The sequence below is a fragment of the Ipomoea nil genome, unplaced genomic scaffold (genome assembly GCF_001879475.1).
Source record: "Ipomoea nil cultivar Tokyo-kokei standard unplaced genomic scaffold, Asagao_1.1 scaffold1310, whole genome shotgun sequence".
NCBI classification, from domain to species: Eukaryota; Viridiplantae; Streptophyta; class Magnoliopsida; order Solanales; family Convolvulaceae; genus Ipomoea; species Ipomoea nil.
The window spans coordinates 798,246-870,334 of NW_017617738.1; the positions used below are offsets into that span (position 1 = coordinate 798,246).

The 72,089-nt window shown below is 38.7% G+C and overlaps 2 protein-coding genes across 3 annotated transcripts; one reads left to right on the top strand and one right to left on the bottom strand.

Moving 5' to 3' along the window:
• Positions 1–11,159: 11,159 nt before the first annotated feature.
• LOC109185041 (p21-activated protein kinase-interacting protein 1-like) lies at positions 11,160–14,126 on the top strand. 2 transcript variants are annotated; one of them, XM_019335038.1, is made up of 4 exons: positions 11,160–11,434; positions 12,101–12,793; positions 13,236–13,527; positions 13,936–14,126. In XM_019335038.1, the coding sequence occupies exons 2-4, from the start codon at positions 12,146–12,148 to the stop codon at positions 13,986–13,988; spliced, it is 993 nt and encodes a 330-aa protein (XP_019190583.1). In that variant the 5' UTR covers positions 11,160–11,434; positions 12,101–12,145; the 3' UTR covers positions 13,989–14,126. The 2 variants fall into 2 exon arrangements, with proteins under 2 accessions (XP_019190583.1, XP_019190584.1); XM_019335039.1 differs by having other exon boundaries at positions 11,182–11,434; positions 12,110–12,793.
• Positions 14,127–19,474: 5,348 nt separating this feature from the next.
• On the bottom strand, positions 19,475–41,944 carry LOC109185037 (dammarenediol II synthase-like). The gene is made up of 15 exons (XM_019335036.1): positions 41,729–41,944; positions 41,441–41,629; positions 40,961–41,050; positions 40,647–40,832; positions 40,433–40,517; positions 40,180–40,346; positions 39,891–40,079; positions 25,123–25,356; positions 24,892–25,014; positions 24,564–24,662; positions 24,369–24,475; positions 23,946–24,267; positions 23,558–23,638; positions 23,384–23,467; positions 19,475–19,757 (listed from the first exon to the last, which is right to left on the bottom strand). The coding sequence occupies exons 1-15, from the start codon at positions 41,927–41,929 to the stop codon at positions 19,638–19,640; spliced, it is 2,277 nt and encodes a 758-aa protein (XP_019190581.1). The 5' UTR covers positions 41,930–41,944; the 3' UTR covers positions 19,475–19,637.
• Positions 41,945–72,089: the final 30,145 nt, after the last annotated feature.

Here is a 72,089-nt window from a genome sequence, read left to right on the forward strand (position 1 = left end):
GTAATCCAGTAACCAAAGAGCCTTTGTTTGTTATTGGCTATTAGAAAAATGATGCCCACAAATAAATAAATAAATAAATAAATTTTATATATATATATATATATATATATAGTATTAGGTTCTGGTGCGATTAGGGTGCCAGGTGCGGTTGTGACACCCCGTAATCCAAATTCAATTAAGGGATTAATTAAGTAATTAATCCTAATCCAATTGGTAATTTAACTCCTTAAATTCCTGAAAATTCAATAGTCAGGGACTAGTAATTGACTAGTCAACCCAAAGTCAAGTGTTGTACCCAAAGCTTTGTGAATAGTTCCCTTGTTCCCTTACACTTTTCATCTTAGTAAGGGTAAAGAAGACATTTTCCTTGTAATGGTATTCCAAGCTAACTTAGGAGACACATTTCATTTCTTCCCAAACACTTTCCAAATCAAAAGCTCTACCTTCTCTCTAAAAATCTAGCTAGTTTTCTCTCCAAGCTAAGTTTAGGGTTATCAAGATCTCCAAAGTTTGTCTCCAAGATTCCACCTTTCCTACTCTTGAGCATCTAGGAGGGTAAGATCTATGTTCGTTTTGTGTTTTTAGTATTTTCTAATGTACCTTTTTCTAAAGGTGAAATCTTTATGACCTTTTGGTGTGTTCTTGAAGTGGGTGTGGAAGGTGAACCTTGTTAGGAGCTTTGTGAAGTGTTTTAAGTGAAGGTTGAGTCTACAAGAGGTAACTCATGCTCTACAAAATCTATTTTGTCTACCTATATGATGATTTATTGGATTCTACTTGTGATTTTACTACGAAATGTGAGTGTTGATGTATTGTCTTGTGAAAATGCATATCTAGAGCTTGTTATTAGTGTTCTTGTATGCCATTGCTTGGCTATTCCTTTGATTCAAGTCATTTTGCTGTATTTGGTGAGATTTGGCATGTTTTGGACTTGAATTTGAGCTTGGAGTTGAAAATCCCTGAAGGGATTAATTTTGGTACATGTGTGTACCCGCGGGCGGAACGACGGGTAGTGCACCACCCGCGGCCCCACCCGCGGGGTACATGGTGATGTGGGTGTGGTACCCGCGGGCGGTACCACGGGTGGTGGTCCACCCGTGGCCCCACCCGCGGGGTACAATGTGGACTTGGGCGGGGATTTGTTCCCCGTGATTCTTTTGACTCGATATTTGGTCTTTTGACTTCCCGATGTTCTTTTGTGGAACTATTTGAGCGTCTTCTTGATGTTTCGTATGTCTAGAACTATATGGTAGGATTCCATATAGGTTTTGGTGTCTTGAATCGTGCTAAGTGTTCAACCTTGTGATTCGTTGAACCGTGATGAGTCTTGTGTGTTCTTCAGAACTATGTTTGGTTTACCCGTTTGATAAGCATGCTAGTTCGGTGTTTAAATGCTAGCATGTGTGTTGTTTGTCCTTTCCTATTGTGGATGATGACTTGTGTTAATCATCGTTGTTGTCGGATTGTGATCCATTCCTTGATTGAGTATGGTTTCATATCTTCGTTGTGATCCGTTGATTGATTCCTATTGTGGTGTGGTGTGTGTGGTTGTACTTGGATTGCACGATTAATGGTACGGGACATTAGTCACCAAGGTACGGCAGTGGTCCTCGTGGTGGCCATGACGCGATTATGGAGTTTGTGACCTGAGTGATGGGTTCACGTATTTCTTGGGAGGCATGTGTTGTCATGTGTGTGATCGGTACCCTCGTGTACTATGAATCGGTGGTCTTGTTGGTGGTCGTTGGTGGATGGGGACGACTGTCCTCGGAGGGAAAAGGTTGGACTTGGCTGTACAGGGGTCCTGGAGGTAATGGTTGGAACTAAACATACGGTTGGGGGTAGCCATAAGGTTGGAACCAGGCATAAGGAAGGCATCTCAATTCGTGATGGGTGATTTCACAAAGGCATGTATTGCCATTGTTGTGTATTTCTCTATTTGTGACATGTGTTGTCACAAAGGCATGTGTTGCCAATGTGTGTGTCCTTATTCTCTTGAATTATGCATGTCGGGTGATATTCTACTGTGTGATGGTAGAATACGCCTTGAACCGTTCTTGGGTGTCATTCTCACTTCTTGATGTCTTGGGATGTGTTCCCTTATCTTTGTTGTGAGTGCATAGAGTCTTGTGTTTGACTTCTACTCTTGGCTTTGAACTTATATATACTATATCCCGTTTCTCAAACGATTTTGTATATATATCCTATCTATGTATGATATTTCACATGTATTGGTGGGTTACCAGCATCATTCGCTGACCGGGCGTCGTCCCATATATTTATGTGTTTCTTTCAGGTGCCGAGTAGAGGCGAGCGCGATCTAGAGACGGATAGAATAGATCCCTCAGTCCTTGTAGTATGTTTTGGCCTGTGTGCCCTTTGCTAGACTTTAGACTTGTTGTTGTTGACCTTGTTCCTTTATAGACAAATTATGTTGATGTTGTTTACGCCTGTGCATTCACCGTTGTGTGGACGTGGCATAACACTCTACGTTTTCCATCAATTTATCAGTTAGACTTCCGCTGTGTATGCTTTTATGGTTAGATTATCTGCATGATTAAGTTTTAAATTGGTATGAAAATCGGGGGTGTTACAGTTGGTATCAGAGCCTAGGTTTGAGCCTAGGATGATAGAGTCTAGACTTCTAAGTGTCTAAGTGTGGTTTGAGTCCTTAAGGTGACCATAAGAATCTAAGTGTTTAGGCTTAGGATTCTTAGGATGCGCGATGAGCTGAGTGTTGTTTATAGTTGTTTGCTTGTTTGTTGTCTTGTTGGTAACGGTGTTGTTGTTGTAGCAGCTTTGTGATGCCTCCCCGTCAACGCGCACGTACTCCGGAGACCCCGACGAATGAGCAGCTCGCCCAGAATCTACATCAGTTGACGTAGACTATGCAGACCCTTAGTGAGGCGTTGTTGAACAACAATCATCCCGTACCACCTCCACAGCCTGCCGGGCATAGGGATATAGGGCGTCTCGTGTCGGGCCATAGACCTCCGACATTCGCGGGTGAGGAAGACCCCGTTGTCCTGGAAGAGTGGGTGAGAACGTTTGATAAGATCTTTTCGGTTGTTGGATGCCCAGAGGAGCGGAGAGTAGAGCTTGCGACGTTCTACTTCAGCCATGAGGCCGATTTATGGTGGATACACGGGGGTCCAGCTTGTCTCGAGGAGCCTGACTTCGATTGGTCTGCCCTAAAGGATCGGATGCGTGAGAGGTTCTATCCGGCACATGTGCGAGCCGCGATGTATGAGGAGTTCCATCACCTTCAGCAAGGATCTTCATCGGTGGTTGAGTACCACACGAAGTTTCTAGAGCTTGCACGCTTCGCCCGGATGCTTGTTCCTACCGAGCTCGCCAAAGTTGAGAAGTTTGTAGCTGGCTTGAACTACGAGGCACGAAAGGCCTTAACCGTGAGTAGGCCGAGCTCTTTGAAGGATGCATATGTGAGTGCCGCGGATTTGTATCATGTTCAGCAGCTACAGCGAGGGTCCTTTGAGCTTGCAAGAAAGAGGATCGAGAGTGGAGGCTCTTCCAACTTCAAGAAGCCACGACCGAAATTCCAAGCCAAGGGTGCATCAACTCCAACCCAAGGACCAAATCGAGTGGAGCATGGAAATCAAGTCAAGACGTTTGCATGCCGTAGATGTGGGAAGGTGCATGCAGGTCAGGATTGCCTTGGTCAAGCGTTTCGGTGTTTTCGTTGCGGAGATAGGGGCCACAAGATCGCCGAGTGCCCTCAGCAAGCCAACCAAAGGGCGTTGCCACCACCCCCAGGATCCGGAGGAGCAGCAGGAGGTAGCTCGAGCCGTGGAGCAGCCGGGGCCAAGCCGTCGGGAAGAGTCTTCGTGATGGGTCGATCGCAAGCGGAAGCCGAGGGCTTAGTCGAGGAGGAGATAGCAGGTAATCTTTTTCTAGCCTACCCTTGTCTTTAGAGCGCATCTTGTTTCTTGTTGCCTTTGTGCATTATCTTGTTTCCTTTGTTGCCCGTTTGTGTTGTCTCGTCTTCCTTGCCGTGTTTTTCCCATGATGTATGATTCTTTTAGTCTTTAAAAGTAAATCGTACCTTTCGTAGAGATTAATTGTTTACCTCTAAACAAACCTTGTTTGAGTTAATTCCCTAACCTTGCATATGTATTCTTGTAACCTATCCTTCTTGTGAGTCACCTAAGTTTACCCAAGTGTTCTTTGAATATAGAATAGGAGAAGCCTAAAAAACCAAGTAAATTTTTAAATTGCAAGCCATAAGTTTCAAACCCGGGTGTATCATTTACCAATCTAACCCTTTAACTACTTGAGCTAATTATGTTTCTTAAAACTTACCCAATTTTAATTCTATCTAACCTATAAATTCTCACTTTACCCAAAATCCCCAAATTAAATCATCTTCTTTTCCCAATTTTTCCCCAAATCCCAAAACCCTTATTTCTTCTTTCCTCCCTCTCCCTACTCGTGAGACAGCCGAGAAGCACCCCCCAACCCGTCGCCTCCACCACCCGCCCGGTCCCCGTCGCTGTCGAGACCAAGCTACCGCCGACGCCACCTGCTGCCGCCGCCGACCGCCAGGACGCCGTCGGAACACCGCCGCTGTGCCGAGAAGCTGCCGAGACGCAAGAAGAAAAGAAGATAAGGAAGATGAAAGCTTTGGGTCATCTCTTAATCATGCCTAGAAGATCAAGTTTGGCAAGAAAGGTAGAATGGGTGGATGCCCATTATCTAGTTCTTGAAGGTAAAGCTTTCAACCCGGAATCTTTCTCTAGTTCTTTGTTGGATATGCTTAGATATCAAGGGTTGTTAGATGGGTTTCTCGCCATAAGGACCGAGACATACCCAAATTTGGTTAAGGAGTTTTACCGTCACATGGTTGTGGTGAAGGATGGAGGGAAGCTTGAAATCACCTCCAAAGTGAGGGGTGTGAAAGTGGTTTTGTCTAAAAAGAGGCTAGCTCAGCTTCTGACTTTATCTGCTTCAGGAGTTGCTCAATACAGTGGTAACTCGTGGATTAGTACGGATACCATGGGGTACCGGGACTATTTGAGTTATTTGTTGGGTCGCACGAGTGGTTTCACTCAAGCTTCAAGACCGGAGAAGAAGTGGTTGTCTGCCGAGCAAAGGATTTTGGTTATGCTTATGTCAGATTGTTTGTTGCCCAATAACAACAAAAGTCGGTTGTTGGGAAAGTTGGAATGCACCTTTGCTTTTTGTCGTAATCTGCTGGCCTTGATGTTGCAACACATGGTCTTCTACCGTAATCACAACTGAAAGAGCCTACCGTATGGTATGGTGTTGAGTTGGATTTTTGGGTCAAGAAGGGTGTGAGCGTTGATGGTTGTATGCCGAAGCCCGTAGGAAAAATGGTGTTGGATGCCATTAATCTACGGAATTGCAACTTGTTCCAGCTAGATGACGGTGATTATATCACTCTTGAAGAAGTTGCTAGGAAGACCCTCGAGGAAAGAGATGAGTTGGCGGTTGAGCTCGAGATTCCTGCCGGAAAGTTGAACCTTGCGGTCCAGAGCTTGGGAGGTGATGTAAGGGACGGTGATGAAGCGGGCAATGAAGAGGAAGTGGAAGCGGAAAAAGCTGCCGAAGCCGAGGAAAGTGATTCCGAGAGTGAAGAAAACCAAAGGAGAAGAGAAGCCCAATCTAAAAGAGAGCACGATTCTATGACGCACGAGGAGCGTGTGGTCACCTTGCTATGGTATGGGACATTAGTCACCAAGGTACAACAGTGGTCCTCGTGGTGGCCATGACGAGATTATGGAGTTTGTGAACTGAGTGATGAGTTCACGTATTTCTTGGGAGACATGTGTTGCCATGTGTGTGATCGGTACCCTCATGTACTATGAATCGGTGGTCTTGTTGGTGGTCGTTGGTGGATGGGGACGACGGTCCTCGGAGGGAAAAGGTTGGACTTGGTTGTACAAGGGTCCTGGAGGTAATGGTTGGAACTAGACATAAGGTTGGGGGTAGCCATAAGGTTGGAACCGGGCATAAGAAAGGCATCTCAATTCGTGATGGGTGATGTCACGAAGGCATGTATTGCCATTGTTGTGTATTTCTCTATTTGTGACATGTGTTGTCACAAAGGCATGTGTTGCCAATGTGTTAGTCCTTATTCTCTTGAATTATGCATGTCGGGTGATATTCTACTGTGTGATGGTAGAATACGCCTTGAGCCGTTCTTGGGTGTCATTCTCACTTCTTGATGTCTTGGGATGTGTTCTCTTATCTTTGTTGTGAGTGCATAGAGTCTTGTGTTTGACTTCTACTCTTGGCTTTGAACTTATATATACTATATCATGTTTCGCAAACGATTTTGTATATATATCCTATCTATGTATGATATTTCACATGTATTGGTGAGTTACCAGCATCATTCGCTGACCGGGCGTCGTCCCACATATTTATGTGTTTCTTTCAGGTGCCGAGTAGAGGCGAGCGCGATCTAGAGACGGACAGAATAGATCCCTCAGTCCTTGTAATATGTTTTGGCCTGTGTGCCCTTTGCTAGACTTTAGACTTGTTGTTGACCTTGTTCCTTTATAGATAGATTATGTTGATGTTGTTTACGCCTGTGCGTTCACCGTTGTGTGGACGTGGCATAACACTCTACGTTTTCCATCAATTTATCAGTTAGACTTCCGCTGTGTATGCTTTTATGGTTAGATTATTTGCATGATTAAGTTTTAAATTGGTATGAAAATCGAGGGTGTTACAACGGTTGTGCGGTTTAAGTTTGGGCCATTCATCTCGCTTAAATCAACATTCAGGATTATTAAAATTTTTTAAAAAATGTGGTGGCAATTTTGTAATTTTTGCATCTAGGTCAAAATTAAGTTGAGCGGATCTGTTATTAATGTGCGTGAGTTTTGTATATAAGATGCGTGAGTTTTGTGCGTAAGGTGCATGAGTTTTGTGCTTAATGTGCGTGGGGTTGTTCTTAACGTGAGTAGTTGTTAAAACTTAAAGTCTGTGAGTTAATACTTAAAGTGCGTGAGTTTTGTGCTTAATGTGCGTGAGGTTGTGCTTAATGTGCGTGAGTTTTGGACTTAATGTGCGTGAGTTTGTGCTTAATGTCAGTAGTTGTTGAAACTTAAAGTCTGTGAGTTAATATTTAAAGTGCGTGGGTTTTGTGCTTAATGTGCGTGAGGTTGTGCTTAATGTGGGTGGGTTTTGTACTTAATGTGCGTGAGTTTGTGGTTAAGATCTAACGCTTAAGGTTCGCCATTTTTAGCTTATGCTTCTTCTTCCAAACACGCGTTTTTTTCATTGATTTGAGCCGTTGATCTAAATTTGATCAACGGCTCAAATCTAACCGCACAACCGCACGGTAAGCTGAACCCTTTCATATATATATATATATATATATATATATATATATATATATATATATATATATATATATATATATATATATATATATATATATATATATATATATATATATATATACATACTAGTTTTTTACGCGCATTGCGCGATTGAGATAATGCCCAATGTTTTTTTTATATAAGTACTTTAAAGTATATCAATGTAAGATCATATTGGAATTGTTCATGCATAGATAATTGAATGTTGAATTTGCGTATTTAAATAGGTAATTTTAAGTTTACAAATACAAGATAATATAGTCAAGATTGATTATAATTGTCAATAAAATAATTGTATAGGTATGGTTGAAACCATATACGGGACATAAGGGAGAGCAAATAAAAATTAGGGCATAAAATATTAAATATATACTAATATTGAAGAGCTAACTGTTGATTGCCAAACAAGGACATTGCGAGGTAGTTTCCCACTTCAATTTGTTGTGTGATTTGAATACTCTTTTTGTCAATAAATCGCCCAAGTAGTTATTACGATTGGCTTAATTATATATTTTTATTTTTTTTTATTTTTTAAAAACAATTATTATTATTATTATTATTATTATTATTATTATTATTATTATTATTATTATTATTATTATTATTATTATTATTATTATTAATATTATTATTATTATTATTAAATATATGTATACCCTTAGGTCATTTTACATGTTAATCTAAACAGTTAATTTTTTCAAATAACTTTTTACCAACCGTTGATATAATTCGCTGGTCAAATCCGCTAATATAATCTGCTAACGCTAACCGCTAACTGCTGATTGTCAAACAAGGACATTGCGAGGTAGTTCTCACTTCAATTTGTTGTGTGATTTGAATACTCTCTTTGTCAATAAATCCCTCATATAGTTAATATGATTGGTTTTATTAATTATATTTTTTAAAATTTTCATGATATTAATAAAATACTTGGTAAATAAATATATAGCATTATTTTGTATTATAACTTTGATATTTAATTAAAAAAAATAGTGCACAGAAAAGATAATAGACAATGTAGTGAATATAATCAATTGATGAATTTAAATGTAAAAAATTTTAAATTGGAGAAATATAAAGACAATATAACTAATAAAATTATTTCTCTTAATTAATTTATTGATAATGAATATATTTTTTTTAATAAAGACATTCTAGGGACAATGTAGCGAATATAATCAATTGATGAATTTGAATGTAAAAAATTTTTATATTGGGGAAAAATAAAGACAATATAACTAATAGAATTATTTCTCTTATTTAATTCATTGATAATGAATATTTATTTTTTTAAAAAAAAAGACATTGTAGACACATAATTCTAAATTAAAGAAATGCATATGTATTATTTTTTGTTGTAGCAACTAAATTATTATTTAATAATTTAATAAGAGTAAAATAGAGTACTAATTATGCCAACTTTGATTGGGATGTGGTTCGAACCTAAAACCTTTCTTATTGAAATTAATGAGTAAGTTAATGGTGAACTAACGAAAATTAACGAAAAAGATAATATTTAACGGATAATCATATTCATTTTCAAAAAAAAAAAACGGATAATCATATTCATTAAGGATAAATTAGGAAATTAAAGAAAAATTAAAATCTAATCAATCTGAGCCATTCATTTGATTAAAAAATTTGACCGTCATTTTTTCTACCCATTATAGGCCTAACTCTCTTGGGCTTTTATTAGTATAGTAGACTAGTATTTGCCCCATGCGATACACGGACAAAAATTTATAAGTATTGTTATAATGTTATGATACAAAGCAAAATTAGTTTTATTAAAAATGTAGATATAGTTATACAATGTAATTTAAATGTTAAGACAATAAATGCATTCATATTGCTAATCTCATTTACAATAATGATCATACAAAGTTAAACAAACAGAAAAAGAAAACTCGGACCATCTCGTAATTTATACAAAAAAAAATAATGATCTTACAAATCTATTAATATGAATTCACTCTTAGGCGGAAATGAAAGCATGGTATAATCTATTAGAGCAATAGATTGAAAAACTTTATTATAATTCGTGCGATAATCACTACCTGTGTGAGTGTGTGCGTACTAATTTATATATGGCATATATTAGTATTGCTAATACCGATGCACCTCCTTAATAAGAATAATAAATTGACAATTGACTTCCCATCACCATCACCATTTTTTAAAGATTTGGAGTATTACTCACCATCACCATTTTTTAAATAATAATTAGAAAAACCCCAAAAAATTAAAGAATACAACAATATTTGTATATATTATTGAGTAAATACTCAAAATAGTCCATCGACTATAGCATAATTCACAAATTGGTCTTCGACTATTGATTGAACCCAATTAAATCCTCAACTATTCAAAATTTACCTAATTAGATCCTCGTCAATTCTTCCGTTTAAAACCTGTCAACTTTGAGGTTAAAAGTGTAATTTCATAAGCTCCTTGATTATACAATAAATTATCCCTAAAATAAGACCGAATACGTTGCCGTTCTATTGTTTGTCTCCCTTTCCATTCTTGACTCCATTGCCACCAGCGACAACCGTGGTCGGCCAAGATTGAGCAAAGTAGAAAATAACGAATTTACTATCAAATCTGCTTAACCCCCAAAACTACCTCGATCCCACCAACCGTGGTCATTCTTGCAAGCCTTTCAAGCTTGAATGGATTGCTGTTGAGGGGTCAATGAATCTTCAAAGTGAAATCCGATTTCACAGAGGAAATGAAAGGTTCACAATACAAGCACCTCAAGTGTCATGCATTTCAAAGCATTGAAGAGAGAGAGAAAATGGGCCTTATCAGATTGTGATGCGAGCAATGTCACACTAGTGCTCCCCATTTTCTTGATCATATCGCCTTTAATTTGCAGTTCTGGACACCCCTGCCTTATTGACAAAACTTTAAAATTTTCTATGCTTTGTTGAAGAGACACAAGCTTAGGACAACAATATATTATATATGTGTAGATATTGGGGAAGAGTTAAGCTTGAAGGCTTGTAGGCAGCATTGCCTACTAATAATCAATACTTCCAAAAGATTGAGGTTATGTAGTAATTTTTCTCAAAATCGCATGCGAAACATTGGTGGAAGATAATGCGGTAAACAAGGAAGATGGTACCGACGATGATGCTGGAAGGAAAGCGCTGCCGAAGTTGTTTTGGCTATCTAAAGACGTCGAGCTTGATTGGTACAACAAGAACGCTTTTCAAGAGTGGAAGTAGTCAGCGAAGGGAATAAACTCAAGCTCGATTACAGCCCATCTGAATTGGAACCCAGGTTCGAATTCGAGCTCGCTTCGCTGCAGTTCAGATTGATGAAAAAGCAAAAGATGAACAACTTCTGGAAAACCCGTAGCAAATCAACCAATATTAATTGAAAGAAGATTTGTATTTTTTCTTGGGATGGTGCAGGGAGGCGACATAAGAAAGGACGGAGGCAATGGTGAAGAAGATAAGATTAGAAATTACGCTTTTGACCTAATAGTTGACGACTTGACGGGCTTTAAACGGAGGAATTGACGGAGGACCTAATTGGGTAAATTTTGAATAGTTAAAGATTTAATTGGGTTCAATTAATAGTCGAAGATCAATCTGTGAATTATACTATAGTCGAGGGACTATTTTGGGTATTTACTCTATATATTATTATACATATATAAAACTAACCCAACTAAAAATATAACTGCCTAGTAATTAAACAAATATTTTGGGCCCAAAATAATCATTTCTAAAGTCCAAATACCGTAATAAAAAAAAAGCTCAGTCCATTGCATAACCCTAACTTTACATATTAAAAAAAAACGTTTGGCATTCTCGTTTTTCTTTTATGCGATTTCCGGCGGCGCAGGAACTGCTAGGCAGCCCGTTTCCTCCGGCGATTTAAGCGGCTTCACCTCCCAATTGTCTTCGGCGTCTCCCTGGTGAACTGGCGTAGAAACCTTAGACGGCCGGTTAGGGGTTTCGACTACTTCTGCTCGCGGATTGGTAAATTCTTCTCCTTTTCGCCGGATTCTGGGGTCCTTCAGTGGATTTGAGGGCCATTCACAACGCTATCAGGTTGTAACCATAGTTTTTCTCTCTTTTTTAGTAATTATTTGTCTTCCTAGTTTTCCGATTTTTCTTTGTCAGAACCAAAAGGGTTTCGTGACTTCCTCTGCGACGCTATGGGGTAAGGGTGGAGGCGGTGGCTACTGTTGCGGCCGCCGCTGCTGCGGCCTGTGGCGGATGATGTTTTGCTGCGTTCTGTGGCGGATGAACTGCTATATAGTATATATAGATATAGATTCCTAGAGTTTTAAACGTACTAATAGTATCTAAACAGTATGAATAGTATATTATGAAATTAAATAAATATCCCCTTCTAGTTTTGGAAGATCATAGTCGGATCAATCTACGAAGCTAACGTTATGAACGATAGGAGCTTAGTAAACTGAAGCTAAAATGTATAGTTTTTAAATGCTATTATGTTTACATTGTACTTATTGATGGATTGAAAACATTGTATTAAACTTATGTTAGATTTTTGTATTATGAATTTATGATTTTGTTGGATTTAAAATTATGGACTTTGGTTTGTGGTTATTAAACTTGTATTCTTGAATTTGTAATTTTGTAATATGATTTCAAACTTTGTTGTCTACCAAACTCCCGTGGTAATTCTGTAATTAGATTTTCTTTTTCTTAAACCCTTACCTTCTTCTTCTTCTTCTTCTTCTTCCTAAGGTTTTATAGAGAACAAACAGAGAGTCCATTGAAGCTGGGAAATCCATGAGTCTAATCGCCGGTTCCTACGATCATTTCATATGGGGGTACAAACTGAAATCTCCAAAGGATCTTCAAAACCTTGATTTAATTCCCCTCTTTTCCTTCCCTTCCCACCTCTCCACCATCAAATGTGCAGACGTTTCCGGCTCTGTTGCTGTCTCTGGTGGCTCCGATGATACCATTAAAATCTACGACCTCTCCACTTGCTCCGAAATCGGTTCCCTCCACGAATCTGCCACCATAAATTCCCTTGCATTCTACACCCCTCCGTCCCTGTCCTTCCCGCACAACCTTATCTCCGCCGCTGACAATGGCTCAGTCTCCATCTACCACACCGATCCCTTTGTTCACCTCAAAACTGTGAAGGTTCACCGAAAAGGCATCAATTCCCTTTCTATCCACCCGTCAGGGGGGCTGGTGTGCTCGGTGGGCCGAGATGAATGTTTAGCTATGGTTGATTTGGAGAGAGGGAGGAGGAGTTTTTACTACAGCCTGGGCAAAGAAGTCTCTATCGTGAAATTTAACGAAACTGGCAAAACATTATACATGGTTATGGATGAAAAAGTTTCAGTACTCGAGCTTGAATACTGTCCAAGAACAGTTTTGGAATTTAATAATGCGAAGCGAGTTCTCTGTGCTGCCCCAGGAGAGGTGATTTCTGCACTGTGTTCATATCATATCTATGAATTTTAATGTCCTCTGCTTTTATATTTATAGCATATGTGTGAGTGTAAAGCTTTGGTCTTTAGTTTGCTTTGGATTTTATATAAACAATTTAATGGGTGCTTGTTGAATTTCATTCTGTTCTAAGAAGATATTGCTTGTATGAGTGGAAGTTACAGATTTCAAAAAAAGTGAGTTATTGAGGTGTATGGAAATTCCTATTACAATGTTGCATTGCATATACTGTAAAATTCATGTAACTGAGTTCAAAATTCTTGTCATGTACAAACCTGTTTAATCAAAATTAGCAAATACTAGTTCTGTATTTTAAGGTTCACGTTTTCAGATTCTGATTGTTTGTTCTGTTTAAAGTTAAAACAAGATTCTTAAGCTATTTCGCTCCTTCTCAATATGTTGTGATATTTTGCAGGGTGGTATATTGTTTACTGGAGGAGAGGACAAGAATATTACGGCATGGGATACAAAAAGTGGAAAAATTGCATACAGGATTGATGATGCACATTCTGCCCGTGTTAAGGGCATTGTTGTACTCTACAACAATGATGGAGAGTATCCATATTTAGTAGCATCTGCATCATCAAATGGCAACATACGTGTCTGGGATGTTCGCATGGGGATGGGAGGGAAGGAGAAATCAAATCCACTGGCAATGGCCAATACAAAATCCAGGCTGACTTGTCTAGCTGGATCATCCATCAAATGTGAGTGAGTTTACTTTGTATTAACAATACAAATCACATGGATTCTTGTCTTCTTACTTTGACTTGTGTTAGTGCAAGAAGCTGCTGCTTTAAGTTATTGTTTAGAGGATTTTTATGAATTTTGTATTCTTATTGCTACAAGTTTCTACCATTTCCTATTTGTTTATTATGGCTGTTGCTTGTCCTTTACCCTTGACAGTCTGCTGAATAGCATTTTATTCACTGATCTGATGGCTTGATGACATCGATCTCTCTATTCCATAGTTATCTAAGCGGGCAATTACAATAGTGAAATAGTGGATTATCATATCATATCTAGATAGTCTATAATACATAGAGGCGTGAAGCATAAATTGCTATATATAGCTTCATTTCTTACAATATTCATTCCCTCTTCTTTTGCTTCAGATGGGAAATTTTGCTTCAAAAGAAAAAGAAGACGGAACGGAGCAGCAGAGTGATACTCACACCACCATTTGTGACACATTACAGTAGATGTTGTTAGTTGTGTAGGTTGTCTTCGTATTATAAATATATATTCTCAAATTTTACTCCCTTACTTTTAATTCATGATGTGACAAATAATGATAGGTTATGTTATTTTGAGGAGTTTTTCCCCAAAATAGTCCCTCGATTATCGTTCATTCTCAATTTTGCATTTCGACTTTTAATTGCACCCAATGTGGTCCCTTGACTTTTAAAAACTCTCCCAAATTGGTCTTCTTTTAGAAATTTTGTCTATTGAGTGTTAAAATGAAGGGCATTTTTGTCCATTTACCTATTATATGCCTTATATACACTGAAAAATAGTCGAGGGACCATTTTGGGAAAAGTTCATTTATTTATTTCCATTTTTTTAAAGACTATCATATTAGAATTTCTATAGATTTTTTTCTTACAAATATAAATAGTTTTTAAACTTTCTCTACAATTTTTTCCTTCTGTCTAAACATACAATTTTCCTCTATTCCTATAAGTTTTACAATAAGTTTCGTACTTTGGTAAACAAGTTTAACTTTTAAATTTAAGTTTATTAATATTCATATATAAAATACAAACAAACTTCAAAATGACAAGAACTTGTAATATTGAAAAATGATGAGGCTTTAGGTTTAGAATTGTTTGTTTTGTGCTAATTATTTTTGCATTTGGTTTATTTTACTTGTCCTTTAACACACAAAATTGATAGCTATAGTTGTAGACTCTCTTTAGCATGATGTACTTCTTGGTAGATAGGCATTTGAAAATGGTAGCTATGATTTGTACTAACTTTGGAATGAAACTAATGGCCTTGCAGGTTAAGTTCAGCCAACTTTTCAAAAATATTTTCTAAGATTTTGTCATTGACCGAGAAGTGACGCGTACTTCTCAGTTCCAAGAAGTGCTAGAAGCATAGCGATTGATTGTAAAAATAATAATTTTATTTTCAAAGGCATATTAATCGAGAAATGAAGAGTACATTTTGGGTGTCTAAACTGATAAAAATAGTAATGTTATTTTTAGTGGTAAAAATAATATTTAATGTGATACATGAGTACATTTTGGGTGTCTAAACTGATAAAAATAGTAATGTTATTTTCAGTAGTAAAAATAATATTTAATGTGATACATAGTGATTGATTGTCTATTGAAGTGTGTGTGTGTGTGCCTATATATATATATATATATATATATATATATATATATATATATATATATATATATATATATATATATATATATATATATATATATGAACATAAAAAGTATATGAGTATTATATTTTTGAAACTTACGGAACTTATTGTAAAACTTGATAGGAATAGAGGGAAGTTGGTATGTTTAGATAGAAGAAAAAAATTTGTAGAGAAAGTTTAAAATTTTGACTTTTGATTGTGAATTTTATCTATTTATATTTGTAAGAAAAAAATGTATAGAAATTCTAATTTGATAGTCTTAAAAAAATGGAAATAAACAAAATGAAATAAATAAATGAGTTTTTCCCAAAATGATCCATCGACTATTCCCAAAATGGTCCCTCGACTATTTTTTCAGAGTATATTAGGCATATAATATGTAAACGGATGAAAATGCCCTTCATTTTAACACTCAGTAGACAGAATTTCTAACGGAGGACCGATTTGGGGGAGTTTTTAAAATTCAAGGGACCGGGGACCACATTGAGTGCAATTAAAAGTCGAAATGCAAAATTGAGAATGAGCGATAGTTGAGGGACCATTTTGAGAAAAAAACTCTTATTTTGATCATGTGGGTCTTAGAAAAAGTGAGAGGGAGTAAAATTTTAGAGTACAAAATAGGAGTCCACCAAGTAGTTTTATAATTTGAGTAAACAAAACTCCCTGTTTGCTATATAATCTTAATAATATATAATTATCAAAATTTGCCTATATGTACCCAATTGGTATTAACTCTTATCCAATTTTGCCTATCCATAAACTGTCCCATAAGCCTATCTACTAGCATTGATTGTTTATCTAGCACCATCTCAGTTTGGTGAGAAGGGCCAAATTCATGGCTTCCAAGTTTCGAATTCCCAGCCCACCATTGTTCGTATCTTGTGTGACTGTCTTCCAAGCAAATACGTTGCATTTCCTATCCCCGTTGCCTCCTCCCCATAGGAAGTCGCGAACTAATCTTTCAATGGACTTAACATTGTGGACTGCATAGCATAGATAGGAATAGCTGAAAGAACAAACTGTGCAAGAGTTTTCCTTTCAGCAAAGGATAAGGTCTTTCTTCTCCACCCAGGATAGGATAAGGTTTGAAGCATTCGGACTGCTGGCCATTGAGTGATATAGCAAGCCTTGATGTGGAGACACAGGTCAATGTAATTGATCCAAGATTGGCTAAAACCAGCTGCTTGCAATGTATCTTCAATGGAGGGCCACGAAAGCCGATCATAAGCCTTCTCGAGGTCAATTTTAACGACCATTGATCCCATTCTTCCCTTCTTCGATTTTAAAGTATTCAGCACTTCTTGATAGGCTAGTATATATATTATCTACATCTACTATTTGCCTCCCAGGTACAAAGCTCGATTGGTTGGGCCCAACTAACTTTTGGATGATCACTTTCATTCTTGTTGTCAAAGCCTTTGAAATCACCTTGTATGAGACATTACAAAGCCAGGATCCACCCCCGACCCTTGCTCATCTTTCAGCTTAGAGATTTTAGAGTTAGTCTTTTTCGCAGCGGTTGAAGCATGATAGAAGCTCGTATTCCGGTCTCCGGAAGTTATCCATTGCTCACGAGATTTTTGAAACCAAAATAATTCTTCCTGGTTCAAGATTTCCTCTAAATCCTTTTGCAGTTTCCTATTTAAGCGAATCAGATCAGATCTTTGCCTCTCCCCCAGACATCTCTGAACACCTTCAATTCTTGCCAGAGTCCTTTTCTTTCTGTGAAGTATGTTTCCAAAGGTAGTATAATTCAAGTTCTGCAGTTTCTCTGCTAAACCTCTTTTGGTGTGCTCAAAGCCATCTTCCAGCCTAGTAAGCGCTTGTCTAGGACTGGGAATAGCCACACTGCCTCCTTCTATATCTTCACTCATCTCACCCAAGGGTGCAAATTTAGTGTTGTACAGTTGGTTAGAGTAGACTTTTGTGGTATTGATTCCTTGGGGAGTGTTCATAGCTTTTTGGTTCTGGCCATTGCCTTTGTTGTCATTCCTTCTTGGGGGTCTTCGATCTTTTCTCGTAACTAGCATCCACGCTCCGAAACGTTCCTTCAAATGAGCCTTGATTTTCACCTTCGATTGAGTAACGACTGGTTCTTGATGCAATCCTCCTTCTGTGTCTTTCCCAGGATCAACTTCCATATGGTTGGTGTGGGGAGTCTTATCCCTAGCTGCTTCTTGGCCACAAAATTCTTTCCTATGGACATACATGCCACATTTGAAGCAGACTAAATGGATGCCTTCGTACTCCACTGGAAGGACTTCCTCATGTATGTTGAACTTAGCAAGCAGAGGCTTGGTTATGTCAAGTTCCACACAAATCCTGGCGAATTTTCCCCGAGATGCTAGGCTGGTTGTAACATTAACCTTGATCACGCGTCCGATCTTGCTTCCAATTTTCATCAACATGTCCTCATCAAAGTACTCGATCAGGAGGGCCGGAAACCGGACCCAGGCATAGATTTTCTCATATATATATATATATATATTTTCGTTTCACTAAAGTGGAATTCCCTGTAGTGAAATGAAATTCTTTTTACTAGCTGCCTCTAGTTTTCTGACTACCAAAGTGGTCGGAATTTCTGACCACTGGTAGTTGAAAAATTCGCACACCTCTCAATTATTTTGTTGGATTTTTTTCCAATGACTTTAGAAAAGTGGTCGCTATTTCTGACCACTTTCCCCCATGGTAGAAAATAGCGATAAAGTTTTTTTCGGATCCCCAATTTGGTCGGAAAAAATGGTTGGAACTAGTGTTTCCGACCGTATCCTATATATAATAAAGCCATATGGTCTTGTGAAAATTAAATGGTGATAATCAACATTTAATTTTCACAAGACCATAATAATATTGTTATTGTGAAAATTAAATGTTGATAATCAACATTTAATTTTCACAAAACCATAATAATATTGTTAATTATAATAACAATAATAATAATAATAATAATAATAATAATAATTGCAATAATAATAATAATGATACGGACAGTTTCTAATATATATAAATATATATATATATATATATATATATATATATATATATATATATATATTTACTTATTTATTTATTATATTTATTTATATTTCAATTTCTACTGGCAAATTATTGTGAGGAACGATGGTCCACATAATTGTATGGATCATGAATATCAAATACATTATTTTTACATTGAAAGTACCTTACATACATATATAATGTACTCTTAGTATATTTAAAATATACTTTTTATTGCATGCAACCCCAAAGTTCATAAGTTTGAAATTAATATATGGCATAGCTAGGCGGCCTAATATTTAAGATTGTTGATGTGCATATTGAGGATTATGGAGACAAAGATGCGTTATTCGTGGATTCATCGGATACTATCCAACAACACTCTCCAACTTAATTGACGTGAAGTGGCTTAGTAACATTAAGATTATATTATCGAATTATTAGTTCTCATCTTTTATTGATTACACACTTAATTCGATAGTATTTGGAAGAAAAAATCAATGTTCGAACTAAGATTGTGATTTTGGTCTTTAAAGGTCAATTGTATGTTGCTACATCTAGAGTTAGAAATCTCAAAGGTCTAAAAATTTTGATCCGTGGTGACTCTAAAATTGTAATTCAATTACTATTGTAGTTTACTAAGTTCTTAAAAATTTATAATATTAAATACTATGTACTAAATTTTTAATATAGTTTAAGATTTGTAGTAATCACCCACCTTAAATATTATTTTAATTGTAAATATATTTATGTTCATAATTTTAGAATTCACACATAATAATTATTAAATAACAAAAATATTTATATATGAATAAACCTCATATAGGGTATATTTTTATAACATATTTTCCGTGCATCGCACGGGACAAATACTAGTTAACTATTAAGGCCATATACTTCTGACCACTTTCAGGTGGTCGAAAATTGACAGATTTTCAACAGTGACATGTGACGACTTCAAAAATTGGTCACTACTTTTATTAGTGATCAAAATCTATAGTTCTGGTGACAACTTGTGTTGTCACTAAATGTGAAATTTTTTATATTCGATGTGCACCAACTTTGAACTAAAGTTTTTCTTAATTAATTTGTTAAGCTAGATTTCAACATATACGTGTGATTCATTTCAACCGGGGACCATCAAATAGGAATGAAATGAATGATGGCAAGAGAATGTAACAAATTATGGGAGAAACAACAAATTGCACCATATGCTTCCAAAGATAGTAATTAATTAAGAGTGCAAAATAGTAAACCACATGATTATATAGTAATTACAATGCCAACTTTTAATTTTTTATTACATCATACATCTCATATTGTTTGTCTAATTCAACGAAAGAAAGCCATTCAAATCATTTATAACATAGGAGTCGATATAATGTTACTAAATCATACTCATACAAGTCCACATGATATTTTTAATAGGATATGACTTTAGTGACTTTTGGATGTCCACAGATGTTTACGATATTCAGCCAATGCCCACAATGGGAAGTAGCTTCTATATAGAGGATAGTGCAACATGCAATTCTTCATAAAGACTCCAGCAATGTCCTGATTACATTTTTGTAAATATTAATTATTATGAAAGTATTTGAAAAAGATAAAAATTTTTAAAGAAAAATAATAATTTTGGTCTTTATACGCGCATAATGGGAAGTAGCTTCTAGTTTTTTACGCGCATTGCGCGATTGGGATAATGCCCAATGTTTTTTTTTTTTTTTTTTTTTTTTTTTTTTTTTAAATAAGTACTTTAAAGTATATCAATGCAAAATTATATTGGAATTGTTCATGCATAAATAATTGAATGTTAAATTTGCGTATTTAAATAGGTAATTCTAAGTTTACAAATGCAAGATAATATAATCAAGATTGATTATAATTGTAATAAAATAATTGTATAGGTATGGTTGAAACCAAATACGGGACATAAGGGAGAGTAAATAAAAATTAGGGCATAAAATATTAAATATATACTAATATTGAAGAGTTAACTGCTAATTGCCAAACAATGACATTATGAGGTAGTTTCTCACTTCAATTTGTTGTGTGATTTGAATACTCTTTTTGTCAATAAATCTCCTAAGTAGTTAATATGATTAGCTTACTTATATTTTTTTATTTTTTAAAAACAATTATTATTATTATTATTATTATTAAATTATTATTAAATATATGTATACCCTTAGGTCATTTTACATGTTAATCTAAACAACTAATTTTTTCAAATATCTTTTTACCAACCGTTGATATAATTCGCTGGTTAAATCCGCTAACGCTAATGCTAACCGCTAACTGCTGATTATCAAACAAGGACATTGCGAGATAGTTCTCACATCAATTTGTTGTGTGATTTGAATACTCTCTTTGTCAACAAATCCCTCAAGTAGTAATATGATTGGCTTTATTAATTATATATATATTTTTAATTTTTTCATGTTATTAATAAAATACTTGGTAAATAAATATACAACATTACTTTGTATTATAACTTTGATATTTAATCAAAAAAAATAGTACAAAAAAAAGATAATAGACAATGTAGTGAATATAATCAATTGATGAATTTGAATGTAAAGAATTTTTACATTGGAGAAAAATAAAGACAATATAACTAATTAAATTATTTATCTTAATTAATTTATTGATAATGAATAATTTTTTTTTTAATAAAGACATTGTAGGGACAATGAGACAAATATAATCAATTGGTGAATTTGAATGTAAATAATTTTTATATTAGAGAAAAATAAAGACAATATAACTAATGAAATTATTACTCTTAATTATTTAATTTGTTGATAATGAATAATTTTTTTGAATAAATATATTGTAGACACATAATTCTAAATTAAAGAAATACATATGTATTATTTGTTGTTGTGGCTACTAAATTATTATTTTAATTATTTTAATTAATAAGAGTAAAATAGAGTACTAATTATGCCAACTTTGATTGGGATGAGGTTCGAATCTAAAACCTTTCTTATTGAAATCAATGAGTAAGTTAACGGTGAACTAACAAAAATTAACGGAAAAGATAATATTTAACGGGAAAGTTAACGGATAATCATATTCATTAAGGATAAATTAGGAAATCTTAAGGAAAAATTAAAATCGAATCAATCTGAGTCATTCATTTGATTAAAAAATTTGACCGTCATTTTTTCTACCCATTATAGGCCTAACTCTCTTGGACTCTTATTAGTATAGTAGATGTAGGGACAATGAAACAAATATAATCAATTGGTGAATTTGAATGTAAATAAATTTTATATTGGAGAAAAATAAAGACAGTATAACTAATGAAATTATTACTCTTATTTAATTTGTTGATAATGAATAATTTTTTTAAATAAATATATTGTAGACACATAATTCTAAATTAAAGAAATACATATGTATTATTTGTTGTTGTGACTACTAAATTATTATTTTAATTAATAAGAGTAAAATTGAGTACTAATTATGCCAACTTTGATTGGGATGAGGTTCGAATCTAAAACCTTTCTTATTGAAATCAATGAGTAAGTTAACGGTGAACTAACAGAAATTAACGGAAAAGATAATATTTAACGGGAAAGTTAACGGATAATCATATTCATTAAGGATAAATTAGGAAATCTTAAAGAAAAATTAAAATCGAATCAATCTGAGTCATTCATTTGATTAAAAAATTTGACCGTCATTTTTTCTACCCATTATAGGCCTAACTCTCTTGGACTCTTATTAGTATAGTAGATGTAGGGACAATGAAACAAATATAATCAATTGGTGAATTTGAATGTAAATAATTTTTATATTGGAGAAAAATAAAGACAATATAACTAATGAAATTATTACTCTTATTTAATTTGTTGATAATGAATAATTTTTTTAAATAAATATATTGTAGACACATAATTCTAAATTAAAGAAATACATATGTATTATTTGTTGTTGTGACTACTAAATTATTATTTTAATTAATAAGAGTAAAATAGAGTACTAATTATGCCAACTTTGATTGGGATGAGGTTCGAACCTAAAACCTTTCTTATTGAAATCAACGAGTAAGTTAATGGTGAACTAACAGAAATTAACGGAAAAGATAATATTTAACGGGAAAGTTAACGGATAATCATATTCATTAAGGATAAATTAGGAAATCTTAAAGAAAAATTAAAATCGGATCAATCTAAGCCATTAATTTGATTAAAAAATTTGACCGCTATTTTTTCTACCCATATAAGCCTAACTCTCTTGGGCTCTTATTAGTATAGTATCAGTCGTTATATTATAGACCGCGGTGCATGTGCACCGCGGTAAAAAACGACGCCGTTTCTTTAAGTAAAAAAACGGTCCGCTGTTAGAGTTAACGGAGTCCGTTTGTTTGGTATATTAAACACCAACTGACACTACAGTATATCCAAACCGACACTGCAGTTATATCAAAATGATACTGTAGTTATAGTGAAATGAAACTGCAGTGTATATAAACTGAAACTGAATAACATTTCACATATTTGAGTGTATATTGTACAATGAAGCTGTAATTATATCAAAATGATCATGTAGTTGTGTTTTAATGAAACTATAGTGTATATAAAATAAAATTAAATAACATTTTCACATATTTGAGTCTATAAATATCGAATGAAACTATAGTTATATCGAAATGAAACTATAGTTGTGTTCAACTGAAACTGCAGTGTATACAAAATGACACTGAATAACAGAGTTACTTTTTACAAAAGGGTGCGAAACGGCGGAAATAAACACTGTTAATTTTCATTTAAAAAAAAAGACGCGCGGTGCATAATCGATTATGCACCGTGGTGCATAATATAATTTGCCGTATAGTATAGATAGTAGATAAAGTAGTAATTTCAACCGCCCTTTTGAATGGTACGGTTGATGTAAGAATTTATTGATCCTCCAATTTTGCATAAAGTGATGGTTTGATTTCTCACAATCTCGCCAATAGAATCAATCAAACAATATAAAGTATCAATAATAATTCAAGAAACCAAAACGGTTACCTTGCAAAAATTTGAAGGGTCATTAATACTTATGATAGCAATTGAAGAATTAAAATTGCTATTTTCTATAAATATTAAGACAAAAAAAATTTATTTTTCTAACATTTGAAATACAAATACGTAGGGAGGTAAATAGTTTAATTAAAACAATTGACTTACTTGTTGAGGGAAATCTCCATCTTCTATTTGTGCATTGATTAATAACTTAGCTGCTTTGTGTAAAGGAGTTGGATCCCTCTCAACCTAGTTGGACAAAACACACCCTTAATTACATTATTTGTTCTTTGAACATACATTAAAGCGTACAATTATATTTCACTAAACAGTACTAACCTGTCCAGTGTACATGAGTCCTAGCATTGCCCATGATGTTTGTACAAAATTTGTACGATTCCCTTCTAACGGTATGTATTTCTGCTCCATAAAATTATCAATGGTAGAACACACTACTGGAAATTATTGAATTTTTGACCACTTGAAAGTGATCTTAAATCAAGTTAAAAGCAAAAAGTGGTCGAAAATAGCAACAAGGATTTTTCCGGATACCAAAAGTGGTCGGAACAAGGCTTTCAACTTGATTTAAGATCACTTTCAGGTGGTCGGAAATTTCAGAATTCCCAATAGTGACAAGAGAATTTGACAAATTTTATAAAAAAGGAAAAAAAAATTGACAAATATAAAGCATTGGTTCTTTTTTATTTGAGCAGATGTTAGTACGTACCATGCTTGGGCAAGATTCAAGGGATTCCCCCCAGCCACCTTCTTGGTTTTGTTTTGATAGGTAAAAGTGAGTAGCTTTGCGAATGGCTTCACTATTCTCGTAATTCTTTCCGGCAGCTGCCAGCCCTAATAGGGCAAAGCAAGTGCCATAGAGGAAGCAAATTCCCCAATACCCATACCATGACCCATCGGCTTGCTGTTGATTTTCAAGGTATTCTGCTGCCTTTGCAATAGAAATTTCAATTTCTTTTGGTCTATAATTTGGATATTCACATCTGAAGGCTGCAAGAGCACTGATTATAGTTCCAGTAGGTTCTACATGCCTAATAACCCACAATAATATCCATAGCATATACAGTAGTTAGTATGAAGATTAGTCATTTTATTTATATGGTGTGAAAGAAGAATTATGATCTTAGCTTACTCTTTCTCTAATACAATATCTGCAAAGAATTCAGAGGGATTCAATAGTTGCATATATGGTTGCAGAACTGGAGGCTCCCAAACAGAAAAACCACCACTTTCGGGACTCTTCAATGTAAAAATATAATGTTAATTAGTATGTAGTCAATAATGTTGGCTATGGCTCTTAGTGGAAAGAAAAATGGGAAAGTCTTACCTGAAGATAAAGCAAAACATCTATAGCATCATAAATGCGCTGAGCATCGGCCTTTTCTCCTGCAATTTCGGGAGGCATTTGCCCAAGGAGTAGCAGACACTGCAGCAAAGTTCACAAAGGTGAATTTTTTTAACATCATTATTTGTGAGATGGATTGGATTAAGATGAAAATGTAATGTGTTGGGTGGAGGTCGATAAAGACAAGTCTACCACCCGGTGACTAAGGGATTGTTGGGTGGAGGCCGGTAGAGGGCTTAAAGGGGCCAAGTTCAGCACCCAACGTAACGTATCAAAAATGTGATTGTCTGATTAAATAAAAGTAGATTGCCTTAAGAGCTTCTGCTGTGCCGTCGGAGAGAGCCCAACTCTGGTCTTGATCAGAGAATGCCCATGATCCTTTATTGAAATGACGATACATACTTCTGAAGTCTCCTTTTGGATTTTCTTTTATCTGCATATTATCGTTATTAGTGTTAAAGGGAGTTGAATTGGAAAGTTAATTAGGTTTCAGATTCTATATCTAAAACTAGCTACATTTTGATCAAATTTTTTACCATACCTGTGATTCTTTGATATAGAAGTGAGCCTTTTTCAAGCAGTCTCCATATTCTTCTACCATGCCACTGGCAATTATAGCTTGGGTGGCAAAAGTGGAATCCCAATTCTGACTACCAAAACTATGCATTGTCATTCCATCTTCTGAAACCCATAAGTAATCAGGAATTCTAGCGAGATGGTATTTAAACTCATCGCAAGTAGGATCTTCGGCCCACCAGCACATCATTTGCAAACTCTATACCCAAAAATAGAGTTTTAATAATTTCATTCATATTTAATTTAATTGGTCATCTTGAGAAAATCTAAAAAACTATTTTCAAAATTTTTATTGTAGCTAAAATTTTAAAATGCAAAAAGGTATGAATTTTATTCCAAATTATGCACATGAAGATTTTGAGGAATGGAAGACAAGACTCCAAACAAATCTCTTAGCAATACATTCACCGATGTGGGATGTCGCAATGGACCAATCATAATAGAAAAAATCAACACTGCACCTCTAACCCCATGAGCAGGACCATCTGAACCAAGATCATAAGAAGAGGAAGAAGATCAACCTCCAAGACCTATTAGGGTTCCAAAACTCTACCTACAAAGATTGGACCAAAGAATACCACATTCTCGCCAAGTTGGCTAACAAGCAAGGAATGAGATCATGAAGATATTAGATATGGTCATCCTCAGCAAAGTTATGGGAACTCTGATCTCCATATGAAATGAACAAATCAGGGAGATTAAGCTTAACATTGTTGTTCGAAAGTTTGATTCTTTTGAGATGCTATGGGTGAATCCATTGACCAAATGGAAACCCAATTTACTAATATATTCGGTGAGTTGTTTGTGTTGCAGAAGAATTACACTCAATGTGAGATAAAATTAAAATATCCTGAGGGCATTACCGAAAGAATGGTTATGAAAGGTAACAACCATCAGGAGTAACAAGGAATTCTCCACCATCAACACTGAGTCCTAGTTCTGGAATCTCAAAGACCATGAATATGACATGGTGATACTAGACAAGAAAGAAGCTGCATGTGGAAGGCCTGCAATTGCACTAATGGGAAATGACGTTCCTTCAACATCTAAAGGATCTAAAAGAATGTCGAGCTCAAAGAAGGAAGATTTGGAAGAAGATGATAGATGAAACTTCTTTAGAAAAAGTTTAAGAAGTTACCGAGGCACAACCAACAAAGGGAAATTTGAGAGAACTCCCAAGAAGCAAAGATCATCCAATCGAAAGGTAAATACAGAAGTAGATAATTATGAAAGGATTTGCTATAATTGCAAGAAACCGGGACACTTCAAAGCTGATTGCTCTTATCTTGAAGAAGAGAAAACAAGCTCAACAAAAGATGTGAAGAAGCATGACAAGCATGAGTAGAAGAAAGATGAGAAGAAATTTAGAAGGAAGACTCTCATGTCGGATGATGGAGCGAAAGAAAGTGAGCCTAGCAACAGTTCTTTCAAAAGAAACTCTTCTTACGATTCGGAACAAGAAGCATTAATTTTTCTAATGGCTAACGTTGTGCAAGAAGAGCCCACCAGGCCAGCTCTACCGAACAATAAGAATGCAACAACAGCAGAACGATGGAAATCAATTATGGTTAATGATAATGAAGAAAAAGAGGCAACGTCTACATCTTCTTCTAAATCTTTAAATAGTGCGCCAAAGAGTCGCTATGACACATTTCTTGAAATGTCAAGCAAGTTTTCTAAAATCCCCATGGAGCACAATATACTAAATTCTAAAAATCAACTAATTAAAAATTGATAATTCTAGGTTCAGTGAGGAGTAGTTGAAAATTAAACCCTTAGTAGTTTTACCTCAGAATTAAATAAACTCAAAGCTGAGCATGAAAGATCGAAAAAAGAGTGCACAAAAAGAAAAACTAGAACATAAAAGCTTAAAGAGCTTATGACATGTATACAGGTAGTTCTAAATCAATGGACACTTTTCTTGCTATACAAAAACCTTGAACCAAACTTGATTTTATTTCCTCATTTTCTCAGGCACCACCTTTTATTAGAAGATATTTATTAAGGAATCTATTCATCAATTGGAAGATAATTTGGTACAAGCTCATAATTCAACATAAGTTGATTATAAAGGAAATCATAATCAGACTTGCTTAGGTTACAAGAAAATTGCCAATGTCCCTCACAAAAATTCAAAGATGGAATTTTATAAAAAGCAAGGAGATCAATGGAAGAAGTGGAAGTCCTCCAAAAATGTTCAGAAGGAATGGGTACCTACTTGAAGGATCGTTGATCCAAATTGGAAGGAAACAATTCCTATCAGAAGAACTTATCCCAAAAGGAAATACTCAAAACTAAACCAGAGGAATAAATGTAGGATCAAGGAATGGTGTTGGTAGGGCATTTCCGTCAAATTCTGATTTGATGATGGCTAGTTTCATACCTAGACCAAGGTAAAGAAACTCGAATGGTGGATTGGATGAAGCGTTCAAGTTGTGCGATCTACCGAACTATACCAAGGACAAGTTTGATAGAATGATAAAGGTATACCAGAATAACTTTAGAGTGGTTCTATAAATAAAAGGGAGAAATGGCTCAATAAGATGAACTACTTAAGAAGGTGGAAGAAGCAAAAAGGAAGCAAGAAGAGGATATGAAAAGGAGTCAGAGAGCTAGGGAAGAGTTAGAGAGAAAACCAAGCAAAAGGCTCAAGAGGTAAATGGTTAGAAAATGCTAACACTTAGGGGGAAGAAGTGGGCATCCATAGTGATAAGAGAAATTCGAGTTGATTGAAGCTACTTTGATTTTTATATCTTGTAATAGTTGTATTTTGTAATTTTCAGAACACTCATGTGCCCAAAAATTGATTAATAACATTATATTCGTTTATGGTGAGAGTGTGATCAACAAAACCTCTTTATATTTTGACATCATCAAAAAGAAAGAAAATGTTAGGAATAAATGTTAATAGTGTTGATGATGTAAAAGATACGTACTATATAGGCCCATTAGACACCTCATTCTTCACTGTAAATCTAGATAGGCTTCGTAAATCATCTGACCCAAAGGAAGCAGGTTCATAATGAAAAAAATAGAATGAAACGCGAAATGAAATGCTCCAGAAGGAAGCATATAGTAGGAAGGGCTCCGGAAGACGGCGAAAAAAAAAGGGAAAGAATTCAGAATGAAGCAAAGGGGATCAGAAGGAAAATAACTCAAAAATGATTTTCATGGAAGATGAAAAGGCATTCAGTGATATTATTCAAGTTCATAGGAGCTTAAGGAAGATTGTCCTTAGAAGAAGTTCATACAAGGAAGAACAAAATGAGTTGTTGAAGAATGCAACTTGTTTGACACCTAGGAGTTTACATGCGAGACAAATTTGTGATAAGCAGGAATAGTTCTTTTTGACTTTGTAGTGCTCATACACACTGAATGGGAAATAGTTTTTTTTCGCGATACAGACTAAGCTTGAAGAAAGTATGAGAGTTTATTTATTTGGGCGGAGAAGATGAAGATGGACGTTACAATCAAGGAAGGGGAATCTGCCACTTATTAAATAGTGTGGTGGCAGTTGTAACAACTAATGCAAGAAAATGAAAGTACAGATATACCCTTGTCACATTTTCTTTCCTTCCTCTAATACCCCCCCGTAAGGTGGAGTGTGTAAATTTTGAACACCCAGCTTAGAGACAAAAGATCCAAACAGTGAGATTGGAAGAGCCTTGGTAAAACCATCTGCGACTTGGTTGAGAGTAGAAACAGGGAGCAGCTTGACAAGGCCTTGAGCAATTCTTTCGCGAACTATGTGGCAATCGATTTCAATATGCTTAGTTCTTTCGTGGAAGACATTATTTTCAGCAATCGCAACAGCGGACTTGTTGTCGTAGTAGACAATGGCAGGCTCACTGGCAACAACCTGCAAAGCCTGAAGTAATGAAGTGAGCCATTGTAGCTCGCAAACAATGGTAGCAAGTGCCTGGTATTCTGCCTCAGATGAAGATTTTGAAACTGTAGCTTGTTTCTTCGATTTCCAAGATACAAGGGATTGGCCAAGAAATATGCAATATCCTGTGACTGATCTGCGGGTGTCATGGCATGAAGCCCAGTCTGAATCGGAGAAAGACTTGAGCAGAAGAGTGGTGGCAGTTGGATATAGAATGCCTTGTCCAGGCGACCCTTTGATATAACGAAGTATGCAATGTGCAGCAGCCATGTGGATGTCGGTTGGAGAGCTAACGAATTGACTAAGCTGATGAACAGCATATGTGATATCCGACCTTGTGGCCGTAAGATACAACAATCTCCCAATCAAACGACGATAACTGCCGGGATCATTTAGCGGTGTGCCATCATGTTGTGATAAGTGAGAGCCCGGGACCATTGGCGTGCTCACTGGTTTGCAATTGATGAATCCGGCATCATTCAAGATGTCAAGGGCATACTTCCTTTGACACAAATCCAAACCAGCAGTGGTGACTTTGGCCTCAATACCCAAAAAATATCCTAGAACACCCAAGTCTTTAATTTTGAAAGCCTCATCCAGTGACTCTTTGATTTGTTGAATATTAGTTAATTCACTGCTTGCCACTAGGATGTCATCAACGTATATCAAAAGAGCAATATAGTCACGGCCTGTACCCTTAGTAAACAGAGATGTTAGAAAATAATATTTTTTATGTCTCAAATCTATGAAGAATTGGTCTCTCTCAATTGCCCGCGTCGTTTGCAACCTTGCGTCGTGCTCCTACACATTCCTCCGGGTTTTGCTCTCATTGTTTTGCTTGCCGTTTTTGTCTCTTAGTTCTAGTGTATAAATATGTTCAATATTTGCCATTGTAATTTGTACTTATCAATATCAATTAATTGAATTCATTCTTCTTTCTCCACGTACATAGATATATATATTTTCTTTGTAATCCTCTTTCATTTGTTATTTATATTATTTTTCCCTATTATTTAACTTCTATAATTCTCAATTTTCGATTCTTCGCTTCCGCATTATTCCGCTATATTCCTAACAAGTGGTATCAGAGCCAAGTTTAATTGAGAGTTATTTTCAAAGATGTCAACTGTTACCAAGTTCGATATCGAGAAGTTCGACGGGAAAATTAGCTTTTCTATCTGGAAGGTTCAGATGGAAGCCGTTCTAACCCAGAACGGTTTGAAGAAAGCGCTAGCTGGGAAGAAGAAGAAACCGGCTACAATGACAGATGAAGATTGGGAAGATTTGGATGACAAGGCACGTTCAACCATTCAATTGTGCCAGTCTAAAGAGGTTCTACGTGAAGTGGTAAGTGAGAAGACTACGTCAGATTTATGGTCCGAGCTGGAGTCGCTTTATATGGCCAAGTCTCTGGCGAACAAGCTACGCCTGAAGGAGCGTCTGTACACAATCCGTATGACGGAAGGTACTTCGATTAAATCTCACTTGGATGAATTTAATTCTATTTTATTGGACTTGGAAAATATTGATGTCGTAATTGAAGATGAAGATCGTGCTGTGTTATTGCTTGTCTCTCTCCCTAAATCGTACAAGCATTTCAAAGAAATTATGCTGTATGGTAATAGTAGTGATACCCTTACTTTTGACAATGTTAAGTCAAACTTATTGTCCAAAGAAAAGTTTGACTCTGAAATTAAGTCTGAGGACAAAGGTGAAGGCTTGACTGTAAGGGGTCGTTCACTTGAAACAGAGAGTAGCAATAAAAAATCTAGATCCAAGTCCAAAGGACGTAAGTCCAACAAATCCTGTAAGTACTGCAAGAAGCAGGGTCACGATGTGACTGAATGCTTCAAGTTGAAAAACAAGCAAGAGAGAGAAAAGAAGTCTGCTGAAGCTAGTGTTGTTGAAAGTGATTCAGAAGGCGATGTTATGTTATCTGTTAGCTCCGGTGACAAACGGAGCAAGACTGAGTGGATTTTGGACTCTGGTTGTACGTTCCACATGTGTCCTCACAAAGACTGGTTCGTCTCTCTGGAACCAGTTGATGGTGGAGTTGTCTTGATGGGTAATGATACCCAATGCAAGGTTAGTGGAATTGGAAGTGTTCATATTAAAACTCATGATAATGTTGTCAGGACTCTTACCAATGTTCGGTATATTCCTGATTTGAAACGCAATCTGATATCCTTGGGCACCTTGGAATCTCTGGGGTGCAAGTACATAGCTGAAGGTGGAGTTCTGAAAGTCATAAAAGGCTCTCTTGTTCTCATGAAAGCTTCTCGTTCTGGAAGCTTGTACGTGTTGCATGGCAGTACTGTGACAGGTTCAGTAGCGGTATCCTCATCGATGTCTGATGCGGATCTCACTCAATTATGGCATATGCGTCTGGGGCATATGAGTGAGAAAGGCATGCATCTCCTGAGCAAGAAAGGTCTCCTTGGTGGTTCAGGTACGGGTAAATTACAATTTTGTGAGCATTGTGTTTTTGGGAAACAAAAGAGAGTTAGTTTCTCTACTGCTACACACCGTACCAAAGATGTATTGGAATATATACATTCCGATTTATGGGGACCAACTAAATTTCAGTCTATGGGAGGCTGTAGATATTTTATGTCTATTATTGATGACTTTTCTCGTAAAGTCTGGGTCTATTTCCTGAAACATAAAAATCAAGCATTTTCTATTTTCAAGAAATGGAAAATACTTGTTGAGACTCAGACAGGTTAAAAAGTCAAGAAGCTCAGGACAGACAATGGCTTGGAGTTCTGTGAGTCAGATTTCAATGACTTTTGTGCGGCAAATGGAATTGCCAGGCACAAGACCTTGCCTGGTAAACCCCAGCAGAATGGTGTTGCCGAACGTTTGAACAGGACTCTATTGGAAAGAGCTCGTTGTATGCTCTCTAATGCTGGGTTATGGAAACGGCGTGATTTTTGGGCCGAGGCCGTTTCTACTGCGTGCTATTTGGTGAATAGATCTCCACATTCATCCCTTGATTTCAAAATTCCAGAGGAAGTTTGGTCAGGTAATCCTGTTGACTACTCTATCTTAAGAGTTTTTGGATGTCCTGCTTATGCTCATTCCAGTACGGGTAAATTGAACCCGAGAGCTGTCAAATGCATTTTCCTTGGTTATGCCTCTGAGTCAAAAGGGTATCGTCTATGGTCTCCTGATTCTCGGAAAATCATTCTGAGTCGAGATATCACTTTTGACGAAAATGCACTACTTTCTTCTGGAAAAGTTCCCTGTACAGATGAGACGCAGAATACTGGTGAGAAGGTGGAGTTTGAGTTCAGGCCTATTGATAGTGTTACTACTGCTGATGGTAATACTAAAGATGATGCATCTACTAGCACAACACCTCTCGTCGAGCCACAACGAGAGTATTCCATTGCTATGGATCGTCCTAGGAGGATAATTAAAAAACCTGCTAGGTATGCTAGTGATGATGAAACCAACATGGTTGCTTATGCTCTTTCAGTTGCACAGGAGGTTGATGGTGATCCATCCTGCTATTCTGAGGCTATTTCGTGTGCCAACTCGTCCAAGTGGTTGGTTGCTATGCAAGAAGAGATGGAAAGTCTCCATAAGAATGAGACTTGGGAGCTGGTAGATTTGCCGAAAGGTAAACGCCCATTGAGCTGTAAGTGGATTTACAAAAAGAAAGAAGGCATTCCTGGGGTTGAGAAAGCACGGTGGAAGGCACGGTTAGTTGTTCGAGGTTTTGATCAACGTGAAGGTATTGACTTTAACGAGATCTTTTCTCCAGTTGTTCGTCATACTTCTATACGTGTTCTACTTGCTTTTGTTGCTCTTTTTGATTTGGAGTTGGAGCAACTTGATGTAAAGACTGCTTTCCTACATGGAGAGCTTGATGAAGAACTTTACATGTACCAACCTGAGGGATTTGAAGTTCCTGGGAAGGAACATTGTGTCTGCCATCTACAAAAATCTCTTTATGGGTTAAAGCAAGCTCCAAGGCAATGGTATAAGTGGTTTGATGCGTGTATGTTGGGGCAAGGATTCTCAAGAAGCCAGTATGATAGTTGTGTCTATTTTAAAGAATTTTCTAAAGGGTCTTTTGTCTATTTGCTTCTTTATGTTGATGATATGCTCATTGCTTCCCCTGATATGTCTCTGGTTGATGACTTGAAGTCTCAACTAAGCAATGAGTTTGAGATGAAAGACCTCGGTGCAGCAAAGAAGATTCTTGGCATGGAGATACACAGGGATCGTCAAGCGGGTAAACTTTATCTATCCCAGAAAAAGTATGTTGAGAAGGTTCTTGATCGATTCAATATGTCCAATTGTAAACCTGTGTCTACTCCACTTGGTGCACATTTTAAGGTATCCTCTGGTTCATGCCCTAAGTCTGATGTTGATGTGGCTTATATGTCAAAAGTTCCTTACTCTAGTGCTGTTGGAAGTCTTATGTATGCTATGGTATGCACTAGACCTGATTTGGCTCATGCTGTAAGTGTTGTGAGTCGTTACATGCATAACCCTGGTAAGGAACATTGGAACGCCGTTAAATGGATTCTACGGTACCTAAAGGGTACTTCGTCTTTGGGCTTGGTTTTTGATCGAAATTCTTCTACATCTACTGATATTGTGGGCTTTGTAGATTCTGATTATGGTGGTGATCTTGACAGACGTCGGTCGCTTTCCAGTTATATTTTCACTCTTTGTAATTGTGCTATCAGTTGGAAAGCTACGCTTCAGTCTATTGTTGCGTTATCTACGACTGAGGCGGAATATATTGCAGCAACAGAAGGTGTCAAAGAAGCTACTTGGCTACAGGGTTTGGTTATGGAACTTGGTGTTTCACAAGGTCACACTATTATGTTCTCTGATAGTCAAAGTGCTATCCATCTCACCAAGAATGATACCTATCATGCCAAAACCAAACACATTGATGTCAGATATCATTTTATTCGAGATGTTGTAGCTGCGGGAGATATAGTCGTTCAGAAGATTCATACATTGGAGAATCCAGCAGATATGCTCACCTCACCAAGCCTCTACCTATCACTAAGTTCAAGCAGTGCTTGAGTTTAGTCGGCTGTTTCAGTTGTTAATTCCCACATTGAATTTGATCCAAGGTGGAGATTGTTAGAAAATAATATTTTTTATGTCTCAAATCTATGAAGAATTGGTCTCTCTCAATTGCCCGCGTCGTTTGCAACCTTGCGTCGTGCTCCTACACATTCCTCCGGGTTTTGCTCTCATTGTTTTGCTTGCCGTTTTTGTCTCTTAGTTCTAGTGTATAAATATGTTCAATATTTGCCATTGTAATTTGTACTTATCAATATCAATTAATTGAATTCATTCTTCTTTCTCCACGTACATAGATATATATATATTTTCTTTGTAATCCTCTTTCATTTGTTATTTATATTATTTTTCCCTATTATTTAACTTCTATAATTCTCAATTTTCGATTCTTCGCTTCCGCATTATTCCGCTATATTCCTAACAAGAGACGGATCAGCAGCTGCTTGCTTGAAACCATCACGCAAAAGGGCGGCTGTGAGTTTGGCATTCCACTGCCGGCTCGCCTGCTTTAAGCCATACAACGATCTCAGCAGTTTACAAACTTGGTTCGGCTTCTCTCCTTGGAAGCCCGGGGGGAGAACCATATAAACCTCTTCGTCTAAATCCCCATGGAGAAAGGCATTGTTGATGTCTAATTGGTAAACATGCCATGCTTTGGATGCAGCCACAGCTAGGAAAGTTCTAATAGTTTTCATCCTAGCTCCCGGAGAAAAAGTTTCGATGTAGTCCACGCCTAGTTGTTGCGTGTAACCCTTAGCCACCAGCCTGGCCTTATATCGTTCGATAAAACCATCTGCTTTGAGCTTGACTTTGTAGACCCACTTACAACCTATGGGGATCTTTCCAACTGGTAAGTCTGTTAGCTGCCATGTCTTATTATTTTGCAGAGCAGTAATTTCTGCCTTCATTGCATTCCTCCAGCATTCCTCTTTGATGGTTTGATTATATGTGCGAGGCTCCGTTATAGACGTGACAGATAATGTGAGAGCCATATGCAAGGGGTCTAGGCGATCATTCGATACATACTTTGATATAGTATAAGGCGAAGAACCTTGTTTCCGAACCATGTCACAAAAATATTCTTGTAACTTTCTGGGTATGTGCCTTTCTCTGTGTGACCTTCTCAAGGGAATTGGGGAATTAACAATGGCCTCCTCCTTGTGGATGGTTGTATTGGGAGTGTCACTATCCACTGGAAAGGATTCAACTATGGTAGGATGAAGCTCATTCGATGACTGATCAATAGAGGGGTCCGCTGGAGTGGACTCATGATTAGCCCATGAAGCTTGTGGCTGCTCATAATTCAACATAGTTGATATGGGGATAATTGGTAGAGAAGGATTGAAAGATTGAGGGAATGTCTTTACTGGCTGCCCGGAGAAAGGAAATTACTGCTCATAGAAAACCACATCTCGCGAGACAAAAACAGTGTTATCAAGCAAGTCATATAATATGTATCCCTTCGTATTAGCTGGTATGCCAATGAATACACATTTTCTTCCTCTAGGATCCATCTTGTTCCTTGAGTGAGGTAAAGTTGAAGCAAAACACAAGCAAGCAAAAACTCTTAGCATAGTGAAAGTAGGATCTTTACCATACAGTTTGCGGTAAGGACTAACCCCTTCAATCACTGGAGATGGGATGCGGTTGATGATGTATACGGCGTGCATGACACATTGGCCCCAAAACTCTAGAGGCAGCTGGGCTTGGAAGCGTAAGGTTCTGGCCACGTTGAGGATATGTTGATGCTTCCTTTCTACCACAACGTTTTGCTGCGGAGTGTTGACACACGAACTCTGATGAATTATTCCCTTCTCACCATAGAAATCTGTCAAGTTGAACTCGGGCCCATTGTCACTTCTAATTGTCTTAATTAGAATTCCAAATTGTGTATAAGCATATCTATGAAACTGTTTTATCAGGTTCCCAACTTCTGACCTTTCTTTTCATCAAATGTAGCCACGTAAACCGGGAGTAATCATCTACCAATGTCAAGAAATAGCGTTCTCCCTTCATTGAACAAAACGGGAAGGGACCCCAAATATCTGCATGTATAAACTCGAAGCAAGTATTTGAAGAAGAAATACTTATTGGAAAAGGAGAACGTTTTTGTTTGGCAAAGTGACATACATCACAAGCTTTATTCACTATGGGCAAATTTTGAGTCTCTTTAAGCAAATGCAACTTATTTACAGGAAAGTGTCCCAAACGCCTATGCCAAATCTCAGTTTTATTACATTGCATGACTAAACTTTTGTGAACAACAGATTCCTTTGGTGGCTTCAACAGATAGAGCCCTCTCTCTTGTTCAGCTAAACCAATCGTCATCCCATGTGGCTTCTGAATTATACACTGTTCAGAGGAGAATGTTAGGCTATAAGACTTCTCTTGGAGCAACTTGCTTACTGAGACGATATTAAAGTGAAATGTTGGAATATGCATAACATCTTTAAGCAATAAATCATGTCTAAGCCTTACAGTGCCTCTGTTTCTAACTGTAATTCGACTCCCATTCGGCAGGCTAACTTCATCCCCTTCAACATTATAATACTCATCAAACAGTTCAATAGAACAAGCTATGTGGTCCGTGGCCCCGGAATCTAAAATCCAAGTTGATGCACAAATTGAAAGGAAATTAATTTGAGAAATAGAATACTTGCCTTCCTCAGCATTCTCAGTGAATTTTGGAATCAAGGATACTGCAGCTGTGGCACTGGAACTAGTAGGCTGCTGCCCCATCTGATTTTGCAAAGCTATCATCAGTTTCTGAAATTGATCACTGGAAATTCCCAGGTCTGTTGAGTTGCTCACCACTGGTGCAACACTCTGTTGTTTCATCTTAGATTTGTATCCCGGAATCCACCCGGGGGGATAACCGTGCTTTTTGTAGCACTTGTCAACGGTGTGCCCCGTCATTCCGTAGAAAACGCACTTAGGTTTATTGCCTGCATTGCTTCCATAATTCTTAGCATTATAGGAGTTCATAACAGCCACCATCTCCTCTGTAGAACTATGAGCATTTTGGACACTGTTTGCCTGACTGATCTCCATATTATTGCTACTCAGAATTGGTGCACTAATCTGCCTCTCAACCTTTTCGGCCATCACATACACCTTATATACTTCCGGCAATAGATCCATAACAAGGACACTAGATTTCAGACCATTATAATCATCATTTAACCCTTGGAGAAACCGTATGACTTGATCGATCTCCCTTTCCTTTCTAATTATATCAATGAGGTCACAGGCACCTTTCGGTTCACATTTACAACTAGGAATAGGTCTTAAAGCATTCATTTGTTCCCACATAGTTCTACATTTGGTATAGTAATCACTAATAGAGAGATTACCTTGCTTCGCCTCGTATATCTCACTCTGTAAGGCGGAGATCTTCTGAGCGTCGCACTGTGCGAAATGCTTTCTCAGATCCTCCCAGACGTCTACTGCACTCTCTATATGCATGATGGATTGAGCGATGGAGGCATGAACCGATCTAAAAATCCACGAGCACACCATCAAATTGCAGCGCCTCCAAGCTCTATAGCGGCTGTTGTCTCTGTTTGGTGCTGGAAGGCTTCCGTCAACGAGGCACCATTTGTTTTTGACTTCCAAAGCAATTTTCATCGAGATTGACCAGGAAGCGTAGTTGGAGCTCCCTGCTAGAGGCGGACTAACCAGAATCGCAGAAGGATTTTCGCTTGCACTGAGGAAATATGGATTCTTCATATCTTCCACTGCGTAGCTCCTTTGCAGATGAAGACTCCTCTGTGGAGTTGCTGTTGAGGACGTGCGTGTTGGCGATCCAACTGCTGGTGTAGTTGCATGTCCTCCTTGGCTGGCTTCGTCGGTAACGGCGGCGGCGTATGAGCTCGATCGTCGCTCTGATACCATTTCGCGATACAGACTAAGCTTGAAGAAAGTATGAGAGTTTATTCATTTGGGCGGAGAAGATGAAGATGGACGTTACAATCAAGGAAGGGGAATCTGCCACTTATTAAATAGTGTGGTGGCAGTTGTAACAACTAATGCAAGAAAATGAAAGTACAGATATACCCTTGTCACATTTTCTTTCATTCCTCTGATATCAAGCTGCAAGATTTTAGAGATATATATGGAAGTTAATTTAGGGGATTTTGGCAGCTTTTGGATGGCTAACATTTGCTGAGTGACAACGGGTAACTTCGAATTTCAAGATGATGCTCATCCCTCCTCATTTATAAAAGGAGGACGTCAAGCTTAGAAGAAAAGAGAAGGGCTATGCGAATTATTGAAAAATAAAAAGTGATCAACTCTTCGAGCTATTGTTGAAGTGCTACATTGTTTAATCAAGCTTCTAAGCTAAAAAAAAAAAAAGAGAAAATGAATCAATTTGATTCTTGCAAGTCTAGCCCTCAACAACAACCATCTTTCAGTTGAAGAAAGTTGGAAGATTAACCTAGCATGAGACTTGGTGTGTGACCATAGCTTGATGACTAGTTCTAATTAGGTAGTGAAGGATTAGCTAAGGCGACTTCGTGATTGACTCTTGTCTCAACGACTATCGGGCAGAAGCTCAAGGCTTCTTGCCACTTTGTATTTGGGTATAAAATACATAATGGAATCATTGGAGTTAAGGAGAATAGTAGTAGACTAGGAAAGTTCTTTTAAACCACTATAAAAATCTGTATCTCCTTACCATCATTTTCACTACTACTATGCAACTAACCACATATATACTTACACACACTAACATTTCAAATCTTCAAACCTAGCTACACATTATATAAGGCAAGCTCAAACACTTCCGATCTGCTGCAAGGAAATTCAGTTTTCTATCTTTAATTTATAAATTCAAACTCACTTAGAGCTGTTCATAAAAGGTTTTTAGAATTGTTAAGAAGTCTATTCAACCCCCACCTAGCTTTTAGACTTTTTGCTTGCAAAGGACACACGCGCGCGCACACACACACACTATCACTGCTGGAAATTATGGAATTTTGGACCACCTGAAAGTGATCTTAAATCAAGTCGAAAATAAAAAGTGGTCGGGAATAGCAATAAAGGTTTTTCCGAATACCAAAAGTGGTCGGAACAAGGCTTTCGACTTGATTTAAGATCATTTTCAGGTGATTGGAAATTCAATAATTTTCAGCAGTGTGTGTGTGTGTATTATATATATATATAAAATATAATATAATATGTAACTACAAAAATAATAAATAAAATTATAAATATTATTTGATTATAGAAAAGTCTTATACTGCAAACAGTATATATTTTAAAAATAATTAAATATGGATAATATATATTCTCTTATATTAGATTAACAATTTTTTTTTTTAGTACTATTGACTCTATTACAAGGTAGTATCTGTTCTATATACTTTCTCAATCTATTAACATTAAATCTATAAAAATAATTAATAATAATAGTAAAACTAATATCTATTTATTCAAAATCTAATATACATAAAATAACAATTCAAAGATTAGATATGGATAATATCATTTGATTTTTTTTTTGACTAATATGAAAAACTACAAAAATAAATATTTAGTCACTGATATTAAAAGTAATATCTAATTTTTGAAAAGCTATATAAAATATTATTTTAAAAAATAAATATGTATAATATTATATTATTTTTAGATTAATATAGAAAACTACAAAAATAATTAATAATATAATTGATGACATTTAATTTTGACATAATTGTAATAAATTATAAGGCAATATATATCCATCAATTTTTCATTAAATGATTCTACTTAATTAGAAAGTAATTTGGTTTAATGCATTATATTTTAACCTTTTGTACGCAACCAGCGGTAATATATCTGGTCTCTTCTGCTTCATACCGCATATACTTGATTGCTTTTCTCATAGCTATTTCTCTAATTTTCTTGAAAGGCCAACAACTCATGAATGGCTCAATGCAATATTGAAGGGTGTTCCATAACAGATCTTGTATGAAACTATGGGGGTAGTACAAGTCCTCCTGCATGGGTAGTTGTTTGTATACAAGTCAATTTTAATTTTATATACAGTTTAAAAAGGTACTTGATATATCATTAATATGTAGGTGTGTTAAAACAAACCTTACAACAATCCATGCGAGCACTGTTCCAATCAATTTGATCATAAGGTTTGACATAAATTTCATTTCTTATGCAAAGAACAAGATCAGTTAACGGTCCATGATATCTTCTTGCATACAAGTATGACATCGGCATGTACGTTGTCCGGCATTGACACCACATTTTTGCTATATTATAATGAGAGTTATCATTATAAATTTTAAATACTTTACTTATTTTATTATAATAAGCAATTAAGCACTTTAATAATTACCTGGATGGAAAATAAAATTGGAAGGGAAAAGCCAGAATTCTGGTGGGAGTGGATTACACCCATCCCACTCATACACTCCAAGCACCTATGCCAATAATTATTTAAATTAACTCTTATAAATCTAGGACCAAAAATAAAATGAATTCTTATAAGCTATTCGCCACCGTTAATAAGCTCTAGTTACTTAAAAAAAAAGAAAAAAAAAAACACTTACAGAAAGATAAAGCTTTCCCCATGAGGGAATTCCAGTGGCACCTCCATGATCAAGAATCCACTTTTGACCTCTAACAATGGGACCAACAGCTTCTTCTCCAAGCAAACGCAAGGCCACATAGCTAAGTGCTGACCCAATCATGGTACTATGTCCATCTGCGTATAATCCCCACCCACCATCTCCATTCTATTAATCAAAACAACCAACGAAAAGGACAATAATTCCATTTGCAATTATTAGGTACAGTATTATTTCATATATAGAATCATATCTTTAGAACATGAAATGAAATTAATATATAGTTTGATACGTACTTGATGATTGTAGATATATCGAACTAATTCTTTTTTGTGCTCCGACGTCAAAATTTTATCAATTGTTCCACTAATGTACAACGCAATCAGCTGCAAATCATTTTAAAGCATTATTTTAATTTCTTTTGAGACCTCCGTGAGACTGGTGAGTCAACATACAAAATATAATACTTATACTGAAAAATATAATACTAATCTGGAATAAAATATTTAAATTATATAGTAATTTTAGTGTTGTTTCTAAATATATAAATTTTGTATATTAATACTAAACTTAATATTATAAAAAATTAAATTAAAAATAATTTCAGTCAAACTTCGTTAATCGAACTAGACACGTGAAGATAGACGGATGAAATATTAAATTTTTTATTATAAGCATTATATTTGTATCTTGCCTTGACTTTTCTCATAAATAAAAATATGTGAGACTGTCAAGTCACTCCTGAAATAACCATTATAACAAAAAATATAGGATACCAAGGGAGGAGTGAAAAACATAGGGCCAGCATTCACAGCTGGCCAGTGGCCATCTCTAGCTTGAAGTGCACGGTTCAATCGTACGGCTTTTCTAACAGCCGTTGTGACAGCCTCGTAATTCACTTCTTCTTCCTCTCCTAGTCTTATCGGAGGAATGCTCAACACTTCAATCCCACTTTCTTTGATCATCTGTACACAAAGATTAATCAACTAATTAATCATCAAAAATTAAAAACTAAAACAATCAAATCAGGATTATATTGTTACTGCATGTGTCATGTGACATACCTGCATTCTCATCAACAAATCACCACAGACATGGAAACCATTCCGCCGGTTTTTTGTGAACTCTCGGCGGGCTTTTTCAATCGCTTCTCTTTCTTCCGGTGTTCCGGCATTAGGGTCGTACTCCCATATTTGTCTACCGACATAATTGTTGGTACTGTATATGTACGGCCCCCCACCTTCACCAATCTTAAGCTTCCACATCTTCTTGCTAGTATGATGGTGAGACATGTGATAACAACGGAATATATATAACAAGGGATTGTTCACGTGCAGGAACTCTAGGCAAAAATGGAGTGAGATTTGAACCGTTGATCTAATCTAGATCAATGACCCAGAATGAAGGTACATATTTTTTTAAAAAAAAAAAAAAAAACCCTTTTTGCAATTGTTTGCGAATGATCTTCTGCAACCATTGTCGTTTTCTTTCTTATCTTTAGCTCCTGCTGCGAATTCAAACTTGTATTAACATTACATTTTGAAAAGTAAGATGCTAGATGTATTTTCAACGAGTATCACTTTAAGTTTTGAAGTGAGGCACTATAAGTTTTAAACTGATGCACCTTAAGTTTCGACCTAAAGCACCTTATAAGGAGAGAAGAAAAACTACCAAAGACAACGGTTAAATAAAGCCGTAGTCTTAAAAAAAATAAAGAACGTGCAACCGTTAAATAAAACCGTAGTAGTGTTTTGTATTCAAGTGCTATTAAAGACAACACGCAAATGACAACGGTTAAATAAAACCGTTGTCTTTTAAAAAATAATAATGCGCAGAGACAACGGTTTTAAAAAACTGTTGTCTTTGTAGCGTTGTTTATTCAAGTACACTTTAAAAGACAACATATCAAAGACAACGGTTAAATAAAACCGTTGTCGTTGTAATGTTGTCTTTTCTCAAATTGCACAAAGACAACACACTTATAACCACGGTTAAGTAAAAACTATTGTCTTTGACAAAAGTGTTGCGGCAAAGATAACAATTTTGAACCAAACTGTTATTTTTTATACAAAAAACAATACTTTTGTTAAAAACTGTTATCTTTAATTTCTACGGTTGTCTATATGCATTTTTCTTGTATTGGGGCTATTAAATTTGGTTGCCACACAATAATGATCTTTTAAATTGCTAAGTCGTGTCGCCATCAAATTTGGTTGCCGCACAATAAAATTAAAGCATACCGTACCGTTATTTATAATGTACAATGAGTCATCAATTCACAACCTATCAAATTTGTTGGATTGCCGCGCCATAAAAGGAGAGTAGACGGTTATCTAGCATTATTTATAAGGAAAAAGGGTCAAATAGGCTCTAGAACTTTAACTTAAAAGTCAATTAGGTCCTTAAACTTTTTAAAGATTCAATTACATTCATCAATAATTCATTTAGGTGTAATGAAGCCCAAAAACAAGTTAATGACCTGCTATCACAGGTCATTAGAGTTTAGGTCACCTTTCGACGAATTTTCCGACAAAAAAAAAGTGACCAGCAACCGACCCAGATTTGCCGAAAATTTTACCGGTCACTTCTTTTGTAGAAAATTTCGCCGGTCACTTTTTTTTTTTTTTCCCAGAAAATTCGCCAGAAGGTGGCTTGAACCCTAATGATCTGTGATAGCAGGTCATTAATTTGTTTTTGTGCTTCATTGCACTTAAATGAATTATTGATGTGTGTAATTACACCTTTAAAAAGTTTAGGGACCTAATTGACTTTTAAGCTAAAGTTCGAGGGCCTATTTGACCCTTTTCCCTATTTATCATGAAAAATGAGGTTTATCTACCATTAATTATAATGTAAAATGAAGTTTATCTACCATTATTTATAATGGAAATGATATATATCAGCTAGCTCAGTCTTTTTCGATTTTTAGGTAGTAAACATTAATCAAAACAAACGATTTGAATATGAGTGCGTGCGTACATATCATTTTAGGTAGCAAATGTTAATCGAAATAAACGATTGAATATGACTGCGTGGGGTTGACCATGGTCCAAAAACTGACGCCTTTTCTTTAAGTAAAAAAAAAATGCAGTCGTTAAATTTTAACAAATTTTGTATTTTTAGTATGTTCAGAACAACATTAAACTGTAATGTATTTAAAATGAAACTATCGCGCATATTGTGCTTATATTATCAAATGAAACTGTAATCGAATTAAAATGATACTTTAGTTGTGTTGAATTTAAACTTCTGTATGTATATATGTATATATATATATATATATATATATATATATATATATATATATATATATATATATATATATATATGGTTGCATTCAAATACAAACCCCCTTAAAATACAAACTTGAGCTTGTGCACACATTAACATACTTACATGCACACAGGGCGCACTGCCAACAATTTGTGGGATTAGCTCGTGCACACATTAACATACTTACATGCACACAGCTCATAGGAGGAAAAATCACAACCATCCATCAAAGATCGTGCACAAATTAACACACTTACATGCACACTGGGCACATTGCCAACAATATCTGGGATTAGCTCGTGCACACATTAACATACTTACATGTACACAGTTTGTATTTTAAGGGGGGTTTGTATTTGAAAATAGTCATATATATATATATATATATATATATATATATATATATATATATATATATATATATATATATATATATATATATATATATATATATATATATATATATATATATATAATAGTGGTTGAATTGAAATGATATTTTAATTTTGCTTAAATGAAAGTGCAATATGTATAATGTTGGTCCCGAAAGGGTTAAGGTAAGAATTTAGGGGGGGGGGGGGTGAATAGATTCTTAGGGGATTTTTCAAACAACGTAAAAGTAAGGATTCGGGTTACTTTGCACGGATTGCTTCAAAGCAATTAAAACATGTGTGAGGATAAAATGATGAGAATGCAATGCAGAGATAAAATAAGAGAGAGAGAGAGAGAGAGAGAGAGAGAGAGAGAGAGAGAGAGAGAGAGAGAGAGAGAGAGAGAGAGAGAGAGAGAGAGAGAGAGAGAGAGAGAGAGAGAGAGAGAGAGAGAGAGAGAGAGAGAGAGAGAGAGAGATTTTTATAGTGGTTCGGCTATTAACGAAGCCTACTCTACTCTACTTCAAACTCGTGAAGGTTTGCACTCTCCCCTTTGAACAAAGTCACTCCAAGATCGTTCCTTGACACAAAGCTGGACACAATCTTGAGTAAGGTTTTTCGACTACACACAGTCTACTCCGCCTCTATCTACTCTTCACGTAGAGAAAAGATGTGTTGAAATATCTTTTATTCCAATTGAAAACTTGAATGGAAGCTTGATGATGATGTTGAAGTTGCTCAAGTTTTCTTCAAATATGGATGTGAACTATGAAGCTTTTTCTCTTTCTCTTACTAGATCTTGATTGTATCTTTATAAGCAGATATGATATTTCGCCGTGTCATCCTAAGCTGATGAGAGATGCCTTTTATAGAGAGAAAATTTGTTCCGTTGGAAGGGAGAACAAGTTTTGAAGCACTCTATGATCTGGTGGGTGAAGTCCATGAGGTAAACAAGTCATGTGAAGTGTCAGTAATATAGCCGTTGGTTAGAGAAGTGCAAGGACAGTTGATTTGTCTTTACGTCTCTTCATAGGCTTTTCATCACTTAGGGATTTGTTCCTCGGACTTCTTTTTCAAATGAGCGTGGGGATCTGTTCAGAAGATGCTTAGACTATTCAATGATGAGGGTATTAGCAGTGTACATGATTCTTTAATAAGAATTCGGGTGAGCATGTGACTAGTTTTCCTTTACTTAGTCACTTGTAATGCTAAGCGATACTTCTTTAATCATTTAGCTCTTGATGTCATCAAAAGGTGGATCCTTCAATGATTTAATCACTTGCAACCTTTTGGTCTTGACTTGATCTTCTGTCTTCAAAAGTCTTCGTTTGTCATATGATAGTCTAACAAAAAAAGTTGTTCTCTTCTATCTAAGAAAATGAGCTACTTTCTAGACTCTGAGTTCACAGCATAAGTGACTTGGGTTAAGAAGTAAAAACAAGACAAAGTAAATGGCTTAATTTGGTATCATCAAAATCTAATTACAAAATGTTCCTCACAATTTCCTCCTTTTTGATGATGCCAAAACCCATACTCTAACTAGAAGGCCAAGAAAAGATTAAATTAGCTCAAAACAAGTTTTATAAATAAGAACTGGCTAAATAGTTTGAGTTTAACAAGAAGATATAATAACCAAAAATACTAAACAGTCATTCAAGTTTATCTTTAAAAGATAAGTACAAAAATAGTTTAGATAAATATTACATAAAAGGATTCTTAAGAATGACTTGCCTGAAGATATTCAATATCTAGAGCAGTGTTGATTATCTCCCTCTGTATATGTATACCATCATAGTTTTCAATCATCTTGGCAAACTTTGAAGAGATGGAGAATTCCATGTAGTTGATAAATGCCACTAGAATGTTTTCTCATTCAATTACTCCTGTGTCCCACTAGTAGAGTAATTATGGTCTGCTCATTCCATGTTCAAAGGTTTTCCCAGATTCCTCTAAGAGAAGATGAACTGCAGTATTCTTTAGGTCTTTATCAGAATTCTTCACAATTGCATGATATTCAGCAGCTCGGGCTCTCAGTTCCTTCGTTTTGGCTATATCATAATGTTGATCTTTGATGGACTTCGAAATATGAGCTTCTTTTGCTACTTTTGCTTCACTGATTTGTCTATTCATTCTGACTACATATTCTAGTCTGAATTCTCGTGATCTTCCACTTAGGCTTGGTGGAATGTTGTGTCCATAGAACTTTTCACATATAGAGCTATCATAAGGTACATAAGGTCCCCATGCATTCTCAGGTGTTCTGGTCATTCGCTGTTGTGAAGTGCCACGAGAGGAAGATCTGCCACCATCAGTGGGTGCATGTGTAAGGATTCGTGTTTCAGAACCAGTGCTTCCAACTCCTTTGTCTTTCTTTTCCCCCTTTTTGGCATCATCGTCTTTGCAAGTCTGTGATAGAGTGGCCATATTGAGGAGAATCTCCTTGAGATTGTCAATTGCTAAGTGTAAACTGCCTTGGCATGTGATCAAGTTAGACATATTGTCGTAGATGTATCCAGCACGTGAACAAGAGAGATCAACTCGGTCCTGTATGATGGATTGAGTTGTCTTTAGGAAATGTTGTTCTCTTTCAAGTTTTGCCTGACTTGCTTGGAGGTTATTCAAGGCAGTTGTCTGTTCTTGTTGGGATCGAAGATGCTCGGTCATCAGTGCTTCAGTGTTTTTCAAGGATTGCAATACAGAGGATTGAAAATTAGCAGTGTCGGATGAGGGGTCCGTTGATTGAGCAGGTTGATTCATCTGAGATGTTCTAGTTTCAATTGTGTCTAAGGAGCTTAGAACACTATGCTGGAAGGCTTTATCTCTTTGAGATGAGGTCATCAACTTAGAAAGCTTTGACTGGATGAAGTTGTTTGCAGCAGTGGCCTCATATAACACAATGGACTTCATTTTATCAACGTCAACACGAGTGCGACGAGTGACTCAACTTGTTTCTCTGAAACATCGACCACACTCCTTGGACAAGGTTTCGATAGAGTTCAGAATTGCCTTGATGTCATTTTGGAGAGATGATGGAGTGGTTGTCAGGATTGAGCCAACGAAAGAGTGTGTTCTTCCGTCTTCTTTGTTTGCACCAGGTGATGCTTCCGTGTTTTCATCTCTGGCTGAACGAAAGTTAGGATCATGTGAAGGAGGTTCCTTCTCTTTTGAACAAGATGTAGAGGGATTCGTCATAGGGACGTCATGAGCTTCAGTGGTTGCTTCTGGAGTTGAATCCAAGTGCTCGGTTTCAGTCTCATGATCTACAATAGAGACGTTTGGTAAAGGAATAGCCGGGGTGGAATTGTGGAGTACAACATCCATAGAAGGCAGAGGAGTGCTTCTGATTGTTGATGATGAAATTGTAACACCCCGTGTTACAACCCCTAAAACCAAATTAATTAAACAATTACTCAGCCCAAAAAGGGAGTTAAAATCCACTAATTAGCTAAAAGGGGTCCACTATAATCCATGGGCCTTTATCCCTAAAACCAATCCCTTAGTCCTATAAGAAATAGAATTAGCAAACCCATGTCACTTAGGCCCTAATTAGGACTCTTAGATATATATATATATATATATATATATATATATATATATATATATATATATATATATATATATATATATATATATATATATATATATATATATATATATATATATATATATATATAGGGTCATAGGGGGCACCTAGAACTCACACCACAATAATCTCTCACCACACAAGAAGTTCCAAGAATGCCCCTAGGAGAAATCAAGAAAGAAGAAATCTTAAAGAAAGACCCTTCATAGCCAAGGAAATTAATTAAAGCTAAGAGGTAACTCATGTCTCAACAAAACATATTTTCCTTGCTATAATCTCCTTCTTTGGCTCCCTCTATACACTTGTGTCTTGATGAATTTCTTGATGATATTTGTGATATAATCTTGATTGATTGATGTGATGATTTTATGAGTGATCTTAATGATCTTGATGATTAAAAAGAAGTTCTTGATATTTATGTGATAACTCTTGATAAATCTTGATGATTCTTGATGATGAAGATAAAATATGATTTTGATGATTTGGGTGGGATTAGAGCCCTAGGTTGGATTGAGAATTTGTATTGAGATGTTCTTGATTTATATTTGGGTGGGGATTCACATGTTCGGGTGTTGTTTATGTTTAGGAGTCGTAATAGGATGAGTTCTACGTGATTCTTGCTTTTGATCCATTAATTGCCTACGTGGTGTCGTTAATTGCGTTTAAAAGTGTCTAAGCATGGTTTTGGGTTCCACAAGGGACCCTAGGACGAAATTATGATAAAAGAGTCAGTGGGGGGTAGGGGAACCCGCCACCTACCCGCTGCCCGAAGACCACCGCCAGGCAGCGGGCAGCCACCGCGCAGCCACCTGCCCGCTGGCAACCCGCTGCCTTGGCGATAATCTCCGGCGGTCAGCTGGCAAGTGATCCCCACCCACCGGCTACCCGCTGGTCCGTACCCACCCAGGGTCCTTGGCTTCCCCGTTTGATGTTCCCCATTCCCCGTGGTGTCCCAACGGACCCCGTTTGTCGTACTCGAGTCTAGTTTGGTGCTTCGGGTACCATTCGTTGGATAAAAAAGTCTTAGGGGTTGCATGCTAGTTGAATCGGTAACCCGTTAACCTAGGTGGAAGTTGTATGAACCCCTTAGGACTATTCTTAGTATATGAATGATCACACGTAAGTTTATTTATATGTCTTCCCCTCCCAATGTGCTACTACGTGCTACTATGTGTTATGTGATGCATGATCCCCCATTTTGATTAAGATCAAATTGGGCATTCCCGGGCTGCGGTTCGGAAGTTGGCTGAAGGCCGAATGGATTGTTCCTGAGTTGAGGTTCAGAAGTTGGCTAAAGGCCGAATTGATTCACTTCTTGGGCTGCGGTCCACATGGGCCTCTGTGCTATGACCCTCCGACCTGGACACGCCAGGCGGTGTGTAGGGCCAATAAGTCGAGGAAGGCTGTAGTCCACCGACCTGAGTAATCAGGCGGTGTGTAGGGCTACGGCTGGCTGCGATCCACCGAGTGATGGGACAGCGGTTTGTAGGGTCGTAGTCTCCGAGGATCTTCACCCACCGACTGAGTCCCTCAGCGGTGTGTAGGGCTTGATCCGCTACGATCCACCGACTGTACGCATCAACGTTGTGTAGGGTCGTATGTCCCCCCTTGTAAAGGGGATCACGGTCCACCGACTGTGCGCGTCAGCGGTGTGTAGGATTGTGGTCGACGTTGAGTTCGTCAGCGGTCCTCTATGGGTTGGTTGCGATCAACTCCCTTCTTGCCGCGGTATGAGGTAGGGTGCTGCGGGGCCGTGTTAATGCTATACGCATTAACCCTCATGGTCGGGGCATGCAATTAGTCCCGTGGCGCCATCAATAATTATGTGATATGAATGATGCTTGGGTAATGATGTGTTTGAATTGAAAAGTGATATGTGACCTTAGATACGTATTCCTTATGATGTTTACTCTACTTATCCGTTTACCATTGATTAATGTGCTTGTCCCTATTTGTTGAGTCTATTCCTGGTTTTAAAGCTAGAATCTCTTAAGTATATATCTTCCTGCTTCGAAATGATTTTCGTATATCTATATATATCTATCTATAATGTATTTCAACGTGTTGGAGTGGGTTACCAGCATCTCTCGCTGAATAGATATATTTGGCTTTCAGGCACAGATGAGTAGACACCGGAGCGCACTAGAGATCTGAAGCGTAGAGTAGCTAGTTTCCCTTTTTGGCCTGCGTGCTATGCTTATGTACTTACCTTACTTTAAGGATTTTAGTTAGTTTGCCTGTGCACCTGAGTTTGCTAGCTCAGGTGTGACATAACACCCCGTACTCTTATGTTTACTTCCGGAATTCGATGAGGATTTACCTTTATTATATAAGATTTAAAAGTTTCAAAATTTCAGGGTGTTACAGTTGGTATCAGAGCCTAAGTTTGACCCTAGGATAGGACTCTTAAGACCAGACTTTAGGACATTAGGCTTGAACTCTAGGTATTCAGGAACATAGGACTCGGGAATCTTAGGACGCGCGGTGAGATTGTGAGCCTACCTATCATCACGTAACCTCCCCTCACTTTATCTCTCATTAATTTAAAGAACTCCTTCGCTTATCACACCAAGGTAAGGGTACAACCCTCTAAATCATTATAAACATTGGCTCTATAGATTAACAACATGGCACCAAACAGAAGACAATCAAGGACTCCGGAACTAGCCGCACACGACCCCCTGACTCAAACCCTACAGCAACTCACCCAAGTCACCCAAACACTAAGCAACGTAGCCCTCCGCAACAATAGACCGCACCCCCTCCACCGAACACAAACTCAGAAGTCGCCCGACAAGTTTCAAGTCATCGACCACCCACGTTCTCGGGAGAAGAAGATTCCGCCATCCTCGAAGAATGGATACGGACCTTCGACAAAATTCTGGGATTGGTAGAATGCCCAGAAGAACTTCGTGTAGAGATAGCCTTGTTCTACTTCGGACACAAGGCCGACCTTTGGTGGATCCACGAGGGACCCACTTACAGACAAAAACCAGGATTCAACTGGGAAAGCCTAAAAACACGACTGCGATAACGATTCTACCCAACACACGTAAAAACATCTATGCATGTAACACCCCCATTTTTCAAAACCAGAATCTGAGAAAATTTTAATTTTTTTCCCTTTTATTTAATTACAACACATTGTTTAAATTGCGGAAGCTAAAACAAAACGAGGGAATAGGGGATGCTACCACCACGTTCAGGTATTCCTCTTATACCCAAACGCTAAGGCTAAAAACAATTAAAATAACTAAAAAAACTCAAAATTATGAACTAGTACATTAATAACTAACAATTCAACTGTCTAACTAACAAATGATATCTCTAGGTGGTTCGCTCATTCTCATGTCCAATGCTCATGCAAGAGTTCCTGCATAAACAATTAAAGAATAGAAAACAAAGAAACACACAAATTCAGCCTTAAGCTTGTAAGATCTACTTCACCCCGTAAAACATTTTTTGCACATAGCACAAAGGAGCAGATAATTGGCATATAGCATACACCCTTTAAACATTTAATCTTTTATTATCAATAGAGCATAATCATATAGAACATAACTCAAATATGAAATACTTAGAATTTCCAACAACCATAATTTCCCAATAATACTCATAATTTTTAATGCCAAATCAGTAGTTCTCACAATGGATATTTTAGGAACCTTTCAAAAGTAATATTTTTTTTTCCAACATAGAGGAACACCAACCTCAATGCAATGGACAGGGTCTTGTTTCATCAAGCCCTAGTGAACAGTAATCACCATAATGAACACTATACAAAATCTCATTCAATCTCAAATAATGGGCAGGGTCTTAATTACTTAATCCCTAGTGAACAGTAATTCTCTTTACTGAACACTACTCAAAAATCTCATATAAACCAACCAAATGATGGGCAGGGTCTTATTCAATAAGCCCTAGTGAACAATACTCACTCAACTGAACACTACGCAAAAATCCCATATAAGTGGGAAAAGAACTAATACCTTAAGTGTACACACCCCCAATGGGTTTCCAAGCCCAATGGGTAGTAACTAGTCCTAGTAGCCAAGATACGTTTCTACTGACTACTACTCAACAGGGTAAATACCCTAGTGGTAGACTCCGCTAACCACTCCTCAAAATACAACAGGACTAAAAGTCCTAGTGAGACAGGATATGTTTTCACTGCTCACTCCTCAAAATTACAGAGAGTTTTTAGGCTCCCTAGTGAGTCGGTATATTCCAACCGCTAAGGCTAAATTTACAATTTACAATAAACAACTCAAAATATGTATTAGTACAAAAACAACTAGCAATTCAAATGTCTAACTAATAAATGATATCTCTAGGTGGTTCACTCATTCTCATGTCCAATGCTCATGCAAGAGTTCCTGCAAAAACAATTAAAGAATAGAAAACAAAGAAACACACAAATTCAGCATTAAGCTTATAAGATCTACTTCACCCCATTAAACATTTTGCACATAGCATGTAACATATAGGAGAAGATAGTTTGCTTCTAGAATGACCCCTTAAACATTTTTATTTTCATCAACAAACCAATAATCTTTAACTTTAACCATTTATAATATATATTGAGGAAATCACACATTCAAATACAAAAATATCCATAACAACTTCTAACAAAACGACTAAGGCATTGCCTATCCATAATCCAAAATCATTCAACCATTATTCTTTCCTCAAGATTCCCATATAACCTTTATCAACATTTCCATACACCCATAACCTCAAAATATTTCATAGCATCCTCATTACTCAATTTCTTTAAATCATAATCATAATATAATCACCAAAATAACTTCCAATAATAACCAAATAGAGTTTCCAAACTCTCAAAATAATTACCAAAGAGGGAATTTCAATCTCTCAACATAACCTCAAAATAGTATTACCAAAGAGAGAATTCCAATCTCTCAATTTATCTCTTTCCAAGAGAACATCTTCCAATAATACATTTAAATTTCTCAAAATCAATCACACTTGACATATATAAATTGCCAAGAAGAAATGGGTACCAAATGGAGGATTTTCAAATTCTCAAAAAATAGATTTTCATAAACAGAGAGTTTTCACGGCTCCCTAGTGAGTCAACTTTTACATCACTGCTCACTCCTCAAAACAACAGGGAAGTTAATATAAACCCCCTAGTGAGTCAGTATATCTTAACTGCTCACTCCACAAAACAGAGAGTTTTTAGGCTCCCTAGTGAGTCGGTATATTCCAACCGCTCACTTCATATGAAATTTTCCAGATAAGTAGTAAAAAGAGTCTAGATTACACACAAAAAGTTTCAAGCCAATCCAAGGCCTAGAAGTATTTTTCCTGAAATATTTCCCAACACAGCGCCAGACTGTAATTTAACTGGCAGAACACTGCCTCACAACTTTACGAAATTATTCTGGAAAAACCTAAACATATTTTTAATCAAATTTTTTTACAAACATCAATTATATCAAGTCTAGATTCTCCAGAAAAAGTTTCAAGCAAAAATAAGTTTAGTAAGCATTTTTCACGAATTTTTCTTTCCAGCTGCGCCAGTCAGAATTTTCTCAGGCAATGATCAAATTCTGTAAAATTTATCCTTTTTAATCACCACAAAATCACCACATCACATATGCAGGGATTTCAAAACATCTAAACTCATATATATACTCACATAATATGATCAAATAACTTTCCACGTTAAATATCACAAATTCATTAAAATCATGAATCACATAAACACATAGGAAAAATAATTTTTTTATTTGGGGCAAAAGAAATTTTAGTGAACATAAATCTTACCTCGATTTTAAAATCAACAAAGCTCTTTAATCCCTACGTGGAACCTGATGATGAGTGCGGGAGAAGACCAATGATAATTGAAGAAGAAAGCTACGTATATTTTTCCCTTTTGTGTTCGGTGATATTAGGGGAATGGGAAACGATGAAAGTGATATGGTTTAGGTTTAGCGAAATTGTTAGGATAAGGATTATAGTAATTAGTATATAATAGGACTCTACAACAATATATATATCTGTTTCCAGCCACTGGGTTAGGAAGTAACATAGCTAATAATAACTAATTACTTTAGGTTTATTTAATATATATAATAAAAACATATTAGTTTTAGAATTTCAAGATTAGTTATTATATTATATTAGTAATTAGTAATATGAGTTTAGGAAAATATTTAAACTATCTTCATTATTAGGAAAAGTATATGCCTTTACATATTATATTTGGATTAGGAAGCTATTAGGCTCAAAGAATAATATTTCTACAATAATATGGATTAGGAGACTCTAAATAATTTAGTCACGTACGCACGTACGGTCTTCGTACAATGCCAAGAAAATATGGGGTATCACAATGCATGAGGAGTTCCTCCACCTAAAGCAAGGAACGACTACCGTCACGGAATACCATAAACGATTCCTCGAACTGGCACGCTTCGCACCATAACTAGTCCCCACAATCAACCAAAATAGAAAGGTTTATATCGGGCCTCAACTTCGAAGCCCGAAAAGAACTAGTAGTAAGGGACCCCGGACCCTCAACGAAGCTTACTCTAGTGCCACCAATCTCTATCGGATCCAACTACTACAACGTGGGGTCCAAGAACAGATTTGAAAAAGGAACACCGGAGGTGGGGCACCACCTATGAAAAGGACGAGAACCGACACCAACACGAGGCCAAGCAACCCTGCTGGACAGAGGCCACCCCCAAGAAACAACAAAACTAATACGGGGGGCTTCCCTTGCCCAAAATGCCACCAAAGCCATAGGGGCAAGGACTGTATGCGGAACCCCTTACGATGCTTCAACTGCGGGAAAGAAGGGCACAAGGCCTTCCACTGCACTCAACCCTCAAGCTCACGCCCTATGACCATGGGACAACGCGAGGGCACAAACGACCAAGGAAATTACGATGCCTCCGGAAAGTATTCGTCATGAGTCGCACGCAAGCCGGACTCGAGGACGAGGGCAACCCCGACGAAGGAAACACGATCCCAGGAGATGAAGATCACGCAAACCCACCAGAAGAAAATCAGGAAGATGAGTTCTGTTTAGGATAAACTAACAAACCCTTTGTAACCACCCTCGTAGTAAAATCACTTGTTTAGACTAATTACTTCAGAATTATTATAAATAAAGAGCTAGATAAGAATAATCTTAGCATAAAAGAAAGGAACTAGACTACCCACATCAAGCAACAAGGGGAACCAACCAAATCTCCCACCACTAGAAGACAAAAAAAAAAAAAAGGGGGGAAAGACAAGGATTACACCACAAGAAGTCTAATGCCATTAAGGGGAATTGAACTCTAGACTTCCCATTTGTAAGCCCAAGCTCCTAACCACTAAACCATAAGTGTTTCTTAAAACCTTAAGGGAACACTCCCTTCTTACACCCCTACAAATCCCTAAAAACCCCAAAACCCCCAAATAAAAAACCCTTCTTCTTCCTCTTCTTCTTCCACACACACACACACACACACACACACACTCTCTCTCTCTCTCTCTCTCCTCACCCCCATCAACCCGCCATCACCCCCACCTTCACAAACCTACCACCGCACCACCCTCCATCATCACACTCGCCGCCGACGAACCATCACCGCAGCCGGCCAACGCCCGCACGCCGCCTCCACGAAGCCGGAGTCCACCCGCGTCGAGCCCACTGCCACGGCGAACCCGCCACTCGCCTGGCCACCGCCCGCTGTCAGCAACAGCCTCCTGCTCCGCCCGGCCCCTCGCACCCTCGCTGCCGACCCCGAAATAGTAAACCGCGCCACCGCCGGAACCTCGCCAGAATTTCGCCGGAGCCTCACCGAAAAACTCCACCTAGGAGAAAAATAAAAAATGCCGGAAAAGCCCCTCGGAGTCCGCACCCCGGAATGGAGCAACACCGACTACACCGTGATCGGAGGTAAAGCCCTCGAACCCGACCAATTCTCTCCGTAATTAGTCGACATACTTAATTCCCAAGGGCTCTTGGATACGTATCTCACCATTAAAGAGGATACGTACCCCGAATTGGTGAAAGAGTTCTATCATCATTTGGTAGCCGTTAAGCGTGGCGATAAATTGGAAATCACCGCTAAGGTCCGATGCAAGGAAATCATACTTTCCGAAGGACGCTTGGCCAAGCTCTTAAGACTGATCACCACGGGTGTGTCAGACAATGACTGGAAGGGATGGATTCGTACCCAAAACACGGGGTACAAGGACTACCTCGGGTACCTACTCGGGAGAGAAGAAGGTTTCACCTCGGCCACTCGACCAAATAAGAAATGGCTAACCGCCGAACAAAAGGTACTAGTCATGATTGTAACTGATAGCCTGTTGTCTACAAATAATAAGAGCAAGGATGTGGGGAGTTTAGAGTGCACTTTTGCTTACCTCCTAAAGCACAAAATCAAGTTCAATCTACCGGCCCTATGTTGAAGTACATGGAATTTTGCAAGACTAACAACCGGCTTAGCCTACCTTACGGGATGATCCTAAGTTGGATCATGGAGAAAAAGGGAGTGGACCTGAGCTACACAGAGGTCAAAACCACAAGCGGCATGGTTTTTAATGCCCAGAATCTCTGTCGCAATGATATCTACTACATCGAAGGGGGACAATAAATCACCCTCGAGGAGGTTTGCCTTAAACCTGAAGAGGAACGGAGGGAGTTGGTTGATCAACTAGATATATCAAACAAGAAGTTTAAACGGGCAATGCAAGAATGTGGAGGAATAGGGGGAAATGGGGAATAAGAGGAGGATAGCGAGCCCGAACCACCGGCTCCTACACAAGTAAGGAGAAACCCGGGGGGCCAAAACGAAGAAACCACCAACGAGCGCATCCTCGCACAGCTCACCCGACAAAACCAAATCGTGGATGAAGGGTTCTCGGCCCAAATCCACGCAACACGCGCCTTAGATCAGAGGTTGGCAGCAATCGAGACCATCCTGGGCACTCGAGGGGCATCCAGCTCGGGACCTGGAAACCAAGGTAGACCCGAACTTTCCAATCACCACTTCACCAGAAATCCAGTCTACCCCAGCAAAGACAACGCGCGGGGCCACACTTCCTAATCGGGAGGCCAAAATACGCGACGTCCAGGGGTGAAAGAATGGATCCAGGCACCGGCTTCGGGGACGAAGCCTCTTATAAGGGGGGGGGGGGGGGTGGAGAGTGTAACACCCCGTGTTACGACCTCTAAAACCAAATTAATTAAACAATTACTCAGCCCGAAAAGGGAGTTAAAATCCACTAATTAGCTAAAAGGGGTCCAGCATAGTCCATGGGTCTTTATCCCTAAAACCAATCCCTTAGTCGTATAAGAAATAGAATTAGAAAACCCATGCCACTTAGACCCTAATTAGGACTCTTAGATATATATATATATATATATATATATATATATATATATATATATATATATATATATATATATATATATATATATATATATATATATAGGGTCATAGAGGGGCACCTAGAACTCACACCATAATAATCTCTCACCACACGAGAAGTTCCAAGAATTCCCCTAGGAGAAATCAAGAAAGAAGAAATCTTAAAGAAAGACCCTTCAAAACCAAGGAAATTAATTCAAGCTAAGAGGTAACCCATGTCTCAGCAAAACCTATTTCCCTTGCTATAATCTCCTTCTTTGGCTCCCTCTATACACTTGTGTCTTGATGAATTTCTTGATGATATTTGTGATATAATCTTGATTGATTGATGTGATGATTTTATGAGTGATCTTAATGATCTTGATGATTAAAAAGAAGTTCTTGATATTTATGTGATAACTCTTGATAAATCTTGATGATTCTTGATGATGAAGATAAAATATGATTTTGATGATTTGGGTGGGATTAGAGGCCTAGGTTGGATTGGGAAATTGTATTGAGATGATCTTGATTTATATTTGGGTGGGGATTCGCATGTTTGGGTGTTGTTTATGTTTAGGAGTCGTAATAGGATGAGTTCTACGTGATTCTTGCTTTTGATCCATTAATTACCTACGTGGTGTCGTTAATTGCGTTTAAAAGTGTCTAAGCATGGTTTTGGGGTTCCACAAGGGACCCCGGGATGAAATTATGATAAAAGAGTCAGTGGGGGGTAGGGGAACCCGCCACCTACCCGCGGCCCGAAGACCACCACCAGGCAGCGGGCAGCCACCGGCCCGTCAGCAACCCACTGCCCGGGCGATGATCTTCAATGGGTAGCCGGCGGGTGATCCCCACCCACCGGCTACCCGTTGGTTCGTACCCACCCCGGGTCCTTGGCTTCCCCGTTTGATGTTCCCCATTCCCCGTGGTGTCACAACGGACCCCGTTTGTCGTACTCGAGTTTAGTTTGGTGCTACTGGTACCATTCGTAGGATAAAAGAGTCTTAGGGATTGCATGCTAGTTGAATCGGTAACCCGTTAACCTAGGTGGAAGTTGTATGAACCCCTTAGGACTATTCTTAGTATATGAATGATCACACGTAAGTTTATTTATATGTCTTCCCCTCCCAATGTGATACTACGTGCTACTATGTGTTATGTGATGCATGATCCCCCATTTTATTAAGATCAAATTGGGCGTTCCCGGGCTGCGGTTCGAAAGTTGGCTGAAGGCCGAATGGATTGTTCCTGAGCTGAGGTTCAGAAGTTGGCTAAAGGCCGAATTGATTCACTTCTTGGGCTGCGGTCCACATGGGCCTCGGTGTTATGACCCATCGACCTGGACGCGCCAGGCGGTGTGTAGGGCCAATAAGCCAAGGAAGGCTATAGTCCACCGACCGGAGTAATCAGGCGGTGTGTAGGGCTATGGCTAGCTGCGATCCACTGAGTGATGGGACAGCGGTTTGTAGGGTCGTAGTCTCTGTGGATCTTTGCCCACCGACTGAGTCCCTCAGCGTTGTGTAGGGCTTGATCCGCTACGATCCACCGACTGTACGCATCAACGTTGTGTAGGGTCGTATGTCCCCCCTTGTAAAGGGGATCACGGTCCACCGACTATGCGCGTCAGCGGTGTGTAGGATTGTGGTCGACGTTGAGTTCGTCAGCGGTCCTCTATGGGTTGGTTGCGATCAACTCCCTTCTTGCCACGGTATGAGGTAGGGTGCTGCTGGGCCGTGTTAATGCTATACGCATTAACCCTCATGGTCGGGGCATGCAATTAGTCCCGTGGCGCCATCAATAATTATGTGATATGAATGATGCTTGGGTAATGATGTGTTTGAATTGAAAAGTGATATATGACCTTATGTACGTATTCCTTATGATGTTTACTCTACTTATCCGTTTACCATTGATTAATGTGCTTGTCCCTATTTGTTGAGTCTATTCCTGGTTTTAAAGCTAGAATCTCTTAAGTATATATCTTCCTGCTTCGAAATGATTTTCGTATATCTATATATATCTATCTATAATGTATTTCAACGTGTTGGAGTGGGTTACCAGCATCTCGCCCTGAACAGATATATTTGGCTTTCAGGCACAGATGAGTAGACACCGGAGCGCACTAGAGATCTGAAGCGTAGAGTAGCTAGTTTCCCCTTTTCGGCCTGCGTGCCATGCTTATGTACTGACATTACTGTAAGGATTTTAGTTAGTTTGCCTGTGCACCTGAGTTCTCTAGCTCAGGTGTGGTATAGCACCCCGTACTCTTATATTTACTTCCATAATTCGATGAGGATTTACCTTTATTATATAAGATTTAAAAGTTTCAAAATTTCGGGACAGAAATAGTTCCAGTTGGCAAAGATTCATTCACGATTGGTTCTTCAGGAAGAGTGAATTCTCCTTGTGTGTCAGCAGTTTAATTTTTTGTGTCGACAAGAGGTGAAGTCTGTTGAGTATCATCATGTAAATCTTCAGACCTAAGACTCTGTGATAATCTTTGAAGTTCTGTTAGCAAAGATTCGGGTGATCGACTCGTTCTAGTGTCAGGGTTATGATCAACAAAGAGTGAGGCGAATCGTGATTCCATCAGTGCCACCTTAAGTTGACGAAATTCTTCTTTCATGGTCTGATCACGAGTCTTCATGTCACCAACAGTAGGAGCCTTTCCTTTTCAAGGATTTCTTCTAGCTAACTTGTAGGCATAAACCCTTTCAATCTCAGTAATATGTAAGGCAGCATATACATCATCAGTTCCTAGCCATTGTAGGGCAAATTCTTCTTCTTCGAACATATAAATCAGTCTTTCAGCTACAAGAGCGAGTTTGGAAGTTCTCCATCGTTGCCAGTTGAGAACTCGTTGGAACTGTTTGGTGATTTCGTCATCTGTGAGATTTATGCTGTTATCTTGCTAGGCAGATCGATTTGTTGAAGTGATCATCTTGCTGATGGGATGGGGAACTCTTTCAAGAATGTTTCCGATGAGTAACTGAGGTACATCTGTAACACCCAAATTTTCTAACTCTTAAATACGTCTCTAAACAGTCATTAACATAATTAAGCAGCGGAAAACTAAAAGATAAATAGTGGGAGTGTCACTGCCACAACCACCACTCTTGGGTGATTGCACAGGCAAAAAGGGGAAAAACTAGAAATAAGATTAAGTCTGGGAACTAAATATAAATACTGGAAACATAAGGGGAAAAACATCACCCCAAAAGTCTACATCATCCTAAAAAATATAGTATCAAAATAGGTCTAGAATCCATAACATGATCATAATTAAAACTAGAGTTTAGATATCTCAAACTAAGAGACTAATCTAACTCGATCTCTTCTCACTGCTGGGCCCACCTGAAAGGGGTTTTGCAAGCAACACATAGACAAATAGGAAAACACCCGTTATCACGAAGCTAAGTATAACCACACTCAACCCTGTAAAGCATTCTAACATATACTTTGAAAACATATGATATCTTTATAGCAATAAGCTAATCTCAAATCATCTTAAGATTTATCACATTCTTTCTAAATGCTTGCACCCTATAATATCAGTTGGCATACTCATATATGTACAAGACTGTTCACATAGATTCAACAGCTTATAAACTTCTTAGATAACTTAACAAGCAACTCATGCTTACGGATAGGATCATGTTAAAAGACCATATAACAGGTGTTTACATGCTTTCACATTCTTATCACATAACTGGATAAATAGAGCTTCTAATATAACACAATAAATATGCTCAAGAAATATCTTAAGTCAAACTTCTCGTTATACAATCTCTTATGATGTTCTATCACATGCAATCGCGAATAACATTAAGTTCATACTTCTTATGCAATCTAATGCAACAATATATTCGTACGCACATGCAATTATATAATCATATTCTTATGCAATCTAGTGCAACAATATAATCATACTTTTATGCAATCTAGTGCAACAATATACTCATACTCATATGCAATCTAGTGCAATAATATACTCATAATCATATGCAATCTAGTGCAACAATATACTCATACTCATATGCAATCTAGTGCAACAATATACTCATACTCATATGCAATCTAGTGCAACAATATACTCATACTCATATGCAATCTAGTGCAATAATATACTCATATTCATATGCAATCTAGTGCAATAATATACTCATACACTCTTTTATAAATTAGAGTACTTTCTGTGGAGGTCTCTTTGTTACTTTCTCGAGTCTCTCTTGACTCTCTTTCTTTCTCTCGAGTCTTTATTGACTCTCTTTCATTGAGTCTCTATTGACTCTCTTTCTTGAGTATCTGTTGACTCTCTTTCTTTCTCTTATACTCGTTGTAACACCCCGTGTTACGACCCCTAAGATCAATTAAATCATTTAATCAATTACCCAAAAGAAAGAATTAAATCACAATAATTGATTAGGAAGGCCCACCTTAGTCCACGGGCCCTTATCCCTAAACCCAATCCTTAGTCCCAAAAGAAATAGAACTAGCAAGCCCATAATATTAGTTCCTAACTAGGACACCTAAATATATAAATAGGGGACTTAAGAGGCACCTAGAACCCTCCCCACAAGATTAACGCCCCACCACCCCAAAAGAGCTCCAAGAATCCCCTTAGAAGAAATCAAGAAAGCAAGAAAGCTTAAAGAAAGACCCATCATAGCCAAGGAATTAATTAAGGCTAAGAGGTAACCCATGTCTCAACAAAACCTATTTTTATAGTTATGATTTCCCCCGTAGGACTTCCCCATATTATTGTGTATTGATGATTTGTGATGTTATTATTGATGATTGATGGGGTAATTCCATGGGTGATCTTGATATCGGGAGATTCTTGATAATTATGGTGTTCTTAACGATTATGTGGAGTTAATGATGATTATATGTTGCTCTTGATAATTGTATGGCGTTCTTGATGCTTATGTGTTATTTGTACCGAATCTTGTAATTAGAAGACGAACCGTATTCTTGTTGATGTAAAAGTGATTAGAACCCTAGGTTGAATCGTATGATATTATTCTTGGTATATCGGGTGGTGAAATCGCATGTTTGGGTGACAATTATGTTTAGAAAATCATGATAGGTTATGTGCCGTACGTTTCTCGTATTTGATCCGTTAATTGTCTACGTGTTGATCGTTAATTGCGTTGTAAAGTGTCTAAGCATGGTTTCGGGTTCCACAATGGTTCCCGGGGCGTTTTGTGTATAAAGAGTCAGTGGGGGGTAGGTGGGGGGGGGGTAGGGGACACGCCACCTACCCGCGGTCAAAAGAGGGCAGTCCCGGCAGCGGGCAGCCGGCGGGTGACCCCCCACCCACCGGCTACCTGCTGGAAATTCCCATTCGGGACCCCGGCTTCCCCGTTTGATGTTTCCCCGATCCCCGTGGTGTCCCAACGGACTCCGTCTATCGTGCCTATGTCTAGTTGGATATTTCGGGTACCGTTCGTAGGTTGTATGAGTCTTATATATTGCATGCTAGTTGAATTGGTATCCCGTTGACCTAGGTGGAAGAAGCATGAACCCCTTAGGATTATTCTTAGTATGTGAAGGATCACGCATAGGTTTTGTTATACGTTTTCTCCCCCTTCCCAATGTGTTAATGTGGGTTGCATGTGCTTGCTATGTGTTATGTGAGCATGATACCCCAATTCGGTTGCGATCGGATTGGTTATTCCTGAGCTGCGGTTCAGAAGCTGACTGCGGTCAGATTTACACTCTTAGGCTGCGGTCCACCGTTTGGTTGGGATCAAACGTTTCCACATGAGCTGCGGTTCATACTTTCCTGGCTGCGGTCAGATGACATTCTCTTAGGCTGCGGTCCACTGTTTGGTTGCGATCAAACATTATGATGAGTTGCGGTTCATCGGTCGGTTGCGATTGACCCCTCCGTGTTGCGATACGGGGCAGGGTGCTGCGGGGCCGTGTCAGAGCTATATGCGCTGACCCTCATGTATGGGCATGCGATTGGTCCTGTGGCGCCAACAAAGTGTGCTATGTGTTGAGATATGGATGAGTTGTGATTATGAGTATCTTGGGGGTTGTGACTATGGGATTTATGTTGGGGATTGTTTACGTTGGGTTATGATTATTAATGGTGCTCAGCCTTATTTGTCTTGCCTATTGTGGATTGTATAAGCTTGTTATAACTGTTGCTTGTGTCTAGCCTTATCTGTCGAGTCATCCCCGGATTTAAAAGCTAGAGTTCGTAGGATATATCTTCATGCTCAAAATGGTTTTCGTATATCTATATATATCTCTATTTGTAATGTATTTCAACGCGTTGGAGTGGGTTACCAGCATCTCTCGCTGAACAGATATATTTGGCTTTCAGGCACCAAAGAATAAGTCACTGGAGCGCGCTAGAACTTGGAACGTAGAAGTAGATAGCTTCCCTTTCGGCCTGCGTGCCATGCTTATGCATTTACATTATTGTGGATATTAGTTAGTTAGCCTGTGCATCTGAGTTCTCTAGCTCAGGTGTGGCATAGCACCCCGTACTCTTGTATTATGTTTTGGGATTTAATGAGATTTCACCCTTATTTTATAAGTCTTAAATGTCTTGAAAATCTGGGGTGTTACAGTTGGTATCAGAGCCTAAAGTTGACCCTAGGACAAGACTCTTAAGATCAGACCTTAGGACATTAAGCTTAAAAATTAGGTACTTAGGAACATAGGATTTAGGAATCTTAGGACGCGCGGTGAGATTGTGAAACCTACACATAACCTCTCCTCACTTTATCCCTTTCTAACTTAAAGAAACTCCCCCCTTCGCTTATTGCATCAAGGTAAGAACGCAAAATAACATCGACCTATGAACTCCAGGATGGCACCGAGAAGAAGACAAGCAGGAACACCGAAACTCCCCACTGAGGAATTCCTGACTCAGAATCTGCAACGCCTGGCCCAAATTGCCCAGGAACTAAGTACTACCGCTCCCCCGCCTTTACCCAACGAGAACTTGGAAATTCACCACCAATTCTCGACGCACCAACCACCCACCCTCTCAGGAAACGAAGACCCCACGACCCTCGAGGAGTGGATCGGGACTTTCGACAAGATATTCAGGGCAACTAAATGCCCCGAGGACCACCAAGTAAGAATGGCCTCCTTCTACTTCAGACACGAGGCCGACACCTGGTGGACTCACGAAGGACCCACCTGCGAACAAGACCCTGGATTCAACTGGGAAACCTTAAAGGCGTGGCTACGAGAACAATTCTATCCCAACCACCTAAGAGCCACCATATACGAAGAATTCCTCCACCTAAGACAAGGTGCAACCTCGATCACGGAATACTACCAACAATTCCACCGACTGGCTCGCCTCATCCCCGAGCTAGTACCCACCGAAAGGATCAGGATCGAAAGGTTCATAACAGGCCTTGACCCCGAATATCAAAAAGCCCTGGCCACACAAAAGCCAGGAACCCTCGGGGAACCCTATGCAAGGCATCCCAACTACAACAAGTGCCAAACCAACCCCGGGAAACACGCCTGGGAAACAAAAGGAAATCAGAAGGAAATCACAAACCCCACCCGCGGCCTTAAAAGCCCCAGGGCCGCCTCACCCCGCCAAGTCACAGCGCCAACCGCTCAAGGAAGAATCCTCACTCTAAGCAAAGCCAAAATTGGGGATAGCAACATAATCTCCGGAACCTTCCTAGTACACGCCACCCCCGCCACAGTGTTATTTGACTCGGGGGCTACCAACTCGTTTATAGCAACCGAGTTTGCCACTCGGCTCGGCCTCAACACCAGCACCAAGGTCCGACTCCAGGTCAAAGTGGCCTCCGGTGAAATCCTAGAATGCGACCGCATGTACAAGAATATAATGATCACCATTCAAAGGGTGGAATTTCCCAGCAACTTAATCTGATTCAAACTGGATGGGGTACAAGTGATTTTGGGCATGGATTGGCTAGGGAAATACCAAGCACAAATCCTATGCGGAGAACAAAAAGTGGTCCTACGAGGACCAAACGGTAAGAGGGTATCTTACCATGGAACCCACCAGGAAGCCGGGATCAAAGTGGTGAACATGATGAAAATGAAGAAATACCTAAACAAGGGAAGCGAGGCCTTCCTATGTTCGGTCGAGGACCTCAGCACCAAAACCCCCGAACCACAAACCATCCCAGTGGTAAATGAATTCACCGACGTCTTCCCGGACGAAATCCCCGGGGCACCCCCAGTCAGAGAAGTCGAGTTCACCATAGATCTCGTACCGGGCGCTGCCCCAATTTCTAAACCTCCCTACCGATTAGCACCAAAAGAAATGAAGAAACTAAAGACGAAACTGCAAGAATTGCTAGACAAGGATTACATCCGTCCTAGCACCTCCCCATGGGGAGCGCCAGTGTTGTTTGTTAAAAAGAAGGATGGGAGCATGCGCCTATGCATCGACTACAGGGAACTTAACCAAGTCACGATAAAGAATAAGTACCCCCTTCCTCGAATCGACGACTTGTTCGACCAACTTAAAGGGGCAGGGGTATTCTCAAAGATTGATCTAAGATCCGGGTATCACCAAATACAGGTGGCCAAACCGGACATTCAGAAAACAGCCTTCCGGACACGTTACGGCCACTATGAATTCACCGTAATGCCCTTCGGACTCACCAACGCACCTGCCATATTCATGGACCTCATGAACCGAGTATTCCGACCCCACTTGGATGACTTCGTCAACGTATTCATTGATGACATCCTAGTCTACTCCCGAAACAAGGAAGAACATGAAAGACACCTCTGCATAACCCTGCAAACTCTAAGGGAGCACCAACTATACGCCAAGTTCTCTAAATGCGAATTTTGGAAAGACAGCGTGGCCTTCCTGGGTCACGTGATAACCAAGGAAGGGATTAAGGTGGACCCCGCCAAAATCCGCGCCGTTAAAGAATGGACCACACCAAGCTCACTCACCGAAGTCCGAAGCTTCCTAGGCTTGGCAGGCTACTACAGGAGATTTGTACCCGACTTCACCAGGATAGCCCAACCCCTCAACAAACTCATGAAAAAGGAAACCCCCTTCCAATGGGACAACGACTGCGCCTTGGCCTTTCAAGAATTGAAGGATAAGTTAACCACGGCACCCGTACTCGCCATCCCCTCCGGGGAGGAAGGATTCGAGGTCTTCAGTGACGCATCCAAGAAGGGGTTGGGGTGCGTGCTAATGCAAAAAGGCCGAGTAATAGCCTACGCATCCAGGCAGCTCAAAACCCACGAAGAAAACTACCCCACCCACGACCTCGAGCTAGCCGCCATCGTGTTCGCACTAAAAATTTGGAGGCATTACTTATACGGGGTGTAATGCAAGATTTACACGGACCATAAGAGCCTAAAGTACATCTTCACCCAGAAAGACCTAAACATGAGACAACGGAGGTGGTTAGAACTCATAAAGGATTACGACCTGGACATCCAATACCATGAGGGAAAAGCTAACGTGGTGGCGGATGCCCTAAGCAGGAAGACTAACCACTCCCTCAACACCACTTGGATCCTACCAGACCAACTGTACAGGGACTTCCAAAGACTGAATTTGGAAATAATAAAACAAGGTCAAAACCACCCCGACATCCACTTATTCAACACACGAGTCGTACCTACACTCTTCGAGGAAATCAAAATAGGGCAACAGCAGGATCCGGAACTAGATAAAATCCGCCTCGACCTAACCCAGGGGAAGGAAGGACCCTTCAAAATACACGAAGACGGCAGTCTCCGTTACCAAGGTAGGTGGTGCGTGCCCTCAACGCACCCCCACTTGAAGCAACAAATCTTGGAGGAAGGACACAACTCCCCATACTCGGTTCACCCAGGGGGTGACAAGCTATACCAAGATGTAAAAAGGTCGTTTTGGTGGCCCAACATGAAAAAGGAAATCGCGGATTTCGTGGCCAGGTGTCTGAATTGCCAAAGGGTGAAGGCCGAACGATGCAAGCCCAAGGGACTCGTACAACCCCTTGAGATACCACAAGGAAAGTGGGATTCCATATCCATGGATTTCGTCGGAGGACCACCCCCAACGAAGACCGGCAAGGATAAGATTTGGGTCGTAGTGGACCGAGTAACCAAAACAGCGCGATTCATCGCCTTGAAGGAAACATGGACAATGACACAACTAGCCCAAGCCTACTTGAGCCGAGTAGTGAAGTATCACGGAGTCCCCCGAAACATCGTATTCGATAGGGACTCCAGGTTCCTCTCACAATTCTGGAAATCACTGCAACTAGCCTTGGGGACACAACTAAAACTAAGCACTGCTTTCCACCCCACCACGGACGGCCAAACCGAGAGGACCATTCAGACTCTCGAAGACATGCTAAGAGCCTGCGTGTTGGACTTTCAAGGGACATGGGAGGAACACCTAGACCTTATTGAATTCTCATACAACAACAGCTACCACGCAAGCATTCGTATGGCACCCTACGAAGCTCTATACAGACAAAAATGCAGAACCCCCTTATGTTGGGAAGACATGGTCGACCCAATAACACTAGGGCCCCAACACCTACAGGATACAATCACCAAGGTCAAACACATCCGGGAGAGGATGAAGGCTGCCCAGGACCGCCAAAAGTCCTATGCCGACCTAAAGAGGAAACAAGCCGAGTTGGACACCGGGGACAAGGTCTGGTTGAGAATCTCGCCCACACGAGGGGTGATGAGATTCGGAAGGAAAGGAAAGCTCAGCCCTCGATTTATCGGCCCTTATGAAATCATAGAAAAAGTTGGGAACCTAGCCTATCGCCTCGCCCTACCCGTCGAACTAGAACGAGTACACAACGTATTCCACATATCCCAGCTAAAGAAATACGTACACGACCCGAGCTACGTGCTTCAACCCGAGGTCTTGAACCTCGACGAGTCACTAGTATACGAAGAAAGACCCGTGCGGATCCTGGACTCCAAGACAAGAAACACCCGTCGCCGAGCCATAGAAATGGTGGAAGTCCTCTGGACCAACCATGGGACCGAGGAAGCAACGTGGGAGCTCAAAGACACAATGAGGTAACGCTACCCCGAACTTTTCACACCAGGTAACTAAGAGAAAGTCACTCGGCAAGGACCAAGCTTCGGGGACGAAGCTTCCCGATAAGGGGGGGAGAGTGTAACACCCCGTGTTACGACCCCTAAGATCAATTAAATCATTTAATCAATTACCCAAAAGAAAGAATTAAATCACAATAATTGATTAGGAAGGCCCACCATAGTCCACGGGCCCTTATCCTTAAACCCAATCCTTAGTCCCAAAAGAAATAGAACTAGCAAGCCCATAATATTAGTTCCTAACTAGGACACCTAAATATATAAATAGGGGACTTAAGAGGCACCTAGAACCCTCCCCACAAGATTAACGCCCCACCACCCCAAAAGAGCTCCAAGAATCCCCTTAGAAGAAATCAAGAAAGCAAGAAAGCTTAAAGAAAGACCCTTCATAGCCAAGGAATTAATTAAGGCTAAGAGATAACCCATGTCTCAACAAAACCTATTTTTATAGTTATGATTTCCCCCGTAGGACTTCCCCATATTATTGTGTATTGAGGATTTGTGATGTTATTATTGATGATTGATGGGGTAATTCCATGGGTGATCTTGATATCGGGAGATTCTTGATAATTATGGTGTTCGTAACGATTATGTGGAGTTCTTGATGATTATATGTTGCTCTTGATAATTGTATGGCGTTCTTGATGCTTATGTGTTATTTGTACCGAATCTTGTAATTAGAAGACGAACCGTATTCTTGTTGATGTAAAAGTGATTAGAACCCTAGGTTGAATTGTATGATATTATTCTTGGTATATCGCGTGGTGAAATCACATGTTTGGGTGACAATTATGTTTAGAAAATCATGATAGGTTATGTGCCGTACGTTTCTCGTATTTGATCCGTTAATTGTCTACGTGTTGATCGTTAATTGCGTTGTAAAGTGTCTAAGCATGGTTTCGGGTTCCACAATGGTTCCCGGGGCGTTTTGTGTATAAAGAGTCAGTGGGGGGTAGGTGGGGGGGTAGGGGACACGCCACCTACCCGCGGTCAAAAGAGGGCAGTCCCGGCAGCGGGCAGCCGGCGGGCAGGCAGCTGCCCGCCGGCGACCCGCTGCCCGGAACAGTGTTACCGGCGGGCAGTCGGCGGGTGGCCCCCCACCCACCGGCTACCCACTAGAAATTCCCATTCGGGACCCCGGCTTCCCCGTTTGATGTTTCCCCGATCCCCGTGGTGTCCCAACGGACTCCGTCTATCGTGCCTATGTCTAGTTGGATATTTCGGGTACCGTTCGTAGGTTGTATGAGTCTTATATATTGCATGCTAGTTGAATTGGTATCCCGTTGACCTAGGTGGAAGAAGCATGAACCCCTTAGGATTATTCTTAGTATGTGAAGGATCACGCATAGGTTTTGTTATACGTTTTCTCCCCCTTCCCAATGTGTTAATGTGGGTTGCATGTACTTGCTATGTGTTATGTGTTCATGATACCCCAATTCGGTTGCGATCGGATTGGTTATTCCTGAGCTGCGGTTCAGAAGCTGGCTGCGGTCAGATTTACACTCTTGGGCTGCGGTCCACCGTTTGGTTGCGATCAAACGTTTCCACATGAGCTGCGGTTCATACTTTCTTGGCTGCGGTCAGATGACATTCTCTTGGGCTGCGGTCCACTGTTTGGTTGCGATCAAACATTATGATGAGTTGCGGTTCATCGGTCGGTTGCGATCGACCTCTCCGTGTTGCGATACGGGGCAGGGTGCTGCGGGGCCGTGTCAGAGCTATATGCGCTGACCCTTATGTATGGGCATGCGATTGGTCCTGTGGCGCCAACAAAGTGTGCTATGTGTTGAGATATGGATGAGTTGTGATTATGAGTATCTTGGGGGTTGTGACTATGGGATTTATGTTGGGGATTGTTTACGTTGGGTTATGATTATTAATGGTGCTCAGCCTTATCTGTCTTGCCTGTTGTGGATTGTATAAGCTTGTTATAACTGTTGCTTGTGTCTAGCCTTATCTGTCGAGTCATCCCCGGATTTAAAAGCTAGAGTTCGTAGGATATATCTTCATGCTCAAAATGGTTTTCGTATATCTATATATATCTCTATTTGTAATGTATTTCAACGCGTTGGAGTGGGTTACCAGCATCTCTCGCTGAACAGATATATTTGGCTTTCAGGCACAGAAGAATAAGTCACTGGAGCGCGCTAGAACTTGGAACGTAGAAGTAGATAGCTTCCCTTTCGGCCTGCGTGCCATGCTTATGCATTTACATTATTGAGGATATTAGTTAGTTAGCCTGTGCACCTGAGTTCTCTAGCTCAGGTGTGGCATAGCACCCCGTACTCTTGTATTGTGTTTTGGGATTTAATGAGATTTCACCCTTATTTTATAAGTCTTAAATGTCTTGAAAATCTGGGGTGTTACACTCGTAGACGACTTAGGGTTTCACAGAAGTGTGAATTACCCCATCGGGAACGACATAATTCCGACCCAATATCTCCTACCGTCTACGAAACCAATCTCATGGTTCTAACTCTGTGGAATCAGGTATCGAACTATTAGTGTGCACACCCCCTAACCAGGATTCCAAGCCTGGCGGGAAGTTTCCAACCTCGTAACGTGGGAATACGCCGTGTTACATATGCTGGGACCGCAATGTCCATAAAAATCTCCCGAGAGGAACATAGTCCAAACGGTATCCTCCAAAACCTCACCGATATAGATAATACATAAATATATCTCTCATGCATCAATCTCATGCATGCAACAATTCTACTACTTTTCAATGCATCAAAGAATGATATACCACATGCTTATGATTTTTGAAAGTATTCTTGGGCTCACGTTGGCCCCTTATGCATTTTTGAAATATGACTCATGTGAAATGTTGAAATGCTCTATAACATGCTTCTAAATCATGTATAAACTAACATGAAGTATTCAAGAATATATCATCATGCTCGGTTTGCAACATAGAAATTTCTATATAATTCACTCAACAAAATATGCTTCGTTTCTCTTTGATAAAAAATATCACAAATTAGTCATGCTTTCATAATGAATCATATTCTCAAATGATCATGCTTCGCTACTCAATAAAATATCATCAGATCACAATAATCAAATAATTCTTCATACACAGTAAACTAGCAAATATGCACTGTGTAACAATTCTTCACAAAATCCTTCATAACATATTTATTTTTAATCCAAATTCAACGAAATCAAAGCCAAAATGCGTCAAGACGATCCCGAAGAGCCGAGCCACAAGAGCCCGTAACACTCGGTCCGAAACGACACGTAGCTGAGCTACAAGGGATCGGGCACTGCACAAAAATCCTTCACAGACTATACCCAGGGACCTAGGGCGGGGCTCCTCATGGTCCGCCCCTGAAGCCCCGTTGAAGCGCCGGGACTAGGCAACGACCCTCCTCTAGGGCCATGCCCTAGTCCCGTGCCACCACGGCTCTAGTCGGCGGCCCTTCTGATGGGCCGTGGCTAGGGTCGCCCCTCTGATCTGGTGCACACTATGTTGTGCACCAGATGGCATTTCTCCTGCAAAATCTCATCCAAGCAAGTCTAAAACAATCTCAACAACTCACAAACACATACTAAATCACTTCTAAGCATAAACACATTAAAAGCTCAGAGTTTCTACTCATTTATACTCAAAACTAGGCTTCACAGAGCCAAATTTAAAGAGGAATCCATGGGGTTATACCTCTTGTAGTCTATTTTTCTTGCTTGGATCTCTTCTTCCTCTTTACCTAGCTTGAGCCTCCTTCACCACCTACACTTCCCAACACACCTTCTA

Excerpts from the sequence above, each read along its gene's own strand:
- LOC109185041 (XM_019335038.1), top strand. The coding sequence starts at position 12,146 with ATGAGTCTAATCGCCGGTTCCTACGATCATTTCATATGGGGGTACAAA. Across the intron at positions 12,794-13,235 it reads TCTGTGCTGCCCCAGGAGAG|GGTGGTATATTGTTTACTGG; the intron begins GTGATTTCTGCA and ends GATATTTTGCAG. Across the intron at positions 13,528-13,935 it reads AGCTGGATCATCCATCAAAT|ATGGGAAATTTTGCTTCAAA; the intron begins GTGAGTGAGTTT and ends CTTTTGCTTCAG.
- LOC109185037 (XM_019335036.1), bottom strand. The coding sequence starts at position 41,929 with ATGTGGAAGCTTAAGATTGGTGAAGGTGGGGGGCCGTACATATACAGT. Across the intron at positions 24,663-24,891 it reads GCACAGCAGAAGCTCTTAAG|TGTCTGCTACTCCTTGGGCA; the intron begins GCAATCTACTTT and ends ACTTTGCTGCAG. Across the intron at positions 23,639-23,945 it reads TTGAATCTTGCCCAAGCATG|AAATACATACCGTTAGAAGG; the intron begins GTACGTACTAAC and ends TTTATGGAGCAG.